The sequence below is a fragment of the Denticeps clupeoides genome, unplaced genomic scaffold (genome assembly GCF_900700375.1).
Source record: "Denticeps clupeoides unplaced genomic scaffold, fDenClu1.1, whole genome shotgun sequence".
Classification (NCBI taxonomy): Eukaryota; Metazoa; Chordata; class Actinopteri; order Clupeiformes; family Denticipitidae; genus Denticeps; species Denticeps clupeoides.
This window is the reverse complement of record NW_021629746.1, coordinates 1-72089: the sequence shown is the minus strand read 5'-3', so window position 1 is coordinate 72089 and position 72089 is coordinate 1. Positions and strand designations below refer to the sequence as shown.

At 42.4% G+C, this 72089-nt stretch overlaps 1 protein-coding gene, 1 long non-coding RNA gene and 4 other non-coding genes across 7 annotated transcripts; 1 reads left to right on the top strand and 5 right to left on the bottom strand.

Annotated features, from left to right (window-relative positions):
- Window positions 1-37463: 37463 nt before the first annotated feature.
- On the top strand, window positions 37464-46217 carry LOC114773226 (uncharacterized). The gene is made up of 3 exons (XR_003744251.1): window positions 37464-37511; window positions 41438-41512; window positions 46018-46217. It is a non-coding gene; the product is annotated as an uncharacterized LOC114773226 (long non-coding RNA).
- Window positions 46218-60280: 14063 nt separating this feature from the next.
- Window positions 60281-65127, bottom strand: LOC114773225 (ryanodine receptor 2-like). Of its 2 annotated transcripts, none has more exons than XM_028965737.1 (15): window positions 65066-65127; window positions 64839-64974; window positions 64665-64751; window positions 63651-63848; window positions 63440-63570; window positions 63310-63352; window positions 63095-63231; window positions 62616-62676; window positions 62379-62525; window positions 62164-62298; window positions 61823-61979; window positions 61442-61506; window positions 60946-61046; window positions 60774-60825; window positions 60281-60659 (listed from the first exon to the last, which is right to left on the bottom strand). In XM_028965737.1, exons 1-15 carry the CDS (start codon window positions 65110-65112, stop codon window positions 60564-60566), a joined length of 1593 nt encoding a protein of 530 aa, XP_028821570.1. In that variant the 5' UTR covers window positions 65113-65127; the 3' UTR covers window positions 60281-60563. The 2 variants fall into 2 exon arrangements, with proteins under 2 accessions (XP_028821570.1, XP_028821572.1); XM_028965739.1 differs by having other exon boundaries at window positions 62164-62226.
- Window positions 65128-65379: 252 nt separating this feature from the next.
- On the bottom strand, window positions 65380-65472 carry trnai-uau (transfer RNA isoleucine (anticodon UAU)). Its single transcript is given in 2 exon segments — window positions 65380-65415; window positions 65435-65472. It is a non-coding gene; the product is annotated as a tRNA-Ile (tRNA).
- A 1990-nt stretch (window positions 65473-67462) lies between these two features.
- trnai-uau (transfer RNA isoleucine (anticodon UAU)) lies at window positions 67463-67555 on the bottom strand. The gene is given in 2 exon segments: window positions 67463-67498; window positions 67518-67555. It is a non-coding gene; the product is annotated as a tRNA-Ile (tRNA).
- Window positions 67556-68512: 957 nt separating this feature from the next.
- Window positions 68513-68605, bottom strand: trnai-uau (transfer RNA isoleucine (anticodon UAU)). The gene is given in 2 exon segments: window positions 68513-68548; window positions 68568-68605. It is a non-coding gene; the product is annotated as a tRNA-Ile (tRNA).
- Window positions 68606-69563: 958 nt separating this feature from the next.
- Window positions 69564-69656, bottom strand: trnai-uau (transfer RNA isoleucine (anticodon UAU)). The gene is given in 2 exon segments: window positions 69564-69599; window positions 69619-69656. It is a non-coding gene; the product is annotated as a tRNA-Ile (tRNA).
- Window positions 69657-72089: the final 2433 nt, after the last annotated feature.

Genomic DNA, 72089 nt, shown 5'->3' with positions numbered 1-72089 from the left:
TATTTCAGCTTGGAATAGCCCTCAGCTGGTTTTAATAAAATGTTCAAACAAGCTTGTTTTATCTGGCTGCTGGAGTCCCTTGGCAGTGCTGTGTGTTGCATACTTACCTATTTACCTGGTATGTACGTTGGTGGAAATGAGTAACAGGGTATATGAAGACCTATAAATGATCTGATGAGACGTTTTTTTTAAGTTTCAGGCCCTGACTGATGCCACTGAGTATACAGGTAGACTTATTTATTGTTGTCAGGTATTCCACGACCTGGGCTTTTTACGTCCCATGGTCCTGTTTGATTACTCTGAAAAGAAATTTGCACTTGGACACAACTTTACAACTACTTTGAACTGGTATGAAGGTACTTATCAAAAAAGGCGGAAAGAAAACGGATGACAATTGAGTAGTTTTTGTAATTTTTGTTTTTGTTGTTTTTGAAAAAGAAAATTTTTACCCAAGTATTTTGCTTCGCCATATTGGAAAACCCCCGTTACAGAGTAAAAAATGAAATGCAGGAGAAAAAAAAATCCACCTGAACTGAAAGGAAATTACGCAGGCATTCGCACTACCATGGCATGGTAGTGCCTCACCATGAAATCCGCTGGGTCCTAGAGCTGGCCAATCAAAAAAATAAAGAAAAGGCCTACACAAAAGCAAACTACAAATAGCTGTACAAATAGCGTTATTCTGCTGCTTATAACAAAATTTTACGACCACAGATAAAGGCAGAAAAATACGTACAGCATTGCTGCCTATCCTGCATTCTTTGTGTTGCTTTTTGTGCACATGCTCAAAAAATTAACTGAACAGATACGGATTACGGATGCAAGACCTCCGTAATTTTATAGGGGCAGCGTTGTGAGATCGGCACTCAACAGATGATGAAGTTAAGATACAGGTTTTCATTCATTTGTTTGGTTGGCGGTCTCGATACTGACCCCTGGTGGTCAGGAGTACACTATACTACAGATTACAACGCATAGTACAGACGCAAGTATATCAGCACAAATGTTGACTCAACTATGAACAGTATATTTGCTGCTTAAGTCATCTTCTGGTTTAATGTTATAACAAATTCTCAATTAGTTTGACACAAACAGTGACAACTTGACTGCTGTTAATTAGCATTAGTTTTTCAATGCTGAGTATCTGTAGCCGTTTTACGTTTTACAGCCTGCAGCCTGAAAGCATGTGGTAGTAAGTAGAATAGCCTATGTAGTGCATCCTGAAATTATTCACAGCACATCAGTTTTTCTACATTTTTTATGTTACAGCCTTAGTCCAAAATGGATTAAAGCCACAAGCTTGGCACACATAACGTTGGCCAGTTTGGCCCATTCCTCTTTGTAGCACTGGCCAAGCTGCATCAGGCTGAATGGGAATTGTCGGTCCATAGCCATTTCAAGATCTCTCCAGATGTTTAATCAAATTTAAGTCTGGGCTCTGGCTGGGCCATTCAAGAACATTCACAAGAACATTGTTCTGAAGCCACTCCTTTGATATCTGTGTGCTTAGGGTCATTGTCCTACTGAAAGATGAACCCCAGTCGCCCCAGTTCAAGAGTGCTCTGGGGCAGGTTTTCATCCAGGATGTCTCTGTATATTGTTGCAGTCCTCTATCCTGACCAGTCTCCCAGTTCCTGCAGCTTAAAGACATCCCCACAGCATGATGCTGCCATCACCTTGCTTCATTGTAGGGATGGTATTGGCCTGGTGATATGCCTTTTGTGCCTTTTACTGGTCTCTATTATAAACCACTCTACCATACAGGCCTGATTGCTGCAGAGATAGTTGTCCTTCTAGACGGTTCTCCTCTGTCCACATTCATTCCAAATCAGTGAGCTCTGACAGAGTGACCATCGGGTTCTCGGTCCTCTCCAGTTTTGGTGGCAGGCCAGCTCCAGGAAGAGTCCTGGTGGTTTAGAACTTTTTCAATTTACAGATGATGGCCACTGGACTCATTGGGACCTTCAAAGCAGCAGAAATGTTTCTGTAACCTTCTCTAGGTGTGTGCCTTACCAAATCATGTTTAGTCCACCACAGGTGGACTCCACATAAGCTGCAGAAACATCTCAAGGATAATCAGGGAAAACAGGATACATAGGATGCACTTGCATTTAGAGCTTCATTGCAAAGGTAGTGAATACTTTATAATTCTAATACATTTGCCCAAAACTCAAGTAAACTTTTTCATGTTGTCATTATGGGGTGTTGTGTGTAGAAATTTATTTAATCCATTTTGGAATAAGACTGTAACATTACAAAAGGTGGAAAAATTGATGCAATTTTTGCTTTTTGCCTGTGAATTCTTTACATTACATTGCTCAAAATGAACAAGAGCTTTACAGTCTAATACTGTAGGGCAGGAAATTTTACTTAATTTCTTAGATCAGCAGTCAGTGTGATCATTTGTCAGTAAAGAGAAGATATATTTAGATATATCTGTAGATATATCTACTTCAGTACACCTCTGAGTTAAACCTGTTCACCACTCTATACGAATTGTTACTAATTGAGTCTACTCGCATTTAAAATGTTTCTAGTTTTAACCTGACTTATAACTGGGTGAGTAGTGGCCTAGTGAGTAACACACTCACCTACGAGCCAGAAGAGCACAAAGTCCTAGGTTCAAACCCAACTTACTACCATTGTGTCCCTGAGCAAGACACTTAACCCTGACACTTAAGCCTCTCACGACATATTGTAAGGCGCTCTGACTACGGGCATCTGATATATGCCCTAAATATAAAATTACAATTGTTTTTATTGACTGTCTTATGTCTGACTTTAAAAATTACTTTTTTGGTTGGCCAATCTCAATATGACATTTTTAAACTAAAAATATCTCTATGTGTATTTCCATATTTGCCCAAAGGTAAAACCCTTACATCTTGGCAAAGAGTGCCCTTCTGGTAGATGGCGCCAAATGCAATATTTTGTAATAATGTATTTTAATTCAACTAATTACGGTCAATAATGGTATTTGCTATATACTTCATATTGTGTTGAGCATAAATATTACAATTATTAGAGAGTGTGGCCTTACCATTGCTACTTTGAGTGGAAAACTCATGGCCTGCAGAGACAGTCGTGCGCACAATAAACACAGACCATGCGTTACTTGCATTGCGTTACTTGTAATACTTCTTGTATTCATGGGCTTTCTGTTCTCATGTTCATGTACCAGTGCTGCTATGACTTTGCTGCATGGGAATGTAATAGTGCAATAAAATATATAGATAACTATTTATATTTTTATCTACTGTCCACCCACTGAAAGTCACTATGGACGAGTTGACCCGAACCCTTTCGTCCGCCCCGAAGAACAAGATTCCTGACAAGAGCCACAACCATAACTTACTGAAGCCCCAAAAAAATGCTTTTGTTTTTGTTTAGTTTTTTTAACCCCAAAGATGTGGCATCAGAATAAAAGTTGTACATCGAGATGCGTATTATTTCCAGCGTTCCTTGTGATAATCCGTTGTCACAGCCTTTTGGAAGAAAATTATTCTTTCGGCTCTTTGCTTATGTTATAAGCAGCGCTTTCAGACTTGAATGTCGTCCATGTTTAGATGCGGATACCAGCACGGTGAAGCCGTTTCTATTGTATTTTGCTGAAAATCCCTTCAGACATGCGATATTTAGCAGCCACTCGCGTGCGTCTGTTTGTTTACAGAGCCTAAGCCCATTTAAAAGCACACAAGTGCGTCTCCCTTCCAGCGCACTCATTACCACAATTTATAAAGTCCAGGCCCCCACGCAATCGCGCAAATATTACACTGGGGAGTTCGGTAGCTCATGAGGGCCCTCGCCATGCTGCGGTGACAGATGGGGCCGTCACCACACGCTGGACAAGCCAAGTCTTCCCTACGTATAGTACATCATCTGCTGAAACACAGCAAACACGCTGGCTGTTTTCTTTAATAAGCTGTGTTTTGAAAAGCCCTTAGATGTCTGAAGGACGTTATTTCCCTCCGAACATCAGAACTAATAAATAGACTCAAGCCAAGCGTCCGATTTATGGCCTGATCCGCGGGCCAAAATGGCACAGAGGAACTGTAAAATGCATTCAAAAATCATTCACAGCAACAGGCAGTCGGCCATTGCAAAAAAAAAAGATTAAAATTAAATTAAATAAAAGAGTTTAAGTAAAAATGTAGACTCTGGATGTAAAGCAATAATAGTCAAATAGTTCCAGGGGGATTTTTAGAGTTCAAACTGCACAATATTTTTCTTTATTTGCCTTCTTTGTCAAATGAAGTTAAGATATTAAGCATAGATGTGTTTCTGAGCAATCTGTGCCCAGAAGAGAAGGAAAGCCGTTAGGACTCGATGAAAAAGCAAAAAGTGAGTAAAAATGTCAGTGTTGACACGTAATAGCCTCAACCTCATCCTCCAATCAAGCCAAGCAAATCAGAGAACTTACTTTGAATGGTTATAATTTAGATTCATATTTATTTGCACAGAGTAAAGAGCAAATTAAAATAAGCATGCCAATATGCTTCTATTTTAAGGTATTATTATTATTTTATATGTTATATAAATATAAAAATATATACTCTGTCTGATTGTGTCTTTGCCCAGAAAGAATATAATATGTTTAATAAAATGAAAAAAAAAAAGAAGCACTAAGCAACTCTAATGCACAACGCAAGTGCCCACAAAACAATAAAAGGCTGTTGCTCCCCTTTGGGTTCCCTCTGAACGTCTTTATTGAGATCTTAACTGATGGGCAGTGCTTTAAAGCGCGTGCCGAGATGGAATTTAAGCAATTTATATGCCGGTGACAGTTCAGAGGAGATAGTGAGCACCACAGAGCACAGCCTGGAGCGCCCAGGCCTTTCAGTTCAATCCCATTCAAATGTCATCTCGGCCTCATCTCATTTCATTAATTCCATTCTTAAGAGTTCAATAAAATACAATCTGAATTTGTATAATTTAAAACAATCTTAATATTTAAAACATACACGTCCTACCATGTTAGAAGTCTTCTTCCCATAATTACAGCATGTATTTTGTGCATTTACATTACATTTACAGCATTTATCAGACGCCCTTATCCAGAGTGACTTACAATCAGTAGTTACAGGGACAGTCCCCCTGGAGCAACTTATGGTTAAGTGTCTTGCTCAGGGACACAATGGTAGTAAGTGGGATTCGAACCTGGGTCTTCTGGTTAATAGGCGAGTGTGTTACCCACTAGGCTACTACCACCCCTATAAGTCAGTGATTCAACCTGTAAGATGTAAACATGAGCCCATTCTACCCTTTTTACCTTCACTCCACAGGCTGCCCGATCCTTTTAGAATTGGTTTTAAACTCTTTTATTTGCTTTTAGAGCCCTCAGTGGTCTTGCCTCAGCCTTATACACGTCCCATCCTCTCAGGTCAGCTGACCAGCTGCTCCTGACTGTGAGCTCAGAGGGGACCGTGTTGGTGCGGGTTTCCTCCAGGTTCTCCGGTTTCCTCCCTGTAGTCCAAAGGCACTAGTTGAATCACTGACCTTAAACTGTCCATAGGTCTATGTGTCTGAGTGAAATGTGTGTGAGACCCTTGCAGTGGAGAGTCTAGGAGAGTCCTCACCTTACGGCCAACGTTCTGGGAGGTTCTGATTAGCAATAAGCAATGATGAAGTAAGCCCTTCTAGTCGACTGTGCTGTTGGATTGTAATGTATGTGAGTAATATGGCCAGCATGTTGAGTGCAGTCATGTTCCATTAATGTTACTCTAATGCATTCTTGTGGTTTCAATCACAAAGTGCCTTTGCATTGTGCCCCTATTATCAACAACAAGATATTACATCACAAAAAAAAGACAACTAGACCACACGTGCATTTGATTAATCTTCCACGGAATACAAACAAACAGCACCATTCAAAACTTGTCATTTAACTGGATTTATTTATTTTTCAATCGCCATGTAGACACAGCCCCCTGAAATAAAGGACACATGGCACGAGTGAGCAGGAGGCACCACTCCAGTGGGGTTCCCTCTTTTTTTTCCCCCTGGTGATGCCATGTGACTGGAGTTTATTTGTCTTCTGTACTTCAAGCAGAGGAGATTCCAGTTTGCGAGAAGCTCCTCAAAAGAACATTGTGTTTCAGATAAAGGCCTCCATTATCATTTTGGTGTGGTCTCATGGCACATGTTTCCTTTCCTTTAATCCCTCCCCTCTATTTCCCTCGCTGACCACCAGTTGAGTTGAGACGTTGCCAAATTTATGGGAGGTTTTCATTGCTTTTCCTTATTTATGTTGGGGTTATTCCAGGACTTCCTAGGTTGATCCTGACTACACTGCAGAATTAACACTGGGATTTTATATTCAGCCTGGCGATTTACGGCTGCATTTTAACCTTGAGCCGCTATTGCAGAGCCCACTGCAGCAAAGGATCTGCTTGTCTACGAAGGCGCGTGGCAAACAAATGAAGTAGGAGAGGATTGAACAGGTAGATCTTAAATGTAATGTAAACTCACACCTCGCCCGCAGTGACATTCCAGAGTGTAGCACGTCTAGACCAATCACAGGCCGGCAGCGGGAATCGGCATGGCGACAGCGAAAAATGTGGAGGGAAGCACGGCTCGCGGAGGGGCGGCCAGGCGGCGTGTGGGGATTTCGAGTGAAGTGAACCCCACACATGACCGATAAAAGGTAACAGCAGCCCACATCTCAAGACACGCTGTTATTAACACAGTTTTTAACACAGGATTTGGCAAGATTTAGAGCTTTTGCCATTCTATAATAAACAATGGCATGGCTATATTGAAAATATTTACTTAATTCTCCAAAGTGACTTACGGCAACACTGGCTACTAAACAGAGTGTCATGGGTGTTATGGCGTCAGGTGCCACGGCCTGTATAAATCTCCTCCGTTCACTTGTTTATAGGAAAAGCCCATCTGGCTTTGGCTAGCAGAGTCAGGCATACTGGTTACCCCAGCCTTTTCAAATGGAAATAATGCATAGTTGGGTGAACTACAGCAGTCAGGTGTGAAGTGATAGACAAGACAATGTCTTTAAAAAAACATCCAGCAGGTTCCTGAACAAACGCTACAAGTGTATTCACGATTAATAAACTAAATGTCAAAGGATTCTGAAGAATTAGTCAGTTATCAGACTGTAATAGAAGATCACTGACTGCCTCTATTGACCATCTTTGACATGGATTAATGGTAAGTGGTTAAACATCTGTTTAATGGGTCAAGGATGGTGTGGTAGTAGTTTAGTGGGCACAAAGTCCCAGATTCAAACCCCACTTACTACCATCGTATCCCTAAGCACTTAACCCTGAGTGTTTCCAGGGGAACTGTCCCAGTAACTACTGATTGTAAGTCACTCTGGAAAAAAAGATCTGATAAATGACAAAAATGTAAATTTGGGTTTGGGTCTGGGTTTTTGCGTTTAAGATTGAAATCTGCAATGCACAGATTTCCAATAAAATGATCTAAGACTATATTCTAAAACATTTCTGCAGCATAAAGGGAAAGCTTCAGCCTGTAAATCTACACAAAGTAGAACTATATTATAATAAATTCTGCTATATTATATTCCATCATATATTATAATATATTATTCATTGAGGTACCCACAGCCCTAGTGGAATCAGCCCTAATCCCCAGCGTGATAAACCAGACCAATCACGTCTACTGACCAGTTGAAAGACGATGAGATGAAAAGAAGACAAGGAGACTAACAGTCGACTGCTTCTTCTAAAACACCTTGTTCTGTCAGTGCTAACAGAACAGGAACAGGAAGCAGACAATGCTGGCTTTTTTCTGCTCTGAACTTCAGGGCTAATGGGGTACAGGCCAGCCCAGAGGTGGACGAAGGCCAAAGTGTCTGAACTATGGGGGTGACAGCATAGTCATCAACCCCCTGCACATCTCAGAAAAGTTGATCATTATTCTCCTCCAACTTGGCATCTTCTACCTCACTTTAAGCGAACTTTGAAAACACTAGGTCCTCAAATCGAAATAGAAGGTGGAGGAATTAGAACAAACATGCAGCAAAAGTCCTTGAGGGCTCATCCATGAAGGGTCATGCAGAACACAATGATTTCCTGGTGAGGTTGAGTAAAGCCAGTTATCTTAAGATATATACAGTACATACCAAAAGTTTGGACACACCTTCTCATTCAATGTGTTTTCTTTATTTTCATGACCATTTACATTGGTAGATTCTCACTGAAGGCAATAACTGAAAACATGTTTTATATTCTAGTTTCGTCAAAATAGCCACCCTTTGCTCTGATTACTGCTTTGCACAGTAATCAGAGGACACCCTTCGCACATGTAAATGGTCATGAAAATAAAGAAAACACATTGAATGAGACCTGTACTCTACATTAATATTGAATTTATTGCGGTGTAGGTCCCATGTCACGTGTTGATTCCGTGATACCAAGCAAATGTTTGAAACACACACGCACACACACACATATAGCACAGATGACATATAAAGCAGCTCTTATGATTTCCAGGCAGGTTCCACTGCAATTTGCAGGTTTAGATTGTAAAAGAATGCATTATACAATTCCAGGTTTTTGCAACGATTTTTATTAGTGCTTCGGTTTAGTCTAGGACCATCCTAAAAGCACAAAGCAGACACGACGCAAATGAAAGACGGCAGTAACTTATGTCAGAAAAAAAAAATCTGTCTTTAAATAAATAAATGTGCTTTGGTATACTTTCTAACATGTTTATTTGAAAAAGAGTAAACCAGGCGATCCCGTTTGATCTGGTGGCCTTAAGTTTCCCAACTGGTGCTCCAGTAACAAGGGTCCACTGGCTCTGCTCGCGTTGACGGACGGCTGACGGGATATTGCAGACAGAGCAATGTTTTACATGTCAAACAATGCAGATGGAGCACTTGTGTCTCTCTAGTTAAACTGTTTAACTGAGTATAATAGTATTTTTGCACATCCATCAAAATGAGAGATGGAGTCTGGACATCACTTTGGGACATGAGCAGAAAACATAAAGGCAGACATTCCAAATCCTCTTGTGCTCTAACTTGAGCAAAATATCTCAAATTCCCCTGAGGGAAAAACATGACATTCGCCTCACTTCAGACGGCAAGAAGGCTGATGATCCAGTGGCGTGTGTGAGGAATTTGCAGTTTACCAGATGGACGGCATCTCAACAAGCACAACAGCAGAGCCACAGTATAAATATATATCAAAACCACAACATGTTACATTTACACACTTGTCGCCTGCAAATCTGAAAGAGAACTTAAGGTCCATGGCGAATAACATGCTGGCATGGTTTATGTAACGATTGCATCCATTTTTTTAGCTTCAATTTTCATTTGTAAAAAACCTTGAAACTCTGTTCCACTGAAATTCGTTCCTGCGTTTCCATTGTTTTTGTCATTGTCATCACGCGAGGTGAGGCAAATTACGTTCTAACGTAACATAACTCATATTCCCACTCTCATAAAGGCATTTGCACTTAAAGCAGTGGCAGAATAAAACGTGGGTTGCATATTTACTTTAATAAATTGATATCACTCCACAGCTGGTGATTTCCATGCTGTTGGACCTGTTTGTCATATAAAATCACAGCTAAATCCCGTTATTCGTCAGTGCCCAGGAACCCAGGAATAATGGGGTGTCCAATATAAAACCAGGTGTTGTGTGTTGTTCTGCAGCTTTGATGTAAGTTGCATTAGCTGATATCCCTACAAGGTAAACAGGAGTCCATTAGATGATAAAAGACGTGACTGTTGCATTAAAATTCTCTTAATCATTCAGAATATCCACCTATTATTTATTAATGAGCGCATTAATGTTTAATTACACCTCACAATTTTGGTTCAGTTTTTTTCCTGTTAGCGCTACAGTTACGAAAATATATATCTATGCAGATGGCCTCAGCATGCTAGGATCTTCTCCTCCCCTGGAAATTGACGTTTTTAAAGAAGGAGCCTGGAGCGTCGGCGATGCCAGAGCAGAGCCAGGGCTGGAGTGTCTCTCTCAGTCTCCACTCCGGCTCTGTGTTAAACACTGTCGCAGGGCTCGTGCCAGTAAACGCATCAGCCTTGTTATGTTTGTTCTGCTGTTATTAAGCTCTGTTGAAGTTGCTCTTTGTTTTAAACATTCCTGGAATTGTCCGGGCCGTGCATTGTTCTCGTACAGAAGTCCAGGAGTCCCGCGTGTCGAACATGTTCCCAGACGGCCCACCTCGGACTGGCCTTATGTTCAGAATGAATGATTCTCTGAGCATAGCTCTGTGTTTCATGTTGTTCTCACAAGCTGGTCTGGTCCAGTGACCATGACCCTAACGGATGTTAAGAACACACCGGACCTCTTTATCCAAATGTTACAGACTGTGCTGCTGCACAGGAGTGCATCTTTTCAAGATAAAAGATTCAAGATCCTTTTCTACACGACTGTCTTAAAGTACTATCGCATATCTCTTACCAAAAAGTGGTAGGAATGTCCCTTGACCTCTTCATCCATCCTAAAATAAGCAATGCACCGTACTAAGAAGGCATGAGGACACGCCCAACACCCATTCATCTTTTGCCTTTTTTTTCGTGGCCTAATTGATGCGCGTTAGTCACACGCGCTTCCCCTGCAGGTGCCTTTTGTCCCGTTGTAACCTCCGGTGTCACTGACTTCGTCACCGTTCGCTGCAGAAGTGCCCACCAGTCATCCTGGTAAGCAACAGGTCCCCCCTGTGAATAATGCTGTGTGTGTTTAACTTGTGAAACAGAAAGAAGCCATGTAATATAAATACATAAGGTAATATAAATACAAAGAAACCGTATAATCTTCTCCTGGGGCTGGCAAACTCTTTGTGTGTGACATTTGTGATGAGGCTCCGCGGGTCTGCGTGGCCTCTGTGGGCTGGCATGGCCAGTGTTTAAAAAAACTCCTGGAAAGTTTACAGTGCCTGTACTTCTCCTGGGTTTTGTGTGACAAGCTTTAACGCAGCCTACCCATCACCAGCCAAACACGGGGACCTCCCTGGAATGCTTTATGTGTGAATTTCCATTCATATGTTTTCACGTTTCACAGACTTTTCACTCCGGGGTTTGGGCCGAAGCCAGTCTGACGCATATAAAAAAGGCATCTCTGTGGTGGCAGAACAGACACTGGATATCCGCTGTACTCGTTCATACGTGCATGTTCTTAAAAACGACGCAACGTGATGGCACAAGCGCTACAATCAAATAATTTCTGAATGGCATTGAATGAAATACTAAATCTATTGAAAGAAACTTGACCCAGTTCTACCGCATGGACATCAGCTCGCCATGTCTCTTCTTTGAACGCATATTTCTCTTCATTGTTGTGTAGGCTCCTGTCAGAGCAGATTGAAACGGTATAAAAAATGCTTCCCGTATTTGGATATTTGCTCAGCTTTACAAATGATGTGCCATATCACAGGGTTGTCATAATCAGCAAGTCCTCTCTTAACTAGCCAGTTACCACAGTAGATAGGGATAGGTCTTGATTTAGAAAAAGGCAGCAAGGCCCACAAGGCAGCAACTGCTGGGAGTAAGCAGTAACTGATGACCCTTGGGATGTGTTGAGGTTCGATATCAATGCATCAATCAGTGGATGAGAAAAGATTCCAAACAATGCGGTTAAAAGCAAAACTCCTACGTGAAAGTTGAACATTCACACAATGCTAAAGGTTGCTGGATTGAGTATTAAGGTTTCCAAGTTTAACGTAAGATCAAATTAAATGAACTTGAATTCTAGTTAATACTAGTTAATACTGAAGAAAAATGCTTATCATATCTTAACATTTGAATTTACACAGGGAGGTATTTGTAAGATATTGCCTTTGGGGGGGAACAGTGCATTTAAGTTTAAATAGTGAGAGTCAATAATATTGTATATTAATAATGTAATAATTAATACAGACAAAGTCATGACAAACAGCAGATTTCCATGCATGTTTGAGGACTCTTTCAAGTGACCATTGGGAGTGCTGCACAATAAGTACAATAATGTTTGACTAATTTCCCACCAATTCATGTATTTATATAAACAAACAAATAAATAAATAAAGTCATACGCTCCCTCTGTTTTTTTTTATCGCACACTCAGATCTGCAGAGGTTCCCTGTCATGTATTTAAAAATCCCAACCCTAAAAAAAAGAACACAAGGATTCCAGCACTTAAAAAATTTTAATATTTAATGCAACCAGCTGCAACTCTATGCCCGTGTAGTTGTGGCAGAGGCATGAAGCTGACAGAACTTTGCAGTTGGTTTCCTTAAATTTTTTAATTTTCCCAATTTTTGAGTGAGAACTTTTGTGACACTAGGATGGTCAGAGAAGCAGTCTTTTTGCAAATTATGGGATGTGCACAATGGAATACCTCAGGGCTGAGACTATTCCAACAGACAGCCAGTCCCAGTCCATTTTTTTTTCTCTAGATTGGCATTTAAACATTGCAATGTGTTATACGATACACTCGATGACTACAAAGCAGAACAACCCTGTCCAGAGTCTGTTCTAGTGCATTTTAGTGTTGAGTGTTCGTTTGACTCATCGCAGAAAACCTGTTTATAACAGATTACCTGATGGGAGTCACTCTGGAAAAACCAGAAGCAAAAGCAGAAATATTTATATAATCATGCATTCACTGCAATGTTATTTCGACAGGTACACCGACTCCTGCGGCATGATAACTCAGTGATGTCACCCGAACACTGGACTCATTAATTAGAGCACCAATAAAAACAAGCAAAACCGCAGTGACTCATGAATGTTTCAAATGTTACTTCGCTTCTTGTTTCTTCCTCTTAATCAGTTTAGGATTTTTTAAATTGATCTTGTCTGTTATTAAGCAGGGAGTAACATCAGTAAAACCAAACCTTGTTCCACAGGCCTTTTTCAGTTGGTAAGTGTGCTGGCTGTGGTCTGTGTAGGGCGAGTGAAGCAATGGAGGCTTTAGAATGACAGAAAGAGTTCAAAACATGCCAGTACAGTGGTCGATGGTTCATCACACACAAGTTCAGTTCAAGTTCAAGTGAGCTTTGTCATTTCAACTACATGCATGCTAGACAGTACATAGTGAAACGAAACAGCATTTCTCTGGAACCAGGCGCTGCATGTATTATTAAAACATAAAATGCACGTGTGCGACACCAACAAACCGGCTCCAAATAGTGCAAATACCGGTGTGCAAAATGGAACAGTCCTATAATAGAGAGTGAGTTCTAAGCATAAAGTAGAGGTAGTGTTTGTGTGTGTCAGTCCTGTCCCTGAGTGTCCCTTTTTCTGGTGGCCTGTGGAAGGAGGGCTCGAATGCTTCGGTACCTTTTTCTGGATGGTAGAAGGGTGAAGAGTGCATGTGAGGGGTGTGTAGCGTGGCTTTCCGGATGCAGTGTGTGTTGTAAATGTCTGTTACGGAGGGAAGAGAGACTCAGACGATATTCTCAGCTGTCCTCACTGTCTGCTGGAGGGTCTTGAGGTCCCAAACCAGACAGTGATGCAGGAGGTCAGAATGCTCTCAATAAATCAAGTTCAAGCTCAAGCTTTAGAGTAATTGGAGTAGTGGTTGGCCTAGCGGTTTGGCCCAGCTCGAATCCCAAACCATGACTGCCAATTTCTCACTAAGGGTGATGGGTTAAAAGCAGTACGTTGTGTGCACCATGTGCGGTGCTCCAATGTTTCAGAATGACAATCACTTCTTTTTCACATGTTAGACAGTAGTGAAATGAAACAAAGTTTCTCCGGACCGTTGGAATAGTCTGGAATAGTCCCTTTGTAGTAGGTGGAGAGGACGGGTGGTGGGTGTTCCACAGAGGGAGTAAGATTTCTAATTTAACTGAAATGACTTTACCTAGAACTTGTGATTAAAAAAAATGCTTCTTACAGAATCTCCAGAAAGACAATTGTAACTTCTAAGAGAACCACCCCCACCCCGCTGTCGAAGTCTATTGAATGAGATGCTTGTAGGACAACGGGCTGCGACACCCAAATACTACAAAACATTTTATTTTATTATAATCGAACACTACTCACTCACAGTTCATAACCCACTGAATCCACATCTGGGTGCCCCGGCTTCCAAAGCTAATAGTTGGACATCAGGCGCAGGACAGGGACTCGACGTTCCCACACCATTCGCACCAGTCCACCAATCCAGGGAGAGCATGCAAACTGGACACAGGATTCGTGAGGCCACAACACTAAACGGTAACTATCTGACCTGATTAACAGTGTCATGGACCAACTCAGGGGACATTTTACTATACTTTGTACAGTGTTGAAATTCACTTAAGCTTGTATTGCATAGTAATGGCATTCTATCCACTATCCAGCAGGCCTTACTGTGACAGTGTTCGGGCTCATATTTCTACGTTTTCATTTTGACTCTCATTGCAGGCAGTGGTGTCCAACCCTAAAATGTACAGTCTTAGTTTAGAAAAATTAGCAGCAGAGCAGTTCTGACTCTTCTGGTTCTCATAAATAACTTTGCATACATCTGAGTGAGTAATGCCTCATTAGAGGGATTTATGTCAATTTGCCATGACTGTAATCATCTGGTAATGGTAATGGTACTCTGCCATCAGCTGTGCACATGCATATAGAAAAATCATATTTTAAAGGGTGTGCTGCCAAAATGTGGGGGCATACATGGAAAGGCCCATTTTCCTCTCCATATAAGATTCCTGTCGGTTCATAAACACTGACACAATTTACTGTGCCATGGCGTAGAAGATACAGTCACCGTATGACACCTCCTTTGGAGGTTTCTGGAAATCATTCATCAAAAGAGCTTACTGCACTTTGTGTTTCGCTTCTACTGCATGTTGTGATTCTGAAATGTTTAAAGGTTACACTGATTTTCTCCTGATTCATAGATAACTTTTTAGCCCCAAGGGCTAAAGTTTATGTGTGCATGTATATATGCGTGTGTGACCACAGATTTTACTGTGGGTGTGTATGTGTGTCATTCATCACCACACTGGCAGGTTGGGTCATGCGCTTGCCATTTTTTTTTTGTACTATTTTCACTTTCTCTTACTCTCTCATGTATACACTTGGTCTTTAAACAGCCGCACCTACAGCATGGGTTAAGAGACCAACCAGCGGCCACAGGGCCCAAAGCTAAACAAGCGACTTCTCCTGCACAAACAACAGAGGTCTGCCTCAGGAACAAGTGGTCAGGCTAAGTGTTCTCTGCCGACAGTAACGTAATGGAGTCTTCCCTGTCCTGTGTCACAATGCTGATGCAAGCGCCCGTTTGGTGTGACCTTTAGCCCTAATGGCGAGGGGTTCGAAATGGAAAGAGTTGATGTGCTGCTCTACACTGGCAAAACATTTCCATGGCTCTTTACAGGAGCAATTACGCAAATCATACCCACATCTCATGACGGGATCCATATGGGCCTGTACACATCCTTTATTAACATGCTTTACTATTCTGCAACAAACACTGCAAAGACCAATATTGTGTTTAATCTACTATCGGCTCTGGCAAACTGATGCTTGATATAAATTTTCATCCATCACCAGAACACAGTTAAAAATCTATTTCTGGAGGAACATGAAATATTTGGTTCAAGTAAACAGCACAGGTGAAGAACCCATTTAACACTCGCACACTCACAGTCTGAGTAGAGTGACACAGCTGGTAAGACCATGAGGGAACATTAATGAGTCAACAAGAAACAAAAGGCATCTTCTATCTATCTTACAGCCTTTGCAAAAAGACCGCCTTTGTATATATTATGGACCCAAAATGAGTCCATTAAGGAGAGCAGGACTTTGAGATATTCACAGCTTTGACTTTAAGTGCCACAACTGTTGTAAGGTTTGCAAAATAATAAACTAAAACGCAATTTGCCCTGTTCATTTAGTCTCACATGTGCTGAACCTCCAGCACAAGAAGAGCTCTTGCCAGTGGAGTTCACCAAACCCCAAAACCCAGTGACACACACGACCATTAAAAGGCTTTATGGTTCTCAAGCATTGAGGCACATAATAAAGAAATATTCACCGCAGAGTGCCGCCTTGGCCTGATATCAAAATGGACACTAAGAAAGCCAGGCACTGGCCTGACATTTAAATTTTACATCACCTAATAAATGATGCTGATTTAATGTCCAGCATTGGCCTCCCCATTACCAAAGCTGACCTATTTAAAGTAAATTCTAACAATCCAGACTGACCTGACTGGAATGCAACAAGGTTCGGCACTGGGTCCATCTGAACTCACTTTTGTGGGGGAAATGTAACCATCACTGATATGCATGTATCTTCTAACTGAAGAAAAATGGACTTAAAAGGCCATTTTGACTGCACCACAGACACTCATCGACATCTCTCCAGACGGATAACAAATAAAACAACACAAACTTAACACTGTTTTTCAATCTGCAAAACACTGATTCAAAATGTTTTTGTCCGTGGCCAGTAAGCTGCTGTCATAACAGCAGATGTCAAAGTGTTAATTTGGCTTCAGGATGGAACCCAAATCTGAAGTGTGTCCAAAGCAATGCCATGATTAGCTGGACATCATTCCTGCTGCCATAGACGTGAATGAATCGGTCTGTTGCCATGACCCTCTGATCCTCTGACCCTGGCCCTCGGCTGTATTCCGCTCCACACCTCAAATCATGGAAACAGCAGCGGGCAAGACAAAATGACCAGGAACAGGTCACGCTCGCTTATTTATGGACAGGCAGCGGCCTTGTTTGGGATATGAGAATCAGACGGAATGAGCTCAGCAAAGCGGCCAGCTTCTTGGAGCGCTGCGCTGGAATTTAAAACAATTCCAAAAGCAGCATGCGCTACAGTGCCTGCGTAATCCCCCCACCGTCAAATAAAAAGTGTCAAAATGTTAACGGCACACAATTCAACACAAACGTAACATCCATAATATCTAGAATTTCACATAAGCCTTGCCGGTAGAGGACAGAGTGATGAATCCCAGCGAGTGTAATGCGGTTTTGGTTTTTAATGCGCTGGGCACGTCGTTTATGGGAAGGAGAGACTCGGTGGTGTAATAGCTCTTCCACTGACTCAGGCCCTCAGCCTTGGTCTGGAGGGCTCGCGCCTCCGCCACGAACCGATTCATTCCTCACTCTACTTTCAACAAACAGCCGAGCGTGCCGGCGGGCTCACGCTTGCACCTCAAATCCCAGTTTGTTTTTACCAAGAGCATCATTCTTTTTTTTTTTAAATTTTTTTTATTCGCAGCATGAGCACAGGGCTGGTTTCATCATATCACATTATCACATTATTGTGTGGGGTGGTGGTAGCCTCGTGGGCAAGAGCACAAAGTCCCTGGTTCAAATCCCACTTACTACCGTTACCCCTGAGCGTCTGTCCCTGTAACTACTGACTGTAAGTCACTCTGGATAAGGGCGTCTTATGAATGCCATTAAAAAAAAACTTTTGGTAACAGAACATAAAGGGACTTTCTGAGAATTATTGCGGCAAGCAGGAGCTGTAAAGAGATCCTTTCATCCTCACTCACTCATCCCTAATGACTGCTTGCGGCTGCCCTGGAGCCCATCGTGGGATATAGTCACCAATTCATGCAAGAACCCAGAGGAAACAGGGAAAACGTGCAGTCTGTGCACACAAAGAGGTCCGACACGTTATAACACGAATAAATGGTATATAAAGGCATCAGGCAGCATTTAAACAACAGAAGTTGTTTGCTGCTTTGCAGAAGGCTGGTGGCCGAAGGTCCTTGAGTAAAATGATCATTTGGGGGAGCGAAGCGCCGGTGCGGTGCGTTATGGGACATTTGGCCTGTAGAGTACAAGTGTTTTCTCTTCTCGGTCAGTCATTTGTTTTCGCTGTCCCTCCAGAACTAAACAAACACGGAGACTTTATGCCCTGTTATCTTTTGTTATGGGAGATTTTGCTTCCAAAATAAAGATGAATGTCACTTTTGCTCTAGAGGCGAAGCAATTACCTTGAACACGTTTAAAAGCGAACCTAAATCAGACTTTGGCGGGATGTCCCGTCGACAATGTTTAGCAGCTCCAAGCAGCAAAATTATTAGTTACTGGAAACTAATTCAGTTTGGAAATCTTCTGTAATGAACGTGTCAAATAAGATTTATCCTAATGACTTCCATATAATTATTAGGATAACAAAAATAATAGCGTTAACTGTAAAAATGACAGAAAAACATAGATTATAAATGGTTTATCGTTCTTGCTTATTCTGGAATGGTAATAAAGTTCCTAAAATGTTTTCCAGGCGAAAGCATCTCTGACTACAGGAACAAATGAAAGAATTGCATTAACGGCTTAAAAGGAAGTGTGGTAGTAGAAAGGTAGGGAAAAGCGTGATGGCTGCAGTGTTTACTGCAATACGATTGGACGAGAAAAAAGCTCTTTAGATTACGAAACCAGTCCACACACCGAACATCATTACGGGCTCTTAATGTGAGCTAAACATCCTTGGAGAAACAGCTCAGCCACTGATGTCAGTCCATTTGAAGCACATGAGTCATGCAGACGCTCCTGACAGCTTTAGAGCATCCCCTCAACGGCTCCGCCCCCTGCAACGCCGCGTAGCGTCGGCTCCGCTCGCCTGGCCGGCAGGCCGGCGTGGCTGCGAGTTCGCCTCAGGGTCAGCCATCATCACCTCGGCTCCAGCTTCCAATCAGCGCAGATGGTGCGAGGGCGCAGCGCGAGCAGCCGGTGAAGGCGCGGGGCCTGCCCCAGCTTCTCTCTACACCAGCCATTACGGCTGTATTTTGACGAGCACCGAGTCGGACGTCAGCCCGTAATCCTCGGCTTCCTCCTGGCGAGCTGGGGCTTTGCACAGGGCTTGACTAATAGCTTTCTTTTCAAATGACCGCTTTGCTACGCGACTTCAGAGGGGAGGCCCAAGCATGAAATTCAATTACGCCGCGGCGCACACTCAGAAGGCAATTTGCCATTGGCTGGGGGTTAATCCCTGGCTGGGCCATATGCCGGCCTCCAGGGTCCGGGGTATGAATTGTGTCCGAACTGCATGAAAACTGCAGAGTGTATTAACATAACCTCAATATTTCATATTTTTCTGTCAGAGATTTGAGTCTGTTTTTGTCTTCCCTCAATCTTGCACTTGCACTCACTCTTATCCTATTAGTGTTGCTTCACAACAGCTCTAGCACTAGCATGTAGAAATATTTTTCAGATTTTTTTCCCCCCACCTTGTCCATTTGGAATTTGCAAATGTTGTACTCGACTCACTCAGCCTCAACGCTTTCCTTCTGATGCTTATGTATTCTTCTATTTGACAAATTGTGAAAAGCAAGGTTCCTTAAAATACATACGCCATATTCTAACTACAGAATCCCGATCCGGCTTGTGGATGCCACAGTACAAAAATAACTCAAATAAAGGGAAAAAAAATAAGATAACAGAAATAAAGAATTATCTTACCGTAGCTCAGTTTTGACCATTCAACAGTATTGGTATCATGTCTTGGTTAGAGTGTGATTCAAATTCCTTTATATAAAATAAAAGGGAGAATAAAGACGAGCTGCTTGTTATAGGCCGACCTGGGAAGTCTGGCTGTGTATGGAAGGGAAACGGTGGATTGAATGTATCTGGCAACAAACCTGGCAGTGTCAATTTATTGTAGAGTTGTGGTTTCCTAGCAGATAAGTAAGCAGTTTGAATCCACCAACCAGTAAGGTTTTAGTATTCGGCCGGTGAGCAAGGTGAAACATCAAAGGCAACCTCAGGATTGATGTAAATCAATAGTTAAATCAGGAATGAAACACAACCTTTAATGATGTGCATGTGAATTACTGACATGTAGTGTGTGTTTTTTTTCAGTGTGTGGTTTGTGCTGGTCAGTTCATCAGTATGCGGTTTGTGTTTTATTTTTTATTGGAATGTGGTTTGTGGTGGTTTCTGTGTTCTGTGTGTGGTTTTGTCTTCCGAACTGAGTGTGCGACCGCGAGTTGTCTTTGGCGTGCGTGTGTGTGTGTGGTCGGTCATGTAAGGAAGGTCAGTCTCTTGTGACAGCGGCGCCCGGAGCTGCTGCACACCGAACAGAAATGCAGGGGAGGTTTCCTGGCCTCGTCTGCAGACGGATCACGCTGTTCCGTACCCGCAGTTCCCAATGCTGGACCACGGGCCTAGCAGTTGAGAAAGAGGCCCCGTGATCAGAAGGTTGTAATCCCGATCCGCCAAGGAGCCACTGAGGTGCCACTGAGCATGGCAACGTCCCCACACACTGCTCCCCGGGCGCCTGTCATGGCTGCCCACTGCTCACCAAGGGTCATGGTTAACATTTCATTGTGTCACCATGTTCTGTGCTGCAGTGTCTCTCAATGACAATCAATTCAATTTCACTTAAAAAAAAAAAACTTTGATTGCAGTGTTGCCCCCATATCATGTTTATCTCCAAAAATGAATGTAATAAATAAAACATCTATAATAAAATTTCCTGAAAATGGTCTTGAATAACATTATGGAAAGTGAGTGAGCTTTTAAAAAATATGTTGCAAATACATATATATTCCATACAATTTTATTATTTAAAAGGTGTGAAAGTCCAGGGTGCTGTTCTTCCTCATTCCTGGCCCTCAGCGCCACCACAGTTTTTAACACCAAAAAACATGACGAAAACATGTTGTCATCGTGAGCTACAAGCACACACACACACACACACACACACACACACACACACACACACACACACACACACACAGTGCCTGCTTTATCTGATCCTGCGCTCATCATGCATGGGAATACGCTCAATTCCCATCCATTACTCTGAGGGGAAGTGCTGAGAGCTGAGAGACCAGGGGCTCACAAATCAACCCGGTCCGACCTCTGCACCATGCAACTCTTCTTATTTTTGGAGGCTCTGAATGAGGCAGTGAGTAGAGTAATCGTCAGTGTTGGGAGGTCGTGGGGGAAAGCCCCTAGGCATTCCAGATACAGCCCCGCCGGCGTTGAATCCTCATCACTGCCTATATTGTCACTAGATAAAGATTCAAGGCTGTGGGCGAACCAGTCTAGCATTTTGGAAAAGTTGCATGCTCCCTCAGACCCTCTATTGGTCCCCCAGAGCAAATGCCCCTTATGACAGTTGCACTAGAGATAAACAGTATGTGCCAGGTACGAATAACTTCATTATGGCTAAATATTATCTGGAGGAGGGCATTAATCTGCTGTGATGGGTTGATGGGAACAAATTTCACTGTGTGCACCGTGTGCTGTGCTGCTGTGTCACTTCAATCACTTCACTTTCACTGCTCAGGGACACAATGGTAGTAAGTGGGGTGTGAATCTGGTGCTTTGTGGTCTACTGGTTCGTAGGCAAGTGCGTTACCTACTACTGCAGTACCACCATGGTGGAAGGAACATAATGCAGGAGAGACGAAGGGCATTGTGTGTCTGTGGGAACAAAACAGAACCAGACTGGCTGCCCAGCTCCCCAAGCTACACATACACAACTGAGAGGTCTGTAATGACATTACCACACACGCCACAAAGGATGCTGAGCGTCTTACCTCACCAACTCAATGACAAATGGCAGGAATATTTGGCTGTAAATGCATTCAAACTTTGAGTGTTTTCATACTCAAAACGGCAGTATGGGTAACCATACTGAATGTGTTTCAGCCCATACAGATGAGTGGAGCTGAGATATTTACCGCAGCAGGCACCAAGTATGTTTGAACAGTCAGGAGCACCTCACTGTTTGAATGTTGGTGTGCTCTGGTCCATTTCTTATGTATGTTGGAAAAAGTATTGAAGAATTAGATTAAATAGTGAATTAAACCAAGGGCCTATGCATTCAACCGAGTTCACATAGTTATGGTTACAGTCCCACATCACATGTGTCTTCAGTAGGAGGAGAAAATGTCATGAAGTGACAGAGATTGAGAATAGAATATTCCATCTTGAAGAAAAAAAAACGTTATTTTTCCCCCTTTTTTCCCGGGTTTCCTGTTTGGTTAACATGCTGTTTTTAGTTCATTGTGACATTGCACCTGTTAATAAATAACTGGCTCTGAGTGCCGAATTGCGAGAGGAACAAATCCTGAAATAGGTTTCCCATGAGCCTTGGGTTTAAAATAGGAGGCTGGCAGGACACGCCTCGTGGCTAGAATGGCTGGTTCTGTCATGGGAACCTTCCAGACAGCTGTATGGAGCGTCAAGTGAATAAACAGATGATGTCTCATATCGAAAATATCAAGCTTATGAGAACTTAAGAGCATTAGAGAGCTTGTTTATGCCAGACTGTGAACTCTGACAACAGAGGTCTTAGGTCTGTTCCCATAGGTAAAGAAAGGTGTAGTCTAGAAGATGACACCTAGAAGACAGAAATAGACAAAAACAATAAAGGCAGTAAAGAATATAGACCAGGGGTCTATTAACACCCAACACTCAACCTTTAACACTCAAAGATACATTTGGACCCGGTTTTCACGAAAGAGAAAACATCGCCACAACATGTTCAGGGAAAAGAGGAGATCTGGTCATCCGAACTTAAACACTAAAAATTGCAAACAACTCAACCCAAAAGATTTTGAAACACTGCCCTACTTGAACAAACTGATTAACAGCTTTGGTTGGGGTGGCCATATTTTGTGATGTATGTTTTGTGCGACAAAGAATTAAACACATTGCAATTTAATGTTACAAGAGCACAAGTAATAATTCAAACTACAATAAAAAGAATGGATAAAAATAAAATACACTTTGAATATTACTTTCCAATGCCACAAGGAGCCACAGTGTAAGGTGGTTGAAAAAGCCGCATCTGGCTCCAGAGCCGCGGGTTGCCGTCCCCTGGTACAGACCAATCAAGGCTTGTATCACATTATAAACACCAATCAAATCATTAATTTTTTTTTGTGCCTTTGCTTTGTTTGTCCTTATCAGCAGCTATGATCACACCTGCATTCCCAGGCTGTTGCAATGGGAGGACCAGTTGGCCCGAAGCGTGTTTTTCCACTAGAGATCGGCTGTTCATAATCACTCAATAATTCACTGTCGTTCTCAGCACTCCAGCTCCACGGCTGAACAACGTGGTCTGACGCAGCATCTCGGTGCCCTATCTGAGAAGGGGGATGTATTTACTGTACTTCAAGGCCACTATAGATATGCACGAGAGACAAGAGTCCCAGATTGTCACTGGCTCCGAGGCAACTTGGGTGGGCAGGACTCACCCATAGAGCTCTTCCAAGGAGAGGCCAGATAAAATGGTGACAGATTTTATGCCAGACACTATCTCTAACGGCTCTTAAAAACCGCCCTGTCCAGGATCAAGCATTTGGCTCTGAAATGGAGGAGATGGAAAAAAACAATAGAATGTACATATCCAAGCACGATATGACAAAACAAAACATGCTGTTGGGAATTTATTTGGAAAAATCTTCAAAGGCCAATGGTATGAAACAGAGAGTGTTCTGGTCTAAGATGTTCTGGCTGCAATGTTTATCCTTTGCCTCATTTCTGCATTTGGATTGGCCCCATTTGTCATCAACAACCAGTAGAGTGACTCACCAGCCGTAGAGACCAGTGACTCAAAAGTGTGAACATTATTACAGTAAGCCAACATATTTAAATATAAAGTGCTGAATATTTGATACATGTGATGATTTTGCATCCTGCTGCTCCTCATTGTCATTCTGATGTTGTGTACTTGTCTAGTGGTCTGTTGATGGCTATATGGGAGTGAGAATGTGTATATGAATGTGTGGTTTTTACTTGCTGATTAGCGAGGAGGAAAAATAACTCCACAATTGTGCCCTGATTTTATTATTATATGTATTGTGAATTTAGAAAGTGAAATGATGCAGCACAGCACACGGTGACACAACGAAATGTGTCCTCTGCTTTTAACCATCACCCTTAGTGAGCAGTGGACAGCCATGACAGGCACCAGGGGAGCAGTGTGTGGGGACGTTGCTTTGCCTGGTGGCACCTCAGTGGCACCTTGGTGGATCGTGACTCGAACCAGCAACCATCTGATTATGGGGCCACCTCCTTAACCGCTAGGCCAACATCAACTACCACATTTTGAATAAAAGGCATCCCAGTTACTTCCTTAATGAGAGAACCCTTTTGTTGTGCTCTTGTTCCTGTCCCAGAGGAAATAAAATGCCTCACGTGAGTGGCACCCCAATTATATATGTGGGAATGTAATGGAGCCAGGTTTTGGATCCCATAACCTTTTGCTCTTTCCTTAAGTCACGTACAAGAGCTATTTGTCAGATCACATGGAAAACTGGGTGAAATTCTTCACTCATAAAATGAACAATTTAAATGGAGGGGTAGTCCTCACAATATAAGCACTAGAAAGGTTGTCTCAAAAAGTTGTACCACTCCAGCAATATGGCCTACCACACAGCTAAGCTGGTAGGAGAAAGACACTCGAACCCCTTGCTACTCATTGACCTTTTCTGGTCGACTGGCAAACAGACTTAAGGGCATGAAGGCTGATACAAACCCTGAGAAATGCAACCAAAGCCTCACAGAAGCACCTTGGATATTAGGCAATGGCAAAAAAAATCTAATGAAAGCACAACGGTTGACTACAAATACACTGGGTACAATGAGTTTGCTCAAGGCCCTAGCCATCCAGGTCCAGGAGATTGTCCTCATCCCAAATCTCTAGACCTCGGCCTGGCTCAATGGCCAGTGCTCATCCAAAGCATTTTGAAGAAGAGGAGCGCCCATTCCTTGGCTATTCTGGAAGACTTGGCAAGACAAGGTGGGATTCAATAATTAAGTTTTTTAAATCATTTCCTTGAATTTCCCTCTATCCCTTCTTTGCCAAATTCAGTGGTTTATGGCCTGCCAGCCCCATGCAAATTCTTTCACTGGGATCTCAGATCCAGATGTTGCTGATTGTTCACCTTACAGGCTTGGACTTCACAAATACAGATGTGGAGAACCTGCTTACAACAGGCTTTCTTTCTACTGATTTCGAATTGTGATTCCGGGCATCCATCTATTCTGTTTTCCCTGCTTCCAGGAGGGGTTGCAGAAGAACTGCTAAGAGCCACACTGCACAACTAGGACAACATGATCAGGGGACTCAGATTTGTATACTTTTGCTTAATTTGCTTTAGGAATAATTTACTGAATGCTTACTAGAAAATGATGTCTCATATAATGACAATTTGGAGCTTACATATAAGTTTTAATAAAGTACAGTCCATATAGATTTTTTTAAGATTTCTTACACTACAGTTTAATGTCAAGAAGAGCAGCTGTTTGCAGACACACTAGACGTAATGTGTAATTAATTGGCTTGGCCTTGTCCAAATTAGTTTGATTGCCTCAAATCGTTCACACTGAAGTCATGCACAGTAGGGCATTTATCTCTTCCTAGGTGACAAGCAAATGTGAGGTGTCTCAAATCTGTGCATCTCTCCTTCCACCGAGGTTGTCTGAGTGATGTATACTAGTTCAGGGAATAGAAAATGAAATCACATCGCTGATCTTCTGCATGTCCAAAATTGATATATATTGTCTTTGGATAATGAGTGCAATAAGCGCTAAATCCAGCATAATTCCACAAATATGTTGATTGAGGGCAAACTTGTCGTCCTGCTAGATGAATCTCCAGGGCTTTGAATGATAACAGACCAAAGCATAGCCTACGTTCTTGCAAAGCTGCCAAACGGAGAAAATATTCAAAATTTTCAAACATTTAAAGAATAAATAACACAGTTCCAAAAACAGATCTGGCTGGCAGTACGTCAATCGAACTTAGAACCAACTTGTAAAAATCCAATACGATATTGTATAGTTGGCATACACATTGACAACTTTACAATATCACAGACTGATCAGCCATAATATTATATATTATAGAATTATTAGACAGCAAGTGAACATTTTGTCAAGTTGGTGTATTAGAAAAAATGGGCAAGGACAAAACAAAATTGGGATTGACAGATGGCTAGGTCATGACATCTCCAAAACTGCAGCTCTTGTGTGATGTATAATGGGCAAAGACACAACACCAGGACACACAAAGTGAAGAACGCAAGCTGGTGTCGGCATGGTGATTCTTTGTGCCACATTCTGCTGGCAAACCTTGGGTTCTGTATTCATGTGGATGTTGCTTTGTCATGTACCACCTTCACATCTTCATGGAAATGTGCACATCTTCATGGAAATGGTATTCCATGATGGCAGTGGTCTCTTTCAGCAGGACAATGCACCTTGCCTTCTGCCTTTTACAGGAATGAAAGGATCTGCTAAATATAAATACTACAACTTACCCATAGAGGTCTATTTCACATACAAATACTACAAATACCAACACGTATCTAATCAACCTACATTTCTAATAAATAAAACAATAATCAGTCATACAATGGAACACATTTATGATAAAGGCTTGAAGCGAATTTTCCAAATTCTGTAGCTCATGATGATCAAAGGGGCCATAATAAAAATGCATGAGTGTGACATAAGACATGTTTTCAATTGACCATTTTTTCAGGACATGTAGTCATTCAACCCTCTTCTGACCAGACCTTCTAACAGTGACCTTCTAGCAGTAGTTGGCCTAGTGGGTTGGGAAGGGGACCCGTAATCGGAAGGTTCCCGTTTCAAATCTCAAGCGTCCATGGTGCCACTAATCTTAGCACGGTCCCCACACACTGCTCCCCGGGTGCCTGTCATGGCTGCCACCCGCTCACCAAGGGTGATGGGTTAAATGCAGAGGACACATTTCATTGTGTTTGCTGTGCTTCACAATCACTTCACTTTCATGTTATAATGGGATTTGACCCCTGAAGTTCCATATTTATATTGTGCTATTTATTAGTGATGACTATATACCGCCTTCCAATCACACCAAATGACTGATGAGCACCAGTAACACATTTGTACAAGGATCAAAATAATTTAATATTATTTGGCTGCCCTGCTCTCATGACAATAGTTATTTATTGTGCTTGAATTTGAGTGTGTTCTTTTCCCAGCTCCATTACATGCAAATCGATATTGAGGAAACAGAAATACAACTGGATATATTTTGTTGGTGGTTCATTCATACTGTAGCTACATATGTAAACACAGCTGTGTGCATTACACATAGTTTGGTGTGTTTAAGAAATTATAACTATGTATGGAAGTCCAATATAACATTTGACATGGGTGGTTTCCATAATTCTAGAAGGATTAATCTTGAGTTCAGGTCCAGTCCTGTCAGGTCTCTGAAAGAAACAGCCAGCCTCCTGCCCAAAACACACTAGTGGCTAACATCGTCTAATTAAAACTGTCACAGGGCCAGCCGAGCAGCAAGCTGTGACAGGACAGCCACCTCCACTCTCACATCCGCATTTCTTTCTCATTGTGTAAAATATAAACATTGACCAGTCATACGCTGAACATTACCACTATGACCAGCACCTTTCACTGATGTCAGACATGGATGCTCGGATCATTGCCTGCAACCGAATAACCCTCACACATTTCATATCCTCACAGAGAGCCTCACTGGACAATTAAATCTTAAACTGTTCCTTTCAAAACATCACCTTCCTTCGAGCCAGGCTTATGGGATTGTTATGAGAAAGGTTCAACTTATTGTTCAATTGCTCAAATATCACAACAATTGTGTAAATTAATTTTTCACCAAAGTTGTTAATGTCTTGCCACAAAACAATTAATACACTGAACGAGACCACTGAGTTACACAAACTCAGACCCTGAATTTTTAAAACCGCTGGCGCGGACCGCACGACAGGACCTGCCCTGTCGTCCAACGGCAGAAATTCACAGGGCAGACCGAGGCCACGCCGGCCCACCGACCAAACCCCGTAATACCGGCTGGTACGGACCACACCAGGACGTCCCTGTGGCCACATGGCAGGGATGCACAGGGAAGCCCGCGGCTGCACCAGCACACAGACATAGTGACAGGGAACAGTGGTGCAGGCACTCCTTTAAAGGAGGGAAAACAGGTGCAGGGGGTCGGGAAGGGCCGCTCAGTGTCCCGGGACCGCTGAAGCTGGACACCAGGAAGGATCATTGTTACAGGTAACGGACGGTTTACATTTCAACATGACAAATGCTCTTCTCCTCAGGAATGGGGATGAAATGACTGTGCTGTTGATCCAGTCAAATGTCAAGCTGGTTATTTTGAAGTTTTAGGTCCACAGCATCTCACTAAAATGTGTGGATGTCCCAGCAATCCCTAAAATATGTCTGCTGCCATGCAAACATGGACATTTCACAGTTGGTGAACAAATGCTTTCTAGTTGGGGTAAAAATGCAATGAAAACCTCACTATTACATCTTAAGTACAGATTCTCATTCTATTGTAGTGGAAAAGTCTTTCACAGTTGCTCTAGGCTTTATGTTTTTGCTTTCTTGAAGTTCGTTTTTGCCTAGACATTCGATTACATTTTTGAATACATGTGTTTGAACGTAGATGTTGTTATCAAGGTGGTATTTCTTACCGTCTTACCGCACTCAATTAGCATCCTCGGTGTTCCACGATGGAAGCGGGCAGAATTCAACAGGAAACCTCAGCCACACTACTGAGCCATGCCACCACTTGTTTCCAAAACAGTCATTAATCCCAGTGGTCAGCAGACGGCCATAGCCAGAGATCCACGCTGGTTAAAGAAAGCAAGGACAGTGAAATAGGTCAGAGCAATTAAAATGAAATTCCAACATATTTGCAGTAAAGGTCTTGGTTTGTCTCAGCCTAACATTTGAAGAATCTGATGTAGATTGACGTGGATGTTTGCAAGAATTAGTTATGGATGGTAGTGGACCATCCATAACTAGGAACCATAAGACAACAAAGTCCCAGATTCAAACCCCCCTTAATACCATTGTGTTCCTGAGCAAGACACTTAATCCTGAGTGTCTCCAGGGGGGACTATCCCTGTAACTACTGATTGTAAGTCACTTTGGATATGGATGTCTGATAAATGCTGTAAATGTAAGTTATACATGAGCTGATTGTATATTCTTTATTGTATAACCTGTCTGTTCTTATTTGTTGTTTCTCCATCCTGAGGCATATGAGAGTGCAGAAATCAGCAGAACATGGAAAAGATAGTAAATCAGAAGTACAGAGCCAGGATGGTAGTTATGTGTGATTTGACAGCAGATCCAACAGATTAGATAGACTTGGAGAGCAAGTACATTTTATATATTTTAACATCAAAAAAGAAAGTACGGTATTACATAATTAATCCCAGTGATTTAATGCAGTAATAAACTGAATAAACATCTTCAACCTTTTCATTTATTACATAACCTCACGTGTGTTATTTCCTAGTTCAGTTTTATTCTATAATGTAAATAATGCAAGACCCATAAATCAGTAGGGGCATCCAAACCTTCGACTGGTAGCGTTTTTACTCACTATCAGCTGTAGGTTAATCCCTTTCCTGGTCATGGGTGCTGGACCCCATCCTGGGCAGGGACTCCAGACACTTCTCACTACTTTGAAGTTGTGAGAACTCGTGTTGGAGCCACCATGTGTGTGTACATACATACTTACACACACACACACACACACACACACATACACATTCAATGTGTTTTCTTTATTTTCATGACCATTTACGTTGGTAGATTCTCACTGAAGGCATCAAAACTATGAATGAACACATGTGGAGTTATGTACTTAACATAAAGTGGAGACCTGGCCTCCACAGTCACCAGACCTGAACCCAGTCGAGATGGTTTGGGGTGAGCTGGACCGCAGAGTGAAGGCAAAGGGGCCAAAAACTGCTAAACACCTCTGGGAACTCAGGTGACGACCTCTTGAAGCTCATCGAGAGAATGCCAGGAGTGTGCAAAGCAGTAATCAGAGCAAACTGCGGCTATTTTGAAGAAACTAGAATATAAAACATGTTTTCAGTTATTTCACCTTTTTGTGTTAAGTATATAACTCCACATGTGTTCATTCATAGTTTTGATGCCTTCGGTGAGAATCTACCAACGTAAATGGTCATGAAAATGAAGAAAACACAGAGAAGGTGTGTCAAAACTTGTACTGTATATATATTTACTTTCTTCGCTTTTTAAAAATTGAGTCTTGCTCAAATTTTGTCCAAAAATAATTTATATTATATGAGCTCTGCTATGTAACTCTTGTCAAGCGGTCATCTGCTGCATCTCTGTCGTTTCTGATGTACTGCTGGTTTATTTAGTCTGCAGCACAGTCTTGCTGACAGAGTTTGATATTCATCAGATCAGTTTTATGTTTCTGGGATTCTTAAGACATGACTCACAAAAACATTCAGGTATCTTCAGGCTGCTGGCCTTTACACAACTGCTGCACTTGAGATGAGCATCTACAGAGGGGCGAAAAACCAACATATCCCAGTAAGGTGGCCACCACAAGGCACCCCAACAGCCTAAAGGTAAACAGGTAAAGGTTCTTGGCAGAGACTTCCTTTGATAGTCTGATATGTGTATGATGGAAATTGTTGTCTAACTTATTTACAAGAACAAGATTATTCACATCAGTGCTGGCCTGGCGGCAGGTTCCAAGTTAGTACAGAGATCTTTATACAGGTTTTATCTACAGTTAGTCTATGGTGATGATCAACACACCCTATTTACTCTGGACAATTTTAACCCCCTCCTGTCTATATATCCCACTTGCAAACAGCTGTTTGAAATATTGCCAGAAAAGTGATGATTTTAGCCCACAATTGTCCCAAAATGCATTAAAACAGTGATGAAAAAGATAAGGATTGGGATACTGTGAAGCATTCTGAAGCATGTTCACAACAAGGAAAACTCAGCCGAGACTGGTAAGACTGACCACATGGTCCTGACTCCTCCCTTCATCGTGCAGTTTCCTTTGCTTGTAATAATACATTGATTAATTATTATGATTTTATTCAAGAATTCTGATTTTACTCTACATCATCGTAAAACTGATTAGATTAAAGGTTAAGATGCATTCTTTTGTATGAAGCAACGTCTTGCTTTCATAAAAGTGGTTCATGAGGTAAATAGTTTGATAATACTAATGAGAGCTAAATATTTTGGGTAATATGAACAGACTAAGGGTCACATATAAAGATCAAATGTTTAATTACCTGCCAACTCCATGAACCTGAGGGACTTCCACGTACTGTGTTTCATCTGCTGACGACCAAACCGCATACATGGGTTCATGGTATAATGAATAAACCTTTACTTATTATGAGTAAATGTTCCTCATGAACATTGAGAAGAAGCTGGTTGACCATCCCCTCACTGACATTTCCACCATCGCTTTTTAATCTGGGACTCACAACTCTCTCTTGCCGATTTTCTGCAGAAATGCTTCAAAGTGTTTGCACTCCCAAACCACAAAAAAGTAAACTTTATAAGAAAACAATTTTTGTAAACATGGGTTGTAAATAAGATTAAGTAAAATGTTTGTGCAAATGTAATTAAACTAATAAACTGATGTTTTGGATGTCAACACAGCATAATTGTGAACATCTGCAGCGCAGAAATCACCATCGGTGGCACTGAGCATTTCAGGTTTACGCTCAGAGTTTAATTCAGCGCGGCTCTCTGCCAGATCTCACCTGAAGCTGGCTGCATGCGGTGATGGGATGAAACCCTCATTCCGCTTAAAAAAGAATTGCCGACCCCTCCGCATTTCTTGGGCTACGCTCATGTAAACTCGTGATCACACGTAAACATGGAGCAGTGTTGTCTTTACAGCATTCTCACACCAAAATATTTACCGCCCGTCTGATAGTGGCGGTGCTACGCCCTTGGCCGTGCGCAGATGTTTAGGTGCATACCAAAGCCGATGGGCTGAAGTGTTTGTGTGCGCCTGTGATGCGCCTTACTGTTAACTTTAATGGCCTAATGTATTGGAAGTGGCCCGGATGCATCTTCGTCCTGCCAGATGCACTTTAATCCACTGAGCTCAAACGCATTTGTTTAATATTAAGTAATGTTCTGAAGAACTGTTGCAGAACATAACATGTTTGACAAAAATGCATTTATGATAAATGCTTTTAGAAAAAAAAAAAACACTCTGACGTGAGGTCATTTTAATGGACAAAGTCGTTTGTTTAACAGAAAAGTGACACTGATTTAACCACTAAGACAATAGTGATGACTGATAGCAGATAGATCTGGTTCATCTTCATCATAGCCAATTGGGTGTGTTACAAAATTTCAACCCATTGATCACCGTACTATTTCGTTAGCATACTCGGGGAATCAACTTACTTCAATTAGTCAACCTTTAATTAAAAACATGTAATCTCCCATTTTACATTAGTCTGGATTATAAAATCTATAGTCCTTGAATGCCACTGTGATCAGGTGCCCACTTTGCATGTTCGCAATCTTCCATGCGTTCTCCATTAGAGGTGCAGGGGCAGTGGTTGGCCTAGTGGGTAAGGAAACAGACCCATGATCAGAAGGTTGCTAGTTCGAATCCCGAGGTGCCACTGAGATGGAACAAGGTGCCGTCCCCACACACTGCTGCCCGGGCTGCCCACTGCTCACCAAGGGTGATGGACACAGAGGACTCATTTAGTTGTGTGCACTGTGTGCTTTAGGTTTTACAACAATTTATCATTGTGTGACGTCAATCCTTGGCCTCACCTGGACTGGATTGTGTGTACCTAAAAATAACAACGAACATAAAATAGGTAGAACAAATGACAAGTGTTCCATTCACAACAACTGAGTCCAGATTTTGACAAGGTGTTGCAGAAACTGGCTTTCCTAGTTCAACACACATCCCCACAGGGAAATAAGTAAAACTAATTATCTGACCACAAAAGGGTAAAATATCCTTTGGTATTTCCAGGCAAAAGTGAACAATTCTGATATGAACTCAATCCTCTTTGATCCGTGCCGTAAACCAGACTAAATATCTATCGCACTTTCCTGGAAGGATCCACAAAGTGACAACTTAAAACCATCTTGTGCTCAGTAGCAGAATGAATCACACATGCAAATGTCTGTCGAATTTGGAGAAAAACTAATTCCTCTCCGCTTTGATGCTTTAATGCCAGATTTTTTTTCACCTCAATTCCTCACTTCCATGAGAAAGCAAGAAACAGGGTGCCCTTATGTGGTAGCTTTTGTACACAATGTTGCAATCATCTATAAAACAATGGACTGTGGCTGCATACTGCCTAAAAGTTCCAAATGACATCAGACTTTAAATATGAATTTGATGAGTGAGATAAAACCGAAGAACATACCTGGAACGTTTCAGGCAGAATGGCCAGCAGAGAGTCTCTCGCTCTCACTGTCACTCTGACTGCATAATGTAGATACACGATGCATCTCTTTCTGTGATGTCGCCTTTGGAGTTAGAGTTGGAAAAGGAACTAAAAACATGAAATCAGACAACATGTATTACATCTGCGCATATTGAACCTATTCGGCGCACGAAACCTTCACGTCTCCAAATTTAACCTTCATCACGAACACACACTCCCCTGTTCACTACATCGAGCCCAGATGTTGCCGACAACAAGCACAATTAGTGGCACGTTGTGTTATGGTGTAACATAACGCTGCACGTCGCTCCGACGCTTCGTTTAATATCGCCGCTTCATAATCATATCAGGTCAGCGCTGACAGGCACTCGCACAATACGAATTACCACACAGCACAAGGCACTGCAGAAACAGATGTTGCATTTGGACCTGCTTTTGTGCAATTTGCATTTCATGTATGACATTACAACCGCTCGCCTCTCAAAAGGGACGGCTACGTCATCCCAGGCCACAGGGGAAAATCTGAGCTTTTCTAATATGATTACGCAAATTTGCATCGCAAATAAATCTTCCAAGTGCCGCCATACTGATGGGATAAATAAACTCTGGCCTCTGGTTCATGTCACACTGATGGAAGGGCTCAAGTTAAATGAAACGAGACTAGTTTTTATTATGGACGGACGCAACCCTCTAGCCAAAAAAAGCTTTTTTTTATTGCTCTCTGTGGGTCTCAGGTAAATCTCAATAGGTTAATATGCAGTGGGAGTTCATCTCAAATTCAGGTTTTGCTGTTGCATCAGAATGGATGCATCTGAAAATCTTTCAGTTCTGTCTAGGTGTGTTTGTGGCCACTGGTCAGAGGTTTTTATTAAAAAAGACCTCAGCTGGGGTCATTCTAGGACTTATATCTTCCTTAATCCTTGGTCGGATTGGTATGTTGTCATGCCGAAAGGTGCTATCCTTCTTTAACTTTAGCTTTTTAGCAGATGGTTGTGCGTTTTGTGCCAGAATATATTGGTATTTGGGGCTATTCATTATCCCCTCACATTTAAAACTGAGCCCTCGTCCTCCTTAAGACATAAAGCCTGAAACACTGCTGCGACTGCCATGCTGGACAGTTGGCATGACAGTTAGCTGGTGTCACGTGTGGGTTTCCAATGGATCCAAAGATCAAATTGATATCCAGCCATTTTTCAATCCATCCGTTGTTGGCATATAATAATCAATAACAATTATTAGGCTTCTGAGTCATTCTGCAGCAAATATGTTTTTTTTTTTTGTCTGTTGTTCACTTTGACAACTCATTGAATTTAGTCTTAGAGAGTATTTGTAATAAAATGGGACATGAGGATAAAATGCAGTGGACCAGAAATAACAGGTAGATATTAAACTAATATATTTACCTTGAGGCCTCAATAATGTCACCTCCAATGTCACCTCCTGCCTTAAAATCCTTTCTGGTCGATTGTTTTAGTGAATTTCAGATAGTTGCTTTGAACAAATGAGCCCCACAGCAACTCTGTTACTCAAACTCTGAAGAATTTACGGGCAGTTTTTCAAAAAGGCGAAGCCCCGAAAGACTGGCGAGGCCACCAGAGGCTCCACAGCACACACTCTTGGTGCACACACACACTCGGCACGCGCCACGCTCTCATCACACTCTCTGGCCCGAGTGACGGCCACATTCCGACAGCCACGTTCACACGCTGACAAGTCCGCTGTTTATATTTAGCTGTGGCGACGCCTTTATCTTTAACATGAGTCATTCGCCCCGCCGCCGCTTTCCTCCAGTCATGTCTACTTGTTATCCTTGGCGGCGCACAACATTTTGTTGGTTTTTGTTGTTTTTTTATTCCTTTACCAGAGAGTAACATAGGCAGAAGTAATACCAATATAACAATACATAATGCACTTTTAACGTTCACTGTGCTTAACCATAAGGTTGAAGATGTCACTTTTTTTTTGGTTTTTGAACCTTTCAGAATTCTCTGTATGAATATGACCTGTGTACAGAAATCTTAAAATACGATAAAAAGATTAAGACCTCAGGAATTGGCTCCTCTAATCGTGGAACAAAGCCATGTAATGGGTGTCTGGAGATGTTATGGTTTAGAGAAAATGAAACAAATCGCTAAATATAAAGAAACGTAACCACAGGGAGGAGGAAATTTAAAGAGCTGAATAGACGTGAGGGTTCAAAGAGCAGGATTCTACACTGTAGCCCCATTCCAGATGGATCCATCACAATAAGCCTGGCTGATGGACGAGTGAAAGTGAACTCTCTCGTACCAAGATCCATGGCCATTGTGAAGATCCCTCAGGGGAATGAGCAGTGTCTGTTCCTGATTGAAACAGTATTTGCCCTGAGCAGAACGACTTAATCTCAAGCAATGAAAATAACCCCTGGCTTGGTTCTTATTGTTTCAGTCACATCTATTCACAGAAACCAAGAAGGATACATTTGTTAGGATATCATTTTCCCTTGATAATTTCATTGAAATGTTTGGAAATTGTTGGTTTTACCATTGCTAATGATATAGTTGAACTGCGTTTGAGAAATTAAATAACAACCGGGGTAAATGGAGTTTACCGTCTTAATCACTACACACACTGATCCCACTTCAGGGCTCAGTAACTGCCCACTGACATCACATTTTATTCTTAGAAGTGATAAATAGGTGATTAAGTGAGCAAAATTGGGTAAAATGTGTGTCATGTTTTCATTTCAAAACATGCTAAAGGTAATACAAGAAGGCACACACGTCTTCTCTGGAGAGTCGGGTCCCGGCCTAAATATTTTAAAAATTATTTTATCAACGTAAATGAAAAAACACAGATTGCAGCCATGATGACACAGGTTAAACCTAAAGAGTGCACAATCAGGAAATCAGGGTTAGCCACATAAAATATCATAGAATTATACATAGAATTGTTACATTCAAACGTTGTGCAACAGCAACTGGACGTTCTTCTGTGTAAACATCCAGGCCAGATATCTGTACATGACCATAACATGGGGCCTATTCGGTATTGTAAACACTGTACAAAATGGATTTTTGGTTTATTTTTGCTCCTGGCTAAAACAACATAAGATATGCATTATAAATAAATTGTCCATGAATAAAGCATCATGGTTCTACTCATAGGGACAGCTCCTACATAAAGGTCTGAGGACTATCATGATGTTGTGAAAGAGAAAGTGTAGGATTTAAAAAAACTTTTTTATTATTCTTTCAGTACCACGAGCCAAGTGCCATTGAATCCTATTAAGAGAAAGCAGCCATCTGTATACTACAACTCAGACTGGATCAGAGGTTTCCAAACTTTTTTTTAGAAGGGCCACATCAATCTGAAAGAGGAAGTACAATTATAGACCCATGCAGAACCTTGTACCACATGAGAATTCAAATTCAATTCAAATTCAAATTTTATTTGTCACATACATAGTCATACACGGTATGATATGCAGTGAAATGCTTTTAGCGACTGCTGTAGACCACAGTATTGCAAATATCGCAAGCATACAATGAAAACCAATATGCAAATATTGCAAACATAATCAAATATTACAGTTTTATGTCTTTAACATAAAATATGTGTAACAGGTAGGGTGAAGGTGTGCAAATGAGTGAAAGTCAATGTAAAAAATATAGTAGGTTAATCGAGGCTACAATAATGGTCATCAGGAATGTATTTTTTTCATTTTTCTCTTCTGACATGCTCATCTGTGCGCCTGTATGTGGAAGTCACTTTTTCAACGTTGTTCATTTGCACCTCCAACAAATACTAAGAATAGTATAAGAAAGAATAAGAGTAGTATAGGAAACCTTATTGCACAATGTTTATTTGATACACAAATCACTGATAATTATTGCGATAACAGATAGAGACAACACATGTTCTTCAATGCTTCTATAAAGTGGAAGTCTTAAAAAAGTGAAGTTAATAGCTAATGAAAGACATTGTAAGAGATTTATTGCAGCTGATTTCTTCTGGTGGCAGCTTTTCTCTGACGTTGTTAAAGACTCCTTTCTGAAGTATAGCACTAAACATTAGTATAATACAATATTATTCCCAGTATTATTCCCAGAAGAAGTATAATGAACGTGTAAAGCTGGACTGAAGACGTCATGCCCCCTCCCTTCACTTCACTGGACAGTCCAGACCACACAGACATTCACCCCGAAAAAAACTTTGAAGAAAAAGAGCACAAATTTTTACCTGTTTTCGTGCACTCGGTGAAGACATGTGAGGTTCCGCATCAACACGCGGCTTTGCCGGGTCGCGAAGGCGCCGCCGGAAAAAGCCGAGCGCGACCGAGTCCGAAGTCCGAAGTTCGGCGTCGCCGCTGCCCTCCTCTTCAGGATCCGATCAGACTCGTATGTGAGTGGACACATGCAAGGACACGGTCGGGGGTGTCTCTCAGGCACAACAGTATAAAACAGTATAAAACATACAATAACTTACACACTGAAAAGTGTACAGAAATAATACCACGAGCGTCCATACACAGTACAGTCGCAATGTGTGTGAGAGTTCAGCTGTTTAGGAGGGTGATGGAAACTCTTCCTGAGTCTACAGGCTTCCATGCGCATCACTGGTTTATAATGTTGGAATAATTCCACGTAATATGATTACCATTTCTTTCACCATACATAATGCTTCAGTCTTTTAATTCACATGAGCTCTACCATTGATATCCTGAGTGTCCAGTTTCAGGTTTTAACACCTAAATTCCCACCAATAGTCTGTTCCTTTAACCTTAGTTTGGTGGGACTGGTCGATATGGCAGTGTAGACTGTGAAGTCATCATGTTTAAATTATAATACATTTATAATAAAATTCGAGTCAATTTTCTTTCTGTAAATACTAAAATAAGTTCAATAGTCCCAAAAACAAAAATGGTAAAATTGACCTCAGTTTCTTTTCTTGTTGAACTGAGTTGTACAAATTTAACAAACGTCCCATTTAACTTCAAGAGAATTACCCAATGGAAGGCTTTTCCTCTATGCTACAGCTGATGATGGTCAGGCTGTGCAACTTATTTGTTTTACAGCTGCAATACCAGCTGCAATACCAGGTTGCGGTGGGTTAAATGCAGAGGACAAATTTTACTGTGTAAAAGTGTAAAGTGAAGTGATTGTCACATGTGATACACAGCAGCACAGCACACGGTGCACAAAGTGAAATTTGTCCTCTGCATTTATCCCATCACCCTGAGTGAGCAGTGGGCAGTCATGACAGGCGCCCGGGGAGCAGTGTGTGGGGACGGTGCTTTGCTCAGTGGCACCTCAGTGACACCTTGGCGGATCGGTATTCGAACCAGCAACCTTCTGTTTACAGGGTCGCTTCCTTAACCGCTAGGCCACCACTGCCCCATGTGTGCACCGTGTGACAATCACTTCACTTTTCACTTTTTTATCTCCGCTTCTGTGATTTACATCCCTTTTGGTTTGGAGGATGTATGGCACTGGCAACTTGAAGTGGAGGAGAAAAGTGAAGTGATTGTCATTGTGAAGTACAGCAAGCACAGCACACGGTGACACAACGAAATGTGTCCTCTGCATTTAACCATCACCGTTGGTGAGCAGTGGGCAGCCATGACAGGCGCCTGGGGAGCAGTGTGTGGGGAAGGTGCTTTGAAAACATGTAAAATTCTGGCCACACTATCGATGGAGACCGGTCATTTTGAACAAATACAATCCCTGCCATTGTGACGTCATCAAATACCTTACATGAGTCACATCTGAGGGGCAGAATTAAGGGAGGAAGAGTGACCCCATCGCTTTGCTATTCATTGAAGTACAGAGCAATTTTCCTAAAATTAGGAGCAATCTATTTCTGTGTGATGTTTCTGTTGGGAAAATTCCCATTAATCTGAAAAACAAGGGTGGAGGAGCATTTGGATCCCGTCAGGTTTTATTCATCATAAGTACTAACATCTTAAAAGGAATCTTACAAGGATAGGTTGTACAACACAGTGTAGTCCTGTGTAGTGCTTGGCTTTGATTAGTAAAAATCAGAATAGCCCATGAGTGATATTTTGATATCTCCTACAAGGTGTGCATTTTTTTGTGGAGATGCCAAGCTGGAGAGAGAGAATTTAGTTTTCTTAAGGTTTCCTTAATGTCGAACATAAAAAAAAATATTTGGCTTGGGTTTTTGCTTGCTAATAGTAAAAAGTCCCAGGTTCAAACCAAACTTGAATCTGAAGCCAAATCTGTAAATGTAAATATAACTTACTACCATCGTGTCCGTGAGCAAGACACTTAAGTTGAGCTTTATTGTCATTTCAACTACATACACGTTAGACAGTACAGAAAAGAAACAATGTTTCTCTGGAATCCGGCACTACATTTAGACAATTAAATCAAATAACACACACTGACATAAAGTGCATGTGTGTGACACAGACAAACTGGGCTAAATAAAGTGCAAACCTTTACAGCATTTATCATACACCCTTATCCAGAGCAACATACAGTCAGTAGTTACAGGGACAGTCCCACCCTGGAGACACTCAGGGTTAAGTGTCTTGCTCAGGGACACAATGGTAGTAAGTGGGATTTGAACCTGGGTCTCCTGGTTCACAGGTGAGTGTGTTACCCACTGGGCTATAAAACTGTGCACACGGGCAGTGCAAGAGTAACAAAAACACGTAGACAACAATGACACAGACAGCACTAAACTAGTGAAATGAATAACAAATGTGCAAAGTAAAAATAGTCCAAATACTGCTGTGCAAAATGGAACAGTGCAATAATAGATAGGTTGTGTGTGTGTGTGTGTCAGTCCAGAGTGGAAAGTCCCTGAGTGTTCAGGTGCCTGTGGAAAGAAGCTATTGCATAGTCTGGCAGTGAGGGACTGAATGCTTGGGTACCTTTTTCCGGATGGTAGGAGGGTGAAGAGGGCATGTGAGGGGTGTGTAGAGTCCAAACCCTGAGTGTCTCCAGGGGGGGACTGTGCCTGTAAATACTGATTGTAAGTCGCTCTGGATAAGGGGCATCTGATAAATGCCATAATTGTAAAATAAATTTCAATTTAATGTAGAGAACGTCATTCAAATTACAATACTACCTTTACGCAGAGACCGAAGTAGTAATTAGTACTAAACCAAAAAAAAAAAAAAATACTCTTGATAGTTCTCACTATTTAACATGCATTATAGCATTATACATATTAAATATGTGCTGAAATGATACATATTGTAAAATCATGAGATTGGTATTTTATTTCAATTTGGTACTTTGAAACTTTTAACACTCATAGATTCAGTTTTATCCAGAGCGATTTACAATCAGTAGTTACAGGGACAGTCCCCCCTGGAGAACTTAGGGTTAAGTGCCTTGCTCAGGGGGATTTGAACCTGAGTCTTCAGGTTCATGAGCGAGTGTGTTACCCACTAGGCAACTACCACATTTACACATTGATCAAATATCCTGACCACACTTTTAAGTGAAAAAGAAGTGATTGTCATTGTGAAACCCTGCAGCACAACACACCATGCACACAACAAAACGTGTCCTCTGCTTTTAACCCATCACTCTTAGTGAGCAGTGGGCAGCCATGACAGGCGCCCGGGGAGCAGTGTGTGGGGACGGTGCTTTGCTCAGTGGCACCTTGGTGGATCGGGATTCGAACCGGCAACCTTCTGATTACGGGGCCGCTTCCTTAACTGCTAGGTTAACAGCCACAATTAGCAATCAGACTGTGGATTTAACTATTATTTTGTAATATTGTCTATTCAAACTCATTTCATGGAAAGAAATGACATTTTTTTAGCTCTGGTGTATGTCTTTTATAGAGCTTTGGAAATAAGACTTTTAGTGCGAGGACCTCCACAAACGTTGAAGCGCCACGGCACGTATCTGGGGACGCGAGCAGCGGAGACAGGCGAATTTCGAATCCACCTGTTAGGCCTCAGCGCGCCGTGTCAGCTTCTGGCAGCAGGCCCGCGACAGGCTTTATCGGCACGAGCAGCGCGGCGACGGTCAGACTGCGTGAGTGAGTCAAAACACTCGAGCGCGAGCGGCGCTGCTACGTCTCATTATCCGCCGACGAGACAAGCACGTCGCTCCCCGTGAAGTATGGTTTGCTTCCATGACACGGCGCGTTTCACAACACACCCCGCCAGAGATATGACATCTAGACATTCGCGCAGACGCTATAAAGTTTTGCCGTTTCTCATATTTACGCAAACCGGCCCTTTTTATTGCAGAGCCCTGGTTTGGAGGCGCTTTGAAATGTTGAGGTTCGCTCTGGGACGAGTAACAAATCACGGCTTGTTTTTTTTCCCCATTCTTTTCTAGATCTAGGGGAGTGCGTGTGGTGGAACGCTGAACTTCTGATTGCCGGTTGAATTACGTCAAGCTTTTTACTCTCAGGTAAGCCCTCCACTCTGGCCCAGCAAATATCTATTTAACTTCTTCTCTCAATAATCATATAAGATGAGCCAATAAGGGGCAAGATTATTTTCACTGAAAGGCAACCCGTTAGAACACCTTAACTGCTACTGGATTATTTAGTCTATTGTGTGAGAAATATTGACCTGAAACCTCATCAGTCTGCTCGGAATTATTGCTGGAGTGGAGGCAAGCAGCGGCGCAAAGAAAAGCAAAGCCTTCACGCCGCACTTGGCTTTATGAAAATAATGCTGAGGGACAGGCTGGAATTATTCAAGACGTGTGAACCTGAGACGTCTTGTATCCGATGGGCATCTCAGGGGCTGCACTCTGTCCTAGAGGACGGGAAAATAACTGTGCTGTTGACCTTTACAGAGACACACTTTCAGCCGCCACTCAAAAATCTTATAGTTGCATCGTTGCCGTGTTAAAGTGAAAATACAGGATTAGAATACATTTTATTTTTGAGCTGATGCTATCAAAGGATCAAAGCTGTTGAATACATGTAAAAGATAGCAAATTTCTGCATTTGAAAAGGTGTCACGGTACGGATGAAGGAAAATGCAACGGAGTACAACGCAAGTGAAAGGGGGGGGGGGGGGGGGGGGGGGGGGGTGATAAAATAATAGATATAGATGATAAATGGCCAAATAGCTGATAAGATACAAATGGGGCTCTAAAGGAAACCAAAAGCAACATAACAGCATTCAAAGACCGACTCCTCTGTCAGCAGACCTCCTACTAGGGATGTGCGGATCGATACCGAGTTGGTATCAGTATCTGATCGATACTGGCACAACGGCATTGATATTTTTGCTCTTCTACTTTCAGTACCATGTTCCAACTGGAAGTAAACGCTTTACATACACTTACACTTTCCAAACACGTTAGGTTTTTGTATAAAAGTGTCAGCATCGGCTTGATAAGGAAATCAGCGGTATCGTACATCGCTACCTCCTACAGTTTGTTCAGGGATGTCAAGGGAGGACGTAAGAGTCTGTGAGACTGGTCATTCAGAACTTAAACAGGAGGAAACACTCAAACTGACCACACCGCTATCTCTACTCTATTACAAAGTCCCAGGTGAAAATCCCACTCACTACCATTACCAGAGCATGACCCTGGGTGTCTCCCTGGATCACTTCCTGGGTCACTCTGGATAAGGGCATTCGATAAATTCTGTAAATGTCAATCAGGCTCCTTACGTTTTCAGCTCTGTTTATGAAAAGATCCTTTAAAGATCATGGTCTGGGGGTGGAAACAATCATCGGAATAACAATGGAATAAGAATCGGACATAATCATCAATCACAAACGTCCCCTTTTAACACTCTGTTTATTAAATGAGAAATCAGCTTGCCTTTAATGCTCTGTTTATAAAAACATAATAAAAGGAAGTGCTGAGGGTGACAGAAGCAATGAAAAGGGAAGGTACTTTCTCTTCTTCAATGCACAGATAACTGCCAAGGACTCCTTACCTTACACTCGCAAACAAGCCCCACGGTGCACGTGTGTCATCTCATTTTGCACCAGTTTGCAAAGCACTGCAGCACTGCGATCTGCCCGTGATTATTAGTGTGAACCCTCAGTGGATGAAGAGCACAGGGAGTACGGCGGTCCAATCCCGGCTCTGTTTCGCCGGCACCACCAGCTCCCCCATGATGTCATGGTTCCAGAAAGAGCGGGGAGCAAGCACCAGACACTTGAAAAGGGGGATAATGAAAAGCAGACGGAGCTCAGGCACTCCTCTGCGGTTCATGGTGCGGCTGGCCTCTACGAAGGTGAGGAGGGAGGCTGACGCACACAGATGCATTGTGGGGGAAGAGTGACGGCGCAGGGATGAGCCGGCATTGCAACTGACAAAGGCTTAACCATTTGCCAAGCTACATAAAAGAGAGACCTGCCAAGCTATTGAAGTGAATTTCCACCAGTTGGTTCCAATTAGATCTGTCTCCTGGGGCCAGACCTGAGGAGATGCTCCTTCTTAACATTACGATTTCTTCTCGTTACTGAGCTGGTGTCCTTCAGGAACCAGTTGGTATGGTCCTGCCTATATATACAATTAGTCTTCAGCAACTGCAACTTCAATTCATATTAACATTTTAATGAACTTTGGAAGCAAATGCAGTGTGGATGGTGTTCTGAAGTCAACTGCATCACAAAAATAATTGATTTGTCTCTCTTTCATTCTCTCATAAATGTAAACTCTATATTTGTGAATAAACACAGATTACAAATACCAATAAATGCCCTATGTCTATTGTGCCTATTGCTGTTGATGAAATTAGTGGCAGTCAATAATTTTTTGAAAAACTTGAGATTTGCATGACTTCTAACACAGATGGCATGTGAAGTACATACTAGCTATTACAGCATTTTGCTCTGCCTTTAAAAAAAACAAGAAGGTTTGTTTTTGTGGCTTGACCTTGCAATAGCTAAGAAGTACTGTGTGTTCATGTCTGTAAACAAGACTATTGTAAACTATTTAACTTTGGACTTTAACATTAATAGGGGGTGGTAGTAGCCCACATTCGCATATGAACCAGAAGACCCAGGTTCGAATCCCACTTACTACCATTGTGTCCCTGAGCAAGACACTTAACCCTAAGTTGCTCCAGGGAGACTGTCCCTGTAACTACTGATTGTAAGTCGCTCTGGATAAGGGCGTCTGATAAATGCTGTAAATGTAAATGTAAATTAATAACATTAAAAAAGCCTGAACATAGAATGAACGTTAAAGCAATCACAGAGAACGCATGTCTTTGTCCTGTATTAACATGAAAGACATGTATTAACATAAATGAAAGCATAAATGAATCTATCTATATATCCATCTGAAGATGTACCCACACTGGTGAAACGAGGGAAAGGGAGACAAAGAATTTACTGGTTCTGAATGGCATTCCAGTTTGTTTTTAATAGTGTATTTTTAGGGTTGGTTTGCTATCCAAAGGAAGTAGGTACATGTTGTGACTGTAACTGTTAAAATCAAGAAAACATGTAGGCCGAGTGAGTTGGCTTTAAATGTGCATGCCATTGCGGCGCTGCAATCATCCAGCAGAAGCAGGCATGCGTGAATCACTTTATCTGAATATTTTGTGCACATTTTCAAACCGTATTTAAGCAAACAAGCCGATTCCCTGAATCAATTTCTCTCTAGATGATTGATGAGCAAAAAGGGCCTCAGCCGGTTACAGATCGCTCGATTACAACATCGCTTTTCTAATTTTAGAAGCCATTCTGCGTCTGTGTGCTATATTTGGATCCCAGAGTAGCCATGATGTCAGATTTTTACAGTTTTGACTGAGTAGCGAGCGAAGTGCTCCATGTTATCCAATACTAACAGAGATGTGGGGGATGAACTAACCCCTGTAAAATAAGCCTAATTATTCTCTGTATCTTACGTTACAGCATACTAACCCGAACACACGCTTTTGTTGCGAGGAAGCCACTGTTGCCTTTTTTAAGCTTGTATTACTTAATGTGGATTTAGTTTTTTTTTCCAGTTCCATGTTCACCGGTTCAAGAGACTCTTCGCCTGAGTTTTCTCTGTTTTCTCACATTTCTCAGTTTCCAGGAAGTTCAGATGATGCATTGTCATTAAATTAGCGTCCATGTTATTAATAGTTTTCACCTACAGCTAATGCAAAGTAACAGGGATTGTAAACTGAGCCATGAGGTTTGAACTCTGTGTCAATTCTTGATGTCACAAGGGTGTTCTGGGATATATGTGGTGGACAGCAAATGAATACACACCCTTAATACACACCCTTAACAATTTTCACATTTTATCAATATGGTTTCCGGTTTAAATCCCGAACCAAGGTGCCACTGAGCAAAGCACTGTCCCCACACACTGCTCCCCGGGCGCCTGTCATGGCTGCCCACTGCTCACTCATGGTGATGGTTAAAAGCAGAGGACACATTTCTTTGTGTCACCGTGTGCTGTGTTTCACGATCACTTCACTTTCTTTTCACTTTCAATTTTATTACACTAGTAGAACATTTGATATACTGCCGTTACTGACAGAGAAAGCAGCATGATGTCCAAAATTAAACAGAGTTGGATAAAGGTGGCTTAGTGATTTTGGATGCGGACTTGTAACCAAAATTGATCAAGGTACCCACACTCTGCTCTCCGGGCGCCTTTCATGGCTGCCCACGTTCATGTCAGGTTAGAGATAACGGTGTTGTCACCATGATGGCAGTTTCCTGTTTGGTGCCCAGTACCGGCACCTCAGTACCTAGTCACGGCTTCTTTCATCCTACCGGTTTCTGCAAGAGTGAATGCTGCAATTCCGGTCCTCTAGCCCTCAGTCCGGCCACACCTCACCTGGCCCCACCTCCCCACCTCCTGCCAATCCGTTGGTTCCAGTGGGGATCCCAGGACCAGCACTTTTTGTCCATCTCTCTCTTTGTGTATGTCTGTGTCTTTCCTTTATGTTATGTCTGTCGCCCTCTCTCCTTCCTCTCCATGTGCCCATACAGGTGAGGAGGTGGATGCTCCAGTGTCCGACTCAAGCTCTGCAGCCCCCGAATCATCATCCGTCGGCCCAGACAAAGAAAGCGGGTGGTCCATTGGGTTCCCTGATCCCAGCCTGGGAAAGTGCTCACCCCAAGGGATTTTTTGGTGGGTTCTAGAGGGTCAGGGTCCGAGGATTCTGGGACGATGGGTGATGGTGCAAACCAAGGAGGAGATTGGGTCTGACAGCCGGGAACCTGGAAAAAGCAGGATGGATGTCTCACACTAAAATACATAAGCACAGACGGACAAGGGGGAGGGGGGGGGGGTCTGTTCTGTAACTTTCAGGTGCACCCCCAATCACTGACTTAGTCTGCCCTAATAACCCTCATGTGCTTCCCATTTATAAAGGCCTTGCCTTTCCTCATTCCTTTGTCACTCGTCTTTGTCTTAACATGTTTTGACCCTTCGTGCCGGTTGTTTCGATTTCCGAGTATTTAGCTAAATATTTAGTTGAAAACATTAAAAAAATTATTATCATTTTATATATATTATATATATTATATTATTTATATATCATTTTCAGTGGACGGCAGTTGGTGGCGTAGTGGGTAAGGAAAAGTACTGTCCCCACACTGCTCCCCGGGTGCCTGTCATGCCTGCCCACTGCTCACTAAGGTGATAGGCTAAAGGACACATTTTGTTGAGTGCACTGTGTGCTGTGCTGCAGTGTTTCACAGTGACGATCACTTCACCTTCTTTCAGTTGCACAACTCATGTTCAGCGTTCTTTGTTCTGTGTTGAATGCTCTATATCAGCCTCATGTATATGAAATGTCTAGAAGAAGGAATGCTTTAACATAGAAGCAATTACGATTTTTTCAGACTGAATATCCGAGAAAAGCTGCACACCTAACTTTATAAGCTACGATACTATCAATTTCTAGTCATAACTTTGCACACTGTGTACGTGTATTTAAAGGTTCATGACAAACAGTGAATTTTTTCCCCCCCTGATGTCTAAACAGCACGCTGCAATGACTTTCATATGTCAGTGGAATATGAACTGTACTTGAATGCAGCCAACATAAACAGTGAGCTGTTGTGCTAAATCTCCAGTGACATCTACACACAGCACAGGGCTGCGGCGCTTAGAGAAGAATACATTTGTGATTTGTCTTCAGATGGTGCGGAAATCTCAACTACCGTTGCTTCATACTTGTAGAGGACAATGTAGATGATGACTGACCAGTAACTGATGACGATAATGGTCCGTAACTAATTTCTATATGACACTTCAATAGTTCTATTTTATTTTCTTACTGCAAAATTACCATGCATACCTTCCAACATTTAGGCGTTTTTGCGGGGGGAAACATCTTCTGCCTGTGTTGGTTTCTTTATTTGATGAAAGTCAATGCTGTCTGTATCCTATAGTGACTAGCATATAATCTGTTCACCACAACTCAGGCTAATTAATTAGGCCTTCAATATGTCAGCACAGAGAGATTCTCTGTGCACACCCCTTCATCAGGTCATGAAACTGTGTGTAGACTGTGACTAGATGCTTCATCGACTTCACAGATGCTCTCAACAGCATAATGAATTAACTCGTGTATTTTGCTCAGTCCAAGAAATACCCCATGTGTTACATATAGGATTCTGTGGGCCATGAACATTAAAAGTGTATTCTCTAAAAACTATGTGATCATATCGTTTAGGGTGGGTAATTTTATAGGGTAGGGTTATGTAAAAATCAGGAAATGATTGACATTCTGATCAAGTATGAAAGTAAATGTTTTCAGACAGACAAAACAAGCCCCCATTCAACACTTCAAATAAAACCAAAATATACAAAAGGTCCCACAGCCCATTAACACACTCTATAGCCTCCTGTACTTGTCTCGCTGAGGCGTGTGGCCCTTCAGGAGTTTTAGCCAAGTCCTAAAGATTTTTGCACTTTAGAAGGCAACTGTTTACATTCGGATCCCCTTTTAAGTTGTCACTTGGGGGAATAAAGCACATTGTCTCCTTGTTAAGCACTACAGTGCATTTATACATACACATATGCCTTAAGTGAATGATGGCGCAGAAAGTTTGGAAAAGAAAATTTTAGGTGCAACAGAAAGCAATTAAAATAGTATTTCACAGTGTGCTCTGCCATCGAGTGTGTGTGTGTGTGTGTGTGTGTTTGGTCTGTTACAGTATTGTCCATAATTGTATTTTTTAATGTATTGATCTATCTATCCATCCATCCATCCATCCATCCAACCATATATGAGCAGTTATGGACACAGTGCCCTGCAGTGTATACTTCTGAGTCAGCTTACATTTACATTTACATTTACAGCATTTATAAGACGCCCTTATCCAGAGCGACTTACAATCAGTTGTGACAGGGACAGTCCCCCCTGGAGCAATTTAGGGTTAAGTGTCTTGCTCAGGGACGCAATGGTAGTTAGTGGGGTTTGAACCTGGGTCTTCTGGTTCATAGGCGAGTGTGTAATAAATGTTTAATAAAATGTAATAAACATAAAAGTAAATTTTTCTTTGTCATTGTGATACACAGCCAGCTCAGCTCATGGTGACACAATGAAATGTGTCCTCTGCATTTAACCCATCACCCAGTGTACAGCCACAAAACGCGTCCGGGGAGCAGTGTGTCGGGACAGTACCGTGATCAAAGGGACCTCAGTGACAATCTTCTGATTACAGGGCCGCTTCCTTCCACCACTGCGTCATACAATCTTACAATAATTTATAACATTTCTTTTTTTCTCATAAGAATGCTTTTTCTTATAAGAATGAGTTGACTCATTATATCAAGGAACATTGTGAGTCAGGACCCCATGTCACTGAGCCTCTGCCGAAGACACCCCAGGACAGATAGTTTGGGTGAAATGATCAATCACCTCACACACACTCTAAACAGGCAAATGACACGTGGCAACGTAAAATGGAAAATTCAAATAAACATGAGTGCGCCTGTTTGCTGGCCACAGAGGAGAGGGGCATCTGGGTAATCATTAAGGGCCGTGGTTCTCCGCCAGTGCCTTTAAATAAACAGCACACTCCGACAGGCATACACACTCCACACATTTACCCTGTCCAGATTACTGAAGAACGGCCACCATGGGCCAGGCCGGCGCAGCCAGCTTTCCATAGGAATCCAATGGAATTCGTTACCAATAGCTAAAGTACACAGATGAACCTAATTTACAGCTCGTTGTGCCATCTACAGTACATAAAAATGTCGTTACTCCATAGCACACCACAGCAGCGTATACAGTAAAGCTGTATACAGTAAAGCTGAATTATAGAAGGTAGTATAATTCAAAATAATTTGTAAATAGTACAACGTACAGTGTACTGTACATACAACATACAGTACGTGGTGTGAATATGACCGCTCACACAGTAAACTAGGCCAGATTTGAAATCAAATGTTATATAAATGTTCTCTGGTCAGTTAGACTGGATTTTCCCAGATAAACCAGCAGAGGTTAGGACTGGTTAGTTATGTTTAACTGCCACCTGGACAATGCAGTGGTGCGTCTTGGGTAACTGTGGACATTCAGGGTCCACCTTTTCTTGTCCATGTGAAAGGGAAAGGAGCGAGTATAGCAGCAACTATAAGGGACAGTCAGAAGGAGAAGGCTTCAATCATGTCTGATCATATCATGGAAGACATTTATTGCAGAGTAGGAAGAAGACTGAGAGAATAAGAGGAAAGAGAATACTGACTTGGAACCAACACAGAATGGAAAAAGCTGTAACACATGCTTATTTTAGTTCCAAGTTTTGATCCTTTTTAAGAGTCTGGTGCCTGCAGTGACAGTTTCTTCAGTCACCTGGAGCTCATTCCCAATGCACAAACCACACCTGCGTCATGTTTCCTCCTTCTCTATACATACAGCGGACCATTTCATTCAGGCCTTCGGTATAACACATCATAGTTCGTTTACTTCCTTTGTATTGAACTCATACCTGGATTCACCATCCCAGTGCCCATTTTTGAACGTGGCATGCCTCTCAATGCAATACCTGCTGGACGGAGCCCTGTCTAGAGGAAACCCTGGCAGAAGACATGCAGTCACAGAGTCTCTGGATAGGTTGTATTGTTCGGATGTGTTCATCACGGCACACCCCACTCACATTTAACCCAAAGCATGCAAATCCAACTGTGTCCTCCGGCACCAGAGCTGCTTTCTGAAGCTGTGTGCTGGGCTCCGTCCAAGATCTCAGCCCATGGTGACCTCATGAGCAAATTCCTTGTTTTAATTGAGCTTTGGAGGAGCCTGATTAACATGGCTGTTAAGGAGAGTTCAAGGAAAATAAAGTAGAACTGGGTTGGCCCAGCAGCAGTTCAGGTAATGCTAATGTCAGTTATGACATTTACTGGGCAAGAAGAAAAATACTTAAACCTTAATACTTTAAATGCATAATTATATGGACTTCAAATCTGTTCCCAACCATAATATCATTGTTTTGCTTATAGTCAGCTATGTGCATTATGGTGATTTCTAAGATATTACTACATAAATTACACAAATGATTACTACAAATTACGAAATTATTAACTGAAGGTGAAATAGTGCAGAAACAGGCAAGATACAGATGCTGCTGGTGATCAGTGGTTGACGTTGTGGCAATGTAGTTTTGATCATCACATGATGTTTTGAGTGACAAAAAGTGTCAAAAAAAAGAGGTAGTTTGAATGCATCCACCTCTAAGGCTTTTCTAATGGTGTCAGGATTGCCTGCAGCTGGGCTCCACACCGGAACCCAATCCTGACGCCCCATAAATGCCGGAAGTTTCCGCCCGTTCGGGGTCGCTGGCATTTTCGTGAACTCGCTGCACGAACTTGACCTAGTTTTGTTTCATGCGTTTTGAGTTCTGGCAATCGCCACACGCCTACGGGTTTGTTTAAGTTCTTTATTTACGTTAAACTGTTTTCGGCCACCGCGCCATTGTTTCTTTGAGTTTATTGTTTATTTGTTGTAGAATAAAAACCCCTTCCCAGTATGTCAGACCTCTGCGCTTCCTTCCCTCGTAAGTCCGTAGTCGTGACAGAATGCCAGCGACCCCCCCAAAAGCGCAGAGGTAAAAAACAGAGGAGAAGAAACGCCGCGAAGGACGCAGCGCGGCGCGGCGAACGCGGACGGCAGGGGAGAGACGCGCCGCCCGTTCTGGTGGAGCGTTTCCTCCCCGAGAAGCCGTGGTACGCGGCGCCGCGTGATGACGTCACCCCCGGGAAACTCCGCGAAACCCGGAAGCGACAACGTCGGCGGGTGAGTGGGCGGAGCGAGGACGTTGGCGTCGGCAGCAGCGAGGAAGTGACGTGGGCAGCGAGCGCAGAAGATGCGACCCCCACGATCTTCGGCATGTCGAGCCAAGAACTCTGCGCTCTGCTGGCAAGGCTCCCCGTGGACTGGGATGACACGGACGACGACGAGAGCACGGGAGACGAGAGTTGGGCTCCGCCCATCGCGCCAGTCTGCGATCGTCGCAAGGTCCGTGGGGACCCACGTCACTTCCAGGGGGGTGAGAAGCGACAACAACGGCGCCGTTCCTCCAGCGAGGAGGTGGGCAGCCTCCAGCCCGAATGGCCAGAGTACTGTCCCTGGGAGTTGATCGCACCCTGGGTCCAGGATGTCCGCAGGGTGGACGACCCTCGGAGTCACAGGTGGGAGGACACGGATGACGAAAGCGACAATGACGTGGATTTTCGTTGGGCAGTCGGGGCCGGGATGGCTCCACCCAGCGCGCGCGTCCGAGATTGTCGCGACATCCGTGAAGATCCACGTGACTTCCGAGGGTATGAGGTCGACACGGACCAACACGAGGATGACGCCGATTGGGCAGTCGGTGCCGGGATGGCTCCGCCCATCGTGCCCGTCCGTTGCGAGGTCCGTGGAAACCCACGTCAGTCCCAGAGGTGCGACAACAGTGAGGAGGAGGACAGCGATGCGGGCGTAAGCTGGTGGAACAGGGCGACAGGAGGTCGCCAACCAGCAACTGCACTGTCGGAACTGCCTCACAGGGAAGATGCCCTCCCAGTTCCAGTCGCCGACCCGCCTTCCCTCTGCTCGGACGTTCCCCAGCTGAACGGCAGCGCATCACCAGCGCCCCCGCATGCTGGAGAAGACGTCCACCACCCCCCACGCCACACGCCCACCACCATCTCCAGCGACGCTGCCTGGCAGCAGGGAGAGACCGACAGGAGTTTTCGGGACTTCCAGCAGAGACTGAGGGGCAGAGTTTGATCGGCCAGAGCCTGAGCCAGGGATCGAACTCTGCCCCTCCACCACATCCAGCGCCAGTCAGGATCCGGGGCAAGAAGACCAAGCACTGGCGGGCGACGAGAAGGTCGCGCCTCCCGAGATCCTGGCTGTGCCCCCTGAGGAGGTCCCGGAGTGCTCAGAGAGGGAACTAGACGACCCTCTCTTCTGTCTGTCTCTGTCTGTGTGTGTGTGCGTGGTTTATGTGTCCGTATGTCGCCCCCACTTCCCCTCTTTGTGTCCACCAGATGGCGACCCAGCCGCGGAGCCGAACCCCAGGGAGGAGGTTCCTGACCCGAATGTGCTGGTCCAAGGCGAGGTGGACGAGCCCCAAGGTACCCCTAAGTCCAGCCGGGGGGGGTGCTCCCCCAAAGAATTTTTTGGGGGGGTGCAGTTCGGGTTGGGGACTCCTCCTGAGGGGAGGGGAGGTGGGGAAGCGATGGAGCTGGGTCCTCCGGTAGCCAGTGAGGAGGGCGGGCCAGGCATGGGCCTGCGTCTGCCTCCAGAGGGGTGGAGCGCCATAGAGCCCCCGGGTAGGCATGAGGACCCAGCTGGGACAGACAGGAAGAGGGCCTGCTTGTCCCAACGGACGCAGAAGGGGCTAGCCGGATGGTCTGGCAATGCCCCCCCCTTGGCACCAGGGCCGTGCAGCGAGAGGGGCTGCATAGTCCCAGAAGGCACCAGCCTGGGGTGCCTGGAACAGTCGCCGGAGGCTCTGGGACAATCTCCCTGCGCGGTGCAGGGGGTGACACAAGACGTGTCAGAGGGGACATGTGGAGACAGGGCCCACATGTACCCAGATGGATTGGCCCTGATTATTGTGTGCAGGTACGGGAGTCCGGGGCCGCCAGGCGGGACCACGCCGGGGAGCCAGGCCGAGGGTCCGGGGCCGCCAGGCGGGACCACGCCGGGGAGCCAGGCGAGGCGTGGGCGCCATGCGGGAAACGCCGGGAGCCAGGCCGAGGGGACGGGGCCGCCATGAGGGACCACGAGGGAGCCAGGCCGAGGGTCCGGGGCCGCCATGCGGGACCACGCCGGGGAGCCAGGCCGAGGGTCCGGGGCAGCCAAGCGGGACCACGCCGGGGAAGGCCGAGGGTCCGGGGCCGCCAAGCGGGACCACGCCGGGGAGCCAGGCCGAGGGTCCGGGGCGCCAAGCGGGACCACGCCGGGGAGCCAGGCCGAGGGTCCGGGGCCGCCAAGCGGGACCACGCCGGGGAGCCAGGCCGAGGGTCCGGGCCGCCAAGCGGGACCACGCCGGGGAGCCGGCCGAGGGACCGGGGCCGCCACGCCTGACCACGCCGGGAGCCAGGCCGAGGGACCGGGGCCGCCAGGCCTGACCACGCCGGGGAGCCAGCCCGAGGGACCGGGGCCGCCACGCCTGACCACGCCGGGGAGCCAGCCCGAGGACCGGGGCCGCCACGCCTGACCACGCCGGGGAGCCAGCCCGAGGGACCGGGGCCGCACGCCTGACCACGCCGGGGGAGCCAGCCCGAGGGACCGGGGCCCCGCCCACGCCTGACCACGCCGGGGAGCCAGCCCGAGGGACCGGGTCCTCCAAGGGGAGGATACAGCAGGGCAGGAGCCCTGTGGTTGCCGCCATCCGCCCCGCCGCCTCCACTGATGGTACTGTTGGGGCTCCGAGGACGTAGCCCTTGGAGGGGGGGCTCTGTCAGGATTGCCTGCAGCTGGGCTCCACACCGGAACCCAATCCTGACGCCCCATAAATGCCGGAAGTTTCCGCCCGTTCGGGGTCGCTGGCATTTTCGTGAACTCGCTGCACGAACTTGACCTAGTTTTGTTTCATGCGTTTTGAGTTCTGGCAATCGCCACACGCCTACGGGTTTGTTTAAGTTCTTTATTTACGTTAAACTGTTTTCGGCCACCGCGCCATTGTTTCTTTGAGTTTATTGTTTATTTGTTGTAGAATAAAAACCCCTTCCCAGTATGTCAGACCTCTGCGCTTCCTTCCCTCGTAAGTCCGTAGTCGTGACAAATGGACATATTTTAAACATGTTTGTTTCTGGTCATTCCTCTATTGTAACTGAAAATTGTTGGATTATGGGGTGTCATGTCTGTCCAGATCTGCCATCATGAAGTCCGAACATCCCTAACTTGCTGAAGCAGCTAACTGAAAGACTCTTCAGCAGTGAACATTTTTACTGGGGTTATGTTATACAATCCATTCAGTCTTTGTCACTCATTTCTCAACAGGCTGTATATGTTTTACATATTTCTCTACAGAGAAATAACATAAACGTTAGTCATCTAGACAGAATTTGTCCTCATATATAAGATGGGTGTGCCATCTGATCACTTGGCTCTGAAATGGCTGAATGGCTCAGGCTGAAATGGGTTGATTTGTCATCAATGTCCTTTTCAGAGCATTATCACTGTATTAGCAGCATTTTTGCAATAGAAATAAATAGGTGTGCTGCCAAATACCTAACATGTAAATGTAATAACAAATAGCAAATTTTCTTAGCTGCAAGGAAAAATAAATTCTGTGATACAATGAAGAAACACTAGGTGGCAATGTCTGGGTGTGAACATGCAGCTGAGCTGTCAGGTGAGCAAGATTACTTATGCTACATTTCATTGTTATAGTGAGTCTGAAAGTAACAAAATGGATGATGTGGAATTATCTAGCACAATTATTAACAAAGTAATGAGTGGTCTACATGGTAGTTGGTAGTTTAAAAGTTTCAGCATGTGTTTCCATGTTTTGTTGCACGCTGGGCACCTGTCGCCCGTGGCTTTGGCACTATTATAAAGACGCTCTGGGCATGCGTTCTTCAACATCATTCTCAAGGGTTTTCAATTGAAATGTGAATGTGCAGCTCCAGTGGCATGATTAGTTCACAATACTTTTGAAGCAGTGTCTGATGAGCTATGCTGATGTTGTGAGTTTGAGTCTTAATTGGAGCAACGTATCTTTAACCTTAGTTTGGATCATTATGTATGAAAAACACAGAGCTTCCTTTAGCAGGTGCCAAGCCGAACCTGACAATTTTCCACATTTTTGTGGCAGTGGTGGCCTAGAGGTTAAGGAAGCAGCCCCATTCGAGCACCGCCCCCCACACACTGCTCCCCGGGCACCTGTCATGGCTGCCCACTGCTCACCAAGGGTGATGGTTAAAAGCAGAGGACACCGTGTGTCACCGTGTGCTGTGCTGTTTACTCTTCTGTGTTTTGATGCTCAGGCCCCCGTATGAATGGGGGAGCAGCTGTTTCTGGGGCTAATATGATTGCATCATGTTTTCATCAGCGGTGAATGGACATGGCCCTCCAGTGACTGCACAGTGGTAGCCCCAACTCTCGCAGACAATGTGGTAAGCTGTTGAAGTCATTTGCCACCTTCGATCACTTCTCAATGGCACAGCATCTCCCCCGACACAGAGTAAAGGTCTAAAGGTTGACCAAAAGTTGACTTTTCATATTTGGATGTCTTTCCTTTCCTTGAACAACAGAGATGTCAAAAACATCCCAAAAGATCACAGGAGCCCTGATGATTTACTCTGAAAGAGAAGTGCAGAGTGACTTGGTGCAGAGTGCACCAAACGTGTGAAAAAGAATCTGTCGTTCATGTCATTCTGTGGGTCCCCAGACAGCCATTACTAACCTAATATCCTGTTTCACAGGCAGCCATGCTGAGGCCTGTTGGTCTTGGCCACTCACCAAAGCCCGAAGAATGAAAATGGCCTAGTAGTGGCCCAGAGCACTTGAAAACCAGCAGTGTCTGAGGCCCAACGCATGTACAGCACGTGAGAGTAGCCTGCTGAGATGTCTGCTGAACGCAGGACAGTTTCTGTGACTGCAGCATGTGACGGCTGCTGTGTAGGGGCAGAGATAAACAGTGCGGGCTTCCTGTAGCTCTCTTATCAGGCACTCAAAAGCTCCGCCAAAATGTGTCACCTCCCCCAAGGGTTGAGAGCCAATCATGACCAGTTCACACACAGTCACTACCTGTGCCACACACTGCCTTGAAACACCCACCTTGTCACTAAGGATGGAGGTGGTTGGAGTTCAACAATCAAGCAATGATGTTGTTAGGTTTTAAACAGGCCCTAAATGAGGAAATGAATTATTAGCTGCCAATGGTATATAGAGGCAGCCAAACAAAAAAAAAGAACGTGCAATGTGCAATCATCCAGTTACACTCAAGTAAGAAATGTAAAAATGTTCTATTCAAAATGCTCACTCACTCACTTTCAGTAACCAGTTAATACACAAAGGGGCCAGAGCACCCTGGGTGTTTTGCATTAGTTCTTAATATAAGATTATGCAAAGGAATGCATAGAAAAATAGAAAGACAAAGTTTAAAAACAGACGTCTGGCTAAGGTCCTTCTAAAAATGTTTGTCCCTGCTATTGCATATCTGAGTTATGGTCACAAGAGTACTGGTTAAGTAAACGTGAACAAATGACACAATTTGCAATTTTATAAAAGCATTTCATGTTGATTGCATTTGGCCACTGTAAACCCAGGAGACACTGTCTGATTTGGTGTGCTTGGACAAGAGTATCGGGGTGGCGGGGTCAGTTGCTCTCTAAGGGAGACTCAGTTACCAAAAACTCTCACCTCGGGAGAAGATGAACTCTTTCTATGCAAACTGGCCTGACATGTTCAGTTATCTCAGACAGCCAGCTTAAGTGACCTGGCACTTTGACATTCACCCAGACCTTTGCAAAAAGTGCCTAATTATGTTGTTGGTGTCAGACTGGAAAGTGGCTTCACGGAAGGGAAAGCCACTGGGACTGGAAGTCAACTAACCCACCGCTGTAGCCACAGTGGTGCTGCAGCTCTCTCTGCTGGTAACAAATGGAATGACTGCATTCCATTTGTCCCAGATTATTTTCTATCTGCAGACTTTTGGTTGTGTGAAAAGCTAAATTTACATCTACAGCATTTATCAGAGCCCCTTATCCAGGGCACCTTACAGTCAGTAGTTACAAGGACAGTCCCACCCTGGAGCAACTCAAGGTTAAGTGTCTTGCTCAGGGACACAATGGTAGTAAGTGGGATTTGAACCTGGATCTTCTGGTTCATAGGCGAGTATGTTATCCACTAGGCACCTACCACCCTTCATGTGTTTCCAAAGAGCCAAACCTGTATTTCTCTACACATCATCTCTACATACATACTTCTGTAGAAGTATGTATGTAGTTACAATTGAAGTGAATGGTGGCTGTGCTGAAGTAAGGTGTAATAATAAACATGACGCAGTCCATTTGAATGCAGCGAATGATAAGCAGAAGAGGGCCACCACCCAAATTCCAGAGGAAAACATGGCTCCAGAAAAACCTAGATCAAGTTGGTCATATTTAAAGCGCTGATTGTGATGATTGTCAGTGTCAGGTTGTCATGGGTCACCTCAGGTAACCTTATCTCCAGCTATACTAGCTTCAGCATGTTGTCTCTTCCTCCTGCTAATTTCCCCTATAAAAAAAAAATCAGCTCCGGGTATGAGAACAAACAGAAAACCAGATGTTTGGAAGGAGGGTTGTGCTATGGGAGGGTGCAGCCTTGTCATGAAAGTTTAAGGTATTTTAAGCTTAGCTGGCAGGTTGCTTGCTGTTGTTTTCATAACTGTGTGGTCCACAGGAACCACATGTCAAGCCTGGCAGCTTGCATTGTGCTCATATTGTGTCTCACTGGGAAAATAGTTTTAATTCCAACCTAACTATCAAAGCTCTTTTCTCAATTGCTTTCATATACCCCTGCTGTTCCCAGCTTCTCTGTCCAACATCTTGTCCCAGACCGTCGGTTCTTAGCTCCTACCATGCAAGTGTAGTTTTCATGGGGCCCAGCATTCAGCCCTGATTTTGCCAAGCGTGAGGGACATCAAGCAAGGCATTTCCATTTTTTACTTCCTGTCTCATCTGTCCAGCAGAACACTCATATCACACACAGTGTGTATGTATACAGATGTGGTATTTGAATTATAAAAATGTGGTACTTGAATTATAAAAGTATGATAGTCACATATTTGCAGTATCTCACAACAATGAATACATCCCTCACATTTCTGATTGTATAAGTATGTTAATTTGCTGTCCCCTTAAAATAACTACACGCACTAGCTAAACTGCAGGCAACAAAAGCGAGTACACCAGTATGTCACTGTACATTATGGCATTCATGGTTCCCTCAATGAACTGTAGCTCCCCAGTGCCAGCAGCACTCAAGCAGCCCCATCTGAACAAAATAAGTTTATCTTAGTCTCATCAGAAGCTTCCTTCTGGGATGAAAGCCATGTATAACAAATTTGATGCAAATGTGGTCTGGTCTGAGCTCTTCAACCTCTGCAGCAATTCTGGCAGCACTTACACTTCTGGATATGACGTTGATCACATGCTTTCAACTTCTTTGGTCGAAAACTACTACACGCTCTTGTCCACCATGCTGCAGGCCAGTTTCAGGTCTCCTCATCACCAAAGCCATCTTCATGGAATAGGAATAGCAAAGAAAGCAGTCTTGCATGCCTCCCAGAGTTTATCAATATTCTTAGCTCGGTGTATAATACATATTTATTTTTAACTGTTAGGGCATCTGCAGGAACAGGCACTCAGCACACTAACAAATCCCGGACAATTTCCCCTATAATAAAACTGTGCTCTGTTCAAACCTCCTATGCTTTCCCCCTCCTCACGAGACATACGCTGTTTACCAAACCAATGCACAGCACCAACATAACTTTACAAATGAACAATTAGAGTAGATCTTATTTTTTTATGACACTTATAAAGTGATAACACGTAAGATCAGCTTCTTACATTTGTGTCAGTTCAACCTCTGTATCTGAAAAGACAGCCATCACTCATTCCCGCCGAGTTTTAGATTGCAAATGCAACAGCCAATGACCATGACGTCATCCTCGGATTCCACTTAATCCAAATAGAAAAATTGGCGATCAGTTTTCTACAGGTAATTAACTGTATATTTAGTGGAAACCTGTTGTAATCATTGAATGTCCCATGATGCATTGCATTCTAAAGAATAATACTGTAAACAGACAAATAATACTTCTCTGTGTAATTTTGCTGTCCAAATTACAGAATATTTTTACAAGGTGCCTTCAACTGTCTGTCTGGTTGGATTTTTCTCACAGACTTGCAGGCCACGCTGTGACACAACAAGGGGGCGCTGGACAGGATGGCACTGCACTCTGATGTCACCACTGCCACATGACGATGGCACCTACATACATTAACATTTCATGGAGAGAGCTCACTGGGACACACAGGTACACACAGTCTTTTGCTGATAAATCAGAGCCACTCCATGGGTTATATATTTTATGTAAATAATAATTTTCTTAAACAATGTTAAACATATTTCATTCTATGATAATGAATCCTTTAATTCACTATCATACTATTACTCTTCAGATGTTTGATGTTCATAAAATGTTTAATTGTTCTTTTTTTTAAACGTTTTTACATTGCAAATAACCTGAACATTTCACTGGTCTTCACAGATAAGGGCCCATCAAGGGTCCAGACCTTAATGAGCTCAGTCATCACTAGGAAAGGTCAGAAGATGTAGATATTTCTTAGGGTCATGGATCCTTGTAGATAAAGATGTAGATAAAGGATCATCTAATCTTATCTTATATTTTAGTTTAGGGTAAAGGAATTGGATCATCAAATTAAAAACCAAGAGCCTTTGTCCCACACCACCAGCTTGAGAAACAGCACGGTTTCCATTTTACTAACTGTCAGGGTCTGCAAGGGGTTTTATTAAAATAATAATAATAATAATAATAATAATAATAATGCTTAAAACATTAATGGTTTGCTTAACCATATTAATTATGAATATTGATGATCCCTTACAGATGTCACCGCCCAACCTTAGACCCTTTATAAAGCAAACAAACACTCTGGAGTGGGGCTGAATCTGTGCTTACAGTCAGTACCTGCACTCCTCCATTAAAGTATATATTTTGACCAAGTGAATAAGATGTTTATTGTAAAATCACATCATTGCATGTCATCATGTTAGTGGCCACAGCACATCGGAACATGACAAAAAAACAAGGTAGAACACTGGACAGTACTGCACTAATAGTGTCATTTATAAATTCAATACCGAAATTTTTTTTATTCAATCCGTGAAAACTGCATGAGGCTAAAGTGGTGCAAGTCTTGCTATTTTCATCACAATAATGCAGAAGATTTGAATAATTTCAAACTGAACAATCTAAAGAATAATTATGTATACATTGAAGTCCTAACATTATATCTCACACTTTCTGGTCTATAACTAGTCACCAGTTAAGATGTATTTTTCTCAAGAAGACTGATCCTCATAGTGTTTACGGAAACAATCTCCCACCGGAAAAAATTCCCAGCAGCGTTCCTGGTACATCTTCCATACATATGATTCCTGTCAAGAGGAAAAGAAACATCCTCAGTGTGCTGTAATTCTAGTAAATCCCTTTTAGCTGAGGTGTCATTGACAAATATAAAATGTGACAAAATATTAAAGAGCACAAGACACCTGTCCAGTATATTCGGTTTCATCTTTGTTGATGAGATACATCAAAAAGAATCTGAGAAGACAAAAAATAATGCAGAAGATTTGAGTCCAACTGGACCACGTGCATGCTCTGCTTTACATGAAATGTACAGGAATTAGAATATCATAAGAATTTAACATGTGCTGTACTCACAGGTAGCTTGCCAGGTTGTGCTCTTGCAGTGTGTGCATTTCGAAACCGTGAGAAACTGTTTCAAAACAGTCACTACTAATCCCACATATAAAGCATTTGGTCTGGAAAGAGGAGCGAGTACAGAATGTTAAGTATGAAAAATGTTATTCATAACACCACATCATTAGTCAGCATCATTTGTTACTGACCAATCATTCATCATCATCATCAAACAAAAATAAATTGTGTGATTTCTATATACAGTAAATCTGGTCATTACCCTTTCCTCTCTATGTGTGCTTATTTACTGCATTTTTAAAGCATTGTTTATTTATTTATTATTTTCGTAATTAATGTAATTAAAAATGTATTTGTGCCCCAGACAAGGAAAGGCAAATGGTACCCAAATGGGGTTTTAAACTAGTGGTGATGAACCCTAGGCTGATGAATATTTGTCTAAGGGCCAAACAGACCGCACCACTGTATGTGTGTTGCTGTATACTTTTGCTCATCTTACTTCCATATCCTCTTTGACTTGCTCTTGTTTGTCTCTCAGTTCGCCAAACGCATCAATAATCAAACCTTTAGATAGACATGAAAAAAAATGTAATTAGATAATTGCAAAGAATGAACCAAAGCAATGTTGTGAATCGTTGTTTGAACTGCAGTGACCTTTCTGTCACATTAATATCAACTTTATTTAATGGGATGCAAACAATTTGTTTAGTTAGCTTGTGCCATTGAATCACACATGCAAACACATTCAATGGATAAAAGTTATCATTTAAAATAGTATATAAATACATAGTTTAATTTTGTAATTAATTTGCACTGCCAATGTTCTGCAATGTTTCTATTGGAAAATTATGCACTATTAATGCATGAACAATTGCCCCACCTTGTATGATGGCCAGCAGAATGACAATAACAAAAAAAAAGAATGTGATGTCAAAAACTATGCGGTAGAATTCAAAATCATCTCCAGCCGGGTCTTCAATTTCATCACCTATTCCTCCTCCTGCTCGCACACCCACGTACATGTGGAACATGTAACACTAAAAGCAGAATGAAGCAGGGCCAAATATTTCAGGAAAAATAGGTGCAGACACCTATGTCTGTTACTGAAGGTTCGACAGATAATTATGCATCATTTGCCATTATGATTATGTCCACACACACACATTGAGTCAGAGATTAACATAATACAAAACACATATCAAGTTTAGGGGTCTTACTCACAGTGAGCATGTCATCACATTTCATGTCTATAGCTTTGTCATCTTTGCTCTTGTTGTAAAATTTCTGAAAAAAGTTAAAAGCCACCACCGTGTAGAGATAGACCACCACAGCTAACAGCCCTACTGTCAGCATCAGCTGTGACAGACACACATTAGTTATTCAGACATAGGGCAAATTTACAGAGAATTATGCAAAAAATAATAACAGACAACTACCTGCTTTCCATTATGTGTCACTGAGGACAATATGGTTCTAATTGTTTTAAAACCCATAGCAATGTCCAGAAGGTGAGCAGCAAAAAAGAAATTATTATAGTGACCAACAAGAGACATAGCCATATACCAGGCCAGGTACAGGAATGACTGGAGTAAGAAAGAAAAGAATTTGGTGAACTTCAAATTTATGCAGTAACATGTATGGAGTAAACATGCAAGCATGCAAAATTTACTCACATTGTCTGTTATTACCACGCCAAACTTCCATATTTCATATTTCAAATCAATGGAATTCAACCTAAATTAGAGGAATATTATTATTTTCTCTTTTATATACATTTAACATTTCAGCGTGTCCTTCTTTTGTGTGCAGTCTAAGGCTTTGAAGTGTGAGGTGGGATGGATTATATTGGCAAAGGAGAACTGCTCACTAACACAGATTTAGACAGATTTGTGAACTATATTTGAGAGTAATTGGTCTTTTGTGTACGTACAAAATGTTTCAGATCTGACAAATGGGAGCAAAAACATGTTGCACTATTTTCATTCCGTTTCTATTTCATACTTGCACATTTATTGCACTGCATGTATATTGTATATCAATAAGTAATGTATTATCGATAAATTCTTCCTCTATGTTGCATATATTGTGTTGCTTGAGAGACAACAACAGCTGAAAACATGTAAGTACATTACAGATACATTGAGTCACTCACAGTGTTTGAAGTGAACTCTCTCTCCAGGACTTTCTCTTCTGCCGTTTCTGGACACTGAACTCCAGAGCATGTCTTTCCAGACCCAACAGCTCACTGATCCGATCAATGCCATAAAATAGCCCATACTTATCTATCACCTGCAGAGACAACATTATTCTGACTCCTTTTGAAACAGTCCTCTACAACGTGGAATTAAAAATAAATTTAATTCTTACCTTCCTCTTTATGAATTTATCCCAGTAATTACTAGGGAATGATCTAAAACATAAAGATAAAAACAGTCACAATACAAAAAGTTAGAGTGCAAATTCAGATTTAGATTTGGGTTCAGTGATACATTTTTACATTGTATTAATGACCAATCTATCCCATTGTCCTTTGAAGTCATCTTCAGAGGGTTGCATACTTATATATAGACCATCAAACACAAGCTTGCGTGCAACCTCTTTCTCTCGTTTGAAAATCACCAAGGGAACCTGAAAGAAATCAGTCAATAGTCTACTGTCAGTGCAAAATAACAATATACTGATGTTGTAGAATCCAAATTACGATTTACCTTCAGACAGCAGTAACCAACAATGCAGCAGAAAGCTATAAGTGTGTGAATAATTGCCAAGAATTTAAGTGACAACTCCATGAAAGAACTGCCCGTTTCTGCCAGAATAAAATGTGCTTTCTCTGTGCAATGATCCTCTGTGGCCTGCCCTCTCCCCAAGACTCTGGAATCACCACCCCTCCCTCTCCCTTCTTCATACTTAAAAGGGAAGAGGAAAGACAAGATGTGAATAGGTATTGAACAGGTTTGTGATAACATAAGAAACTCTGCTAATCACAGTCTGGTAAAACTATCTAGAAGTGAAATACCATTTCAACTATTGTGCAGGCTTGTTACTGTGTTAAATAATTATGTTTTTTTAATACTGAGAGTGCAAGCATGAGCAGAGCAAATATGTGGCAAATCCACCTAAATAAACAGTAGAACAATTAGTCAATTCAAAATGTCATAATATTTTAACAATCAACACAAAAGTGTAACATTAATATTCCAGGTTTTTTTTTTCCCAAACCTTCCAACCTGTAATGTGACCTACTTCCTCTACAAGAAGTCCTAAATGCTCAAGAGATGTCCCCCCCAAAATTAACTGAATGTTCTAATAAAGTTAAAAGGTAATTTATCAAAGTATTAATTTAAGAATATACATACAACCATCTTATTGTAGTGTAATGGCTGTGGCAACATTGCATGATTGAAGGACGCAAATGCACAACTTCACAGCACAGGGTTTACGGACTAAACGCAGTATGACACAGTGGAAACAAGTATGACACCGTGGAAACATTTATTCTAGAGACAGCAGGTGAAAACGATTAGGGAATCAGGAAAACACAGACACACAAAACAAACCCCAGTCCGGGACATGGGACCAGAGGCCCTCCCAATGTCCATGTCCTGACATCATTTCTTTTTAGAAGATGTTTTTGTGTTATAGAGTTTACTGGTCACATTGAAGGTAGGGAAAGTTTTGAAATAAATTGTACACTTTTTGATCATCATTGGTGAAAAGATTACCTTGTAAAAAAGAAGGATAAAATTGATGCCAAAAGCAATAACCAGACTGAATAATCGCATGCGGTAAAAATTCCTGGCAAAATAATTCTGAAGAATGAAGAAAAAAGCTTGTGTTGAGTATATTACTTATTATGTGTACATGAATCTCAATGTTTGGTCATTTTATTATCATACAAGAAATGTTGCTTGATATGAGGTTAAGGTTGTCCATAATTCTGACATCCGAACATTAGGCTCTTCAAAGGTGCATTTTGACTTTGTTTTTGACTGGCTTTCCATCAGCTTTCCTTTAAATTTATTCTTTTCATTTCTGCAAGAAAAATGTTGTTTCAGTACAGCATGGTAGCCTAAAACATCTATAGTACATTTAATTATATAAGAATTAAAGATGAATTACTCACTCGAGTTGTCCACTTTTAGGAACCTTAATTTCACCATATTGTTTCATAACCTAAATTCAAAAAAGCAATAGAAAATAGAAAAAAAGAATATATTTAAAAATGAGTCAAGAGGTTTGAGTCAGCAAAGCATCGAAATCAAAAATTAGTAAATTATGAAGACATTAAGTCTAATGCACTACCATGAGGAATTTTATGTTACTCAGATCTAAAATGTTGAACTAAGGCTAAAGTTCTAAATGATATTGCATGGCAACTGGCAAAGGAAGCTCAGTGTGCCTCAGGCATAATGAAATGAAATAAGGTTAAAGACACGTTGCTCCAGGTGAGGCTTGAACTCACAACCTCGGCATAGCTCATCAGAAACTGTTCTATAAGTACCGCTCGCTAACCGATTGCGCCACTGGAGCTGCACATGGGTTTCGCCAGGTTTTTGGATTTCGACTGTAAACCCTTCAAATACATCGCTCTCAACCCTTGACGACGAGGGGCTGTTCCACAATTGAAAACGCTCTAAAATTTGGAAAATTGTCAGTTCTGACCTAACCTAAGCATTTTAGAGCTACACTTAAATAAGAATATATTTAAAAATGAGTCCCGAGGTTTGAGTCAGTAAAGCGTCTAAATAAAAAATTTGTATATTATAAGGACATTAAGTTTCATGTACTACGAAGAGGAGGTTTATGAGACTCAGATCTAAAATGTTTAACTAAGTTTGCTCCTCGTGCTCAAGATGTGGCTCGAACTCACAACCTCGGCATTACTCATTTGAAACTGTTTTTGAACTTCCGCATGCTAACCGATGAAGCCACTGGAGCTACACATGTGGCTCACTAGGTTTTTGGATTTTGACTGTAAACCCTTCAACTTCATCACTCCCAAAAAACTTCTTTTTGGTCTTTTGGCATAGCTCATCAGACATTCTATTGTAAGTACCGCACGCTGACCGATTACGCCATTGGAACACCCATGAGTTTTTCCAGGTTTGTGGATCTCAACTGTACAAGCTTAAATTGCATTGCTTTCAACCCATGATGACGATGGGCTGTTCCACAATTGAAAATACTCTAAAATGTGGAAAATTGTCAGTTCTGACCTGACCTAAGAATCTCAAAGCTACACTTGAATAAGAATATTGCTAAAAATGATGTCCAAAGGTTTGAGTCAGTAAAGCGTCTAAATCAAAAATTAGTAAATTATGAAGACATTAAGTCTAATGCACTACCAAGAGGACGTTTATGTTACTCAGATCTAAAAGGTTGAACTAAGGCTAAAGTTCTAAATGATATTGCATGGCAACTGCCAAAGGATGCTCAGTGTCCGTCAGGCATAATGAAATGAAAGGTTAAAGACACGTTGCTCGAGGTGAGGCATGAACTCACAACCTCGGCATAGCTCATCAGAAACTGTTCTATAAGTACCGCTCGCTAACCGATTACGCCACTGGAGCTGCACATGGGTTTCACCAGGTTTTTGGATTTCGACTGTAAACCCTTCAAATACATCGCTCTCAACCGTTGACGACGAGGGGCTGTTCCACAATTGAAAACGCTCTAAAATTTGGAAAATTGTCAGTTCTGACCTAACCTAAGCATTTTAGAGCTACACTTGAATAAGATTAGATTTAAAAATGAGTCCCGAGGTTTGAGTCAGTAAAGCGTCTAAATAAAAAATTTGTATATTATGAGGACATTAAGTTTCATGTACTACGAAGAGGAGGTTTATGAGACTCAGATCTAAAATGTTTAACTAAGTTTGCTCCTCGTGCTCAAGATGTGGCTCGAACTCACAACCTCGGCATTACTCATTAGAAACTGTTTTTGAACTTCCGCATGCTAACCGATTAAGCCACTGGAGATACACATGTGGTTCACTAGGTTTTTGGATTTTGACTGTAAACCCTTAAACTACATCGTTCCCAAAAAACTTCTCTTTGGTCTTTTGGCATAGCTCATCAGACATTCTATTGTAAGTACCGCACGCTGACCGATTACGCCATTGGAACACCCATGAGTTTTTCCAGGTTTGTGGATCTCAACTGTACAACCTTAAAATGCATTGCTTTCAACCCATGATGACGATGGGCTGTTCCACAATTGAAAATGCTCTAAAATGTGGAAAACTGTCAGTTCTGACCTGACCTAAGAATCTCAAAGCTACACTTGAATAAGAATATTGCTAAAAATGATGTCCAAAGGTTTGAGTCAGTAAAGCGTCTAAATCAAAAATTAGTACATTATGAAGACATTAAGTCTAATGCACTACCAAGAGGAAGTTTATGTTACTCAGATCTAAAAGGTTGAACTAAGGCTAAAGTTCTAAATGATATTGCATGGCAACTGCCAAAGGACGCTCAGTGTCTCTCAGGCATAATGAAATGAAATAAGGTTAAAGACACATTGCTCCAGGTGAGGCTTGAACTCACAACCTCGGCATAGCTCATCAGAAACTGTTTTATAAGTACCGCGCGCTAACCGATTGCGCCACTGGAGCTGCAAATGGGTTTTGCCAGGTTTTTGGATTTCGACTGTAAACCCTTCAAATACATCGCTCTCAACCCTTGACGACAAGGGGCTGTTCCACAGTTGAAAACGCTCTAAAATTTGGAAAATTGTCAGTTCTGACCTAACTTAAGCATTTTAGAGCTACACTTGAATAAGAATATATTTAAAAATGAGTCCCGACGTTGGAGTCAGTAAAGCGTCTAAATAAAAAATTTGTATATTATGAGTACATTAAGTTTCATGTACTACGAAGAGGAGGTTTATGAGACTCAGATCTAAAATGTTTAACTAAGCCTCTAGTTTGCTCCTCGTGCTCTAGACGTGGCTCGAACACACAACCCCGGCATTACTCATCAGAAACTGTTTTTGAACTTCCGCATGCTAACCGATGAAGCCACTGGAGCTACACATGTGGTTCACTAGGTTTTTGGATTTTGACTGTAAACCCTTAAACTACATCGCTCCCAACAAACTTCTCTTTGGTCTTTTGGCATAGCTCATCAGACATTCTATTGTAAGTACCGCATGCTGACCGATTATGCCATTGGAACACCCATGAGTTATTCCAGGTTTGTGGATCTCAACTGTACAACATTAAATTGCATTGCTTTCAACCCATGATGACGATGGGCTGTTCCACAATTGAAAATGCTCTAAAATGTGGAAAATTGTCAGTTCTGACCTTACCTAAGAATCTCAAAGCTACACTTGAATAAGAATATTGCTAAAAATGATGTCCAAAGGTTTGAGTCAGTAAAGCGTCTAAATCAAAAATTAGTACATTATGAAGACATTAAGTCTAATGCACTACCAAGAGGAAGTTTATGTTACTCAGATCTAAAAGGTTGAACTAAGGCTAAAGTTCTAAATGATATTGCATGGCAACTGCCAAAGGACGCTCAGTGTCTCTCAGGCATAATGAAATGAAATAAGGTTAAAGACACGTTGCTCCAGGTGAGGCTTGAACTCACAACCTCGGCATAGCTCATCAGAAACTGTTTTATAAGTACCGCGCGCTAACCGATTGCGCCACTGGAGCTGCACATGGGTTTCACCAGGTTTTTGGATTTCGACTGTAAACCCTTCAAATACATCGCTCTCAACCCTTGACGACGAGGGGCTGTTCCACAATTGAAAACGCTCTAAAATTTGGAAAATTGTCAGTTCTGACCTAACCTAAGCATTTTAGAGCTACACTTGAATAAGAATATATTTAAAAATGAGTCCCGAGGTTTGAGTCAGTAAAGCGTCTAAATAAAAAATTTGTATATTATGAGTACATTAAGTTTCATGTACTACGAAGAGGAGGTTTATGAGACTCAGATCTAAAATGTTTAACTAAGGCTCTAGTTTGCTCCTCGTGCTCTAGACGTGGCTCGAACACACAACCCCGGCATTACTCATCAGAAACTGTTTTTGAACTTCCGCATGCTAACCGATGAAGCCACTGGAGCTACACATGTGGTTCACTAGGTTTTTGGATTTTGACTGTAAACCCTTAAACTACATCGCTCCCAACAAACTTCTCTTTGGTCTTTTGGCATAGCTCATCAGACATTCTATTGTAAGTACCGCACGCTGACCGATTACGCCATTGGAACACCCATGAGTTTTTCCAGGTTTGTGGATCTCAACTGTACAACATTAAATTGCATTGCTTTCAACCCATGATGACGATGGGCTGTTCCACAATTGAAAATGCTCTAAAATGTGGAAAACTGTCAGTTCTGACCTGACCTAAGAATCTCAAAGCTACACTTGAATAAGAATATTGCTAAAAATGATGTCCAAAGGTTTGAGTCAGTAAAGCGTCTAAATCAAAAATTAGTACATTATGAAGACATTAAGTCTAATGCACTACCAAGAGGAAGTTTATGTTACTCAGATCTAAAAGGTTGAACTAAGGCTAAAGTTCTAAATGATATTGCATGGCAACTGCCAAAGGATGCTCAGTGTCCTCTCAGGCATAATGAAATGAAATAAGGTTAAAGACACATTGCTCCAGGTGAGGCTTGAACTCACAACCTCGGCATAGCTCATCAGAAACTGTTTTATAAGTACCGCGCGCTAACCGATTGCGCCACTGGAGCTGCACATGGGTTTCACCAGGTTTTTGGATTTCGACTGTAAACCCTTCAAATACATCGCTCTCAACCCTTGACGACGAGGGGCTGTTCCACAGTTGAAAACGCTCTAAAATTTGGAAAATTGTCAGTTCTGACCTAACTTAAGCATTTTAGAGCTACACTTGAATAAGAATATATTTAAAAATGAGTCCCGACGTTGGAGTCAGTAAAGCGTCTAAATAAAAAATTTGTATATTATGAGTACATTAAGTTTCATGTACTACGAAGAGGAGGTTTATGAGACTCAGATCTAAAATGTTTAACTAAGGCTCTAGTTTGCTCCTCGTGCTCTAGACGTGGCTCGAACACACAACCCCGGCATTACTCATCAGAAACTGTTTTTGAACTTCCGTATGCTAACCGATGAAGCCACTGGAGATACACATGTGGTTCACTAGGTTTTTGGATTTTGACTGTAAACCCTTAAACTACATCGCTCCCAAAAAACTTCTCTTTGGTCTTTTGGCATAGCTCATCAGACATTCTATTGTAAGTACCGCACGCTGACCGATTACGCCATTGGAACACCCATGAGTTATTCCAGGTTTGTGGATCTCAACTGTACAACATTAAAATGCATTGCTTTCAACCCATGATGACGATGGGCTGTTCCACAATTGAAAATGCTCTAAAATGTGGAAAACTGTCAGTTCTGACCTGACCTAAGAATCTCATAGCTACACTTGAATAAGAATATTGCTAAAAATGATGTCCAAAGGTTTGAGTCAGTAAAGCGTCTAAATCAAAAATTAGTACATTATGAAGGCATTAAGTGTAATGCACAACCAAGAGGAAGTTTATGTTACTCAGATCTAAAAGGTTGAACTAAGGCAAAAGTTCTAAATGATATTGCATGGCAACTGCCAAAGGACGCTCAGCTCAGGCAAAATGAAATGAAATAAGGTTAAAGACACGTTGCTCCAGGTGAGGCTGGAACTAACAACCTCGGCTTAGCTCATCAGAAACTGTTTTATAAGTACCGCGCGCTAACCGATTGCGCCACTGGAGCTGCACATGGGTTTCACCAGGTTTTTGGATTTCGACTGTAAACCCTTCAAAAACATCGCTCTCAACCCTTGACGACGAGGGGCTGTTCCACAATTGAAAACGCTCTAAAATTTGGAAAATTGTCAGTTCTGACCTAACCTAAGCATTTTAGAGCTACACTTGAATAAGAATATATTTAAAAATGAGTCCCGAGGTTTGAGTCAGTAAAGCGTCTAAATAAAAAAATTTGTATATTATGAGTACATTAAGTTTCATGTACTACGAAGAGGAGGTTTATGAGACTCAGATCTAAAATGTTTAACTAAGCCTCTAGTTTGCTCCTCGTGCTCTAGACGTGGCTCGAACACACAACCCCGGCATTACTCATCAGAAACTGTTTTTGAACTTCCGCATGCTAACCGATGAAGCCACTGGAGCTACACATGTGGTTCACTAGGTTTTTGGATTTTGACTGTAAACCCTTAAACTACATCGCTCCCAACAAACTTCTCTTTGGTCTTTTGGCATAGCTCATCAGACATTCTATTGTAAGTACCGCACGCTGACCGATTACGCCATTGGAACACCCATGAGTTATTCCAGGTTTGTGGATCTCAACTGTACAACATTAAATTGCATTGCTTTCAACCCATGATGACGATGGGCTGTTCCACAATTGAAAATGCTCTAAAATGTGGAAAATTGTCAGTTCTGACCTGACCTAAGAATCTCAAAGCTACACTTGAATAAGAATATTGCTAAAAATGATGTCCAAAGGTTTGAGTCAGTAAAGCGTCTAAATCAAAAATTAGTACATTATGAAGACATTAAGTCTAATGCACTACCAAGAGGAAGTTTATGTTACTCAGATCTAAAAGGTTGAACTAAGGCTAAAGTTCTAAATGATATTGCATGGCAACTGCCAAAGGATGCTCAGTGTCCGTCAGGCATAATGAAATGAAAGGTTAAAGACACGTTGCTCGAGGTGAGGCATGAACTAACAACCTCGGCATAGCTCATCAGAAACTGTTTTATAAGTACCGCGCGCTAACCGATTGCGCCACTGGAGCTGCACATGGGTTTCACCAGGTTTTTGGATTTCGACTGTAAACCCTTCAAATACATCGCTCTCAACCCTTGACGACGAGGGGCTGTTCCACAATTGAAAACGCTCTAAAATTTGGAAAATTGTCAGTTCTGACCTAACCTAAGCATTTTAGAGCTACACTTGAATAAGATTATATTTAAAAAATGAGTCCCGAGGTTTGAGTCAGTAAAGCGTCTAAATAAAAAATTTGTATATTATGAGGACATTAAGTTTCATGTACTACGAAGAGGAGGTTTATGAGACTCAGATCTAAAATGTTTAACTAAGGCTCTAATTTACTCCTCGTGCTCTAGACGTGGCTC

What these genes read in the sequence shown, in the direction of transcription:
- LOC114773225 (XM_028965737.1), bottom strand. Translation starts at nt 65,112, where the DNA reads ATGAAACAATATGGTGAAATTAAGGTTCCTAAAAGTGGACAACTCGA. An exon ending in CCTAAAAGTGGACAACTCGA is followed by an intron (nt 64,975 to 65,065) that starts GTGAGTAATTCA and finishes TTTTTCTTGCAG; the next exon opens with AAATGAAAAGAATAAATTTA. An exon ending in AGATTGGTCATTAATACAAT is followed by an intron (nt 63,353 to 63,439) that starts GTAAAAATGTAT and finishes TTTATGTTTTAG; the next exon opens with ATCATTCCCTAGTAATTACT.